This window comes from Lissotriton vulgaris, chromosome 3_1, assembly GCF_964263255.1.
Source record: "Lissotriton vulgaris chromosome 3_1, aLisVul1.2, whole genome shotgun sequence".
Classification (NCBI taxonomy): Eukaryota; Metazoa; Chordata; class Amphibia; order Caudata; family Salamandridae; genus Lissotriton; species Lissotriton vulgaris.
In genome coordinates this window covers 619,925,326-619,997,414 of record NC_141689.1, presented here as the reverse complement: position 1 = coordinate 619,997,414, position 72,089 = coordinate 619,925,326, and positions in this window count along the sequence as shown.

Below are 72,089 nucleotides of genomic sequence, written 5' to 3'. Positions count from 1 at the left end.
TCTTTACCCCAATGATAGAACACAACAGGAAACTACATCAGCTAGATTCATCACATGTTTTAATCAAATTTCTCCCAAACGTCCACCAAATTATGAGAAAACATTGTCAGGTAGTAAGGCATGATATTATAATTGGAAAAGATTTACCGATGGCACCACCAGTAACATACAGGAAAGGTAGGACATTAGGAGACAGCCTCACACATAGGAAGTTTACCAGGAGCCGCAAACCTGACATGTGGTTATCTACCACGAAGGGGGTTTTCAAATGCAATCACTGTAAAGCCTGTAGGATGGTGAAAAATACCCTGACATTCAAGTCCGCAGATAGACATATAAGGAAGATAAACAGGTTTTTACAAGATTATTGTATCTATGTACTTAGCTGTCCCTGTGCCCTGATGTTTGTGGGGAGTACGATTTTCCCCCTTAAAAACATATACTAGAACATTAGCGAACAATTAGGAATCATGATTTTAGATATTCTGTAGCTAAACACTTTAATGATAAACATGAAATCTTTCCTGGACTGCTGATGTTCTTTGCCGTAGACAGAATGCCCCCCAATATAAGAGGAGGCAATAGAATCATGAATCTGAGATGCCTAGAACCAAGGTATATTCTGGATTTAAACACAACATTTCCAAATAGGTTAAACCCGGATGAGGAGTTAGAAGTATATTTGAGAGGATCTAGGATCATCCTTTCTCCTCGCCCCTGGTCTCTGCATTGTCCTTTTATCCTCCCCGAGGAATTTTAAAGGCTTGGGATGAAAGGCTGAGTAATGACATATTAGTTTACCCTCATACTTAGGAACTTTAGGTATTTATGAATCTAATGTTAAATTGAGGTGTTGAATATGGGCGAATTGTTGCGCTCAAACACTTTAGGCATTTCAAGTGTTTCATCAACTTACAGTTATTTATTGTATTTCTATATATAGAAGGATTCTTTTTATATAATGTATTTGTTATGGAGACACAAATATGAATTTTAGAAGAAATATTATACAGGGATTGTGTTGGATTCATTATCAAACTGGTAACTAAGGGCCAGATGTAGGTAAATCACATTTACCGATTCTTAAATACCGAATTTTACCGATTCGGTATTCATAAATCGGTAAATGAGATGTAGGGAAAAAAGCGGTATTATTTACCGAATCGGTAAAATTCGGAATCGGCTTTGCGGAATTTACCGAATCGGTATTTACCGAATCGGTATTTACCGAATCAGTATCTCCCATTCATTCCTATGGGCCAAAAGGCCCATAGGAATGAATGGGAAATACCGATTCGGTAAATACCGATTCGGTAAATTCCGAATCGGAAAGCAAGCAAAAGTGAAACTTAGGAAAACAGCCAATCAGGTGCTACCACCCTCCCCCTCCCTACCAGGAAGTGGCTACACAGGCATCTGCAACTAATTAGAAGCTTCTGGAGAGGCAGTTGGAGGAGAGAGTTTGGGAGCAGCAGCAAAACGAGTTTGTGCAGTTTTAAACCTGTAAATTGGCAATCAGCAAAGACACAGAGCAGCCAGATAGGAAGAGAAAGCTGAAATTCAGCAGCATGGCGCTACAGGTTCTAGTGGAGGAGGTGGTGAAGGTGCACCACAAACTGTTTGGCAGGCAGTCCCTCACTGTGGCTGAATCTGCCAAAAGGAAGATTTGGCAGGAAATACTGGACAAAGTGAATGCTGTGGGAGTGACCACCAGAGTCACAGAGGATTTGAAAAAGAGGTTCTATGACCTGAGAAGCCTCACAAAAAAAATTGTCAGACCACCACAAGCAGGCATCGCAAACTGGTGGAGAAAAGAACACAGCACCCCACTCACTGACCTGGAGGAGATGGTGGCCTCAACCTTAGAGCCTGTAAGCGTCTGCGCACTGGGAGAAGTGGACAGCTCAGCCAAAGCTGCAAGCAGAAAAGGTAAGATGCATGCACAGCAATCCCCCTCACACCCTCATCCTACCCTCACCCCTTGAAGCTAAGTGATCCCAGTCCCGGTGTGCCAGCACCATACAGTAGCAAAGCATCATGGTACATAAAGTTAGTAAATGAAAGACCATGTCATACCGCACAGCAACCACCACGTTAGGCAAATGATTGCAGACATAATGAAGGGCAGGCAACATGTAAATTGTGCAATTTGTAAAGATTTAATTGTAGTGGCTTTGAGACATTTGCGCCTAGCTGATATACGCTCATATGTCCACAGGTCACACATCCAGAAGGCAGTCACAGGAGACTGAAGGCACAGCACCTCAGAGGGATGAAAGTCAGGAGCCAGGTCCCAGTGCATCACAGGACACAGGTGTGCCAAGCGACCAGCCACCTTTCCAAGATCCTGAAATCACTCAAGATGTGCTGGCATCCCCACGACGTTCACATTCCCCTCTGTTAATGTCTTCACCGGATATGCCTGCATCACTGCAGGTAGACACACCTGCAGCACAACAAAGCAGGAGGCATGTTGTTGCCCCACTGATAGAAATGGATACATCTGCTGGTGAAATGGAGGGGGAAGACACACAAACCTTAGCTAGAGATGATATCTCTGCCACAATGCAGTCCAGTTCAGAGTTTGTCCGTGGTAGCACAAGACGCCGCAGAGTCCAAGGAAGGAGTGTAGGTGCACGTGGGGAGAGGTCCAGTGTATTCCAACGCCTAGAGGGGAGCATGGTCAAGATCCAGCGGATGCAGGGAAGGGGCATCATGTCCTCTCAACCCCAAATGCGCAACCTGAATAGCAATATGGAGGAAATAGGAAAGTGCATTGGGGAACTGGTGGAAGTGAACAAGAACATGGCTACAGGGATTAATGAAATGACACAATCGGTGCAGCTACTGTGCACAAAACTTGACACAGAAATAGCATCAAGGTGCAGGGAGAAGCAGTGTGCACAGCAACACAACAAAGCTATTCCCTGCCTGACCACAGCCACATCCCTGCTTTGCAGGCGAAGCATAAACAGTAAGGAGTGTTTGACGCAAAACAGCAATGAGGTGACAAGGGGAATAGCCAGGATGACCGGTACTCTTGAGGCACTAATTAATACTCAAGCAGCACAAACTGCTGCAATTGATGTGCCAGAGGGTGAAGGGAGCACAAGTAGGAGCTGCATGTCAAGCCCCCTGGGTGTAGAGACAAGAAGGAGCAGTAGGCGACAAGGTGAGGCTACAGGCCAAACGCCCAGCAAACACAGTGAGCCACATACATCTGGCAGTGCTAAGCGTGGACGCAAATGAACAGTTAATATAATGGGGTAGTGACCCTGGACATACAATTTTGAAAGTTAAAAGTTTGTGTTGCACATTTGTGCCTTAGATACCTGCGTAGTGACAACATTAAACTACGTTGGGTGCACACTCCACCTGTCTGTGTCCCTTTACTTACTTAAAAATAGTTGCGTGTAATCTCTTCCCGTCTGAGTCTGCCATCTGTTGGTGTTGCATGTTCAGCTGTGTGTGGCTCAGGCAGTGCTTGGTCATTATCGTGGTCCTCGAAATCTGATAAATCCAATTCTGTGCCCTTCTTAACTGCAAGGTTGTGCAACATTGCACAGGCAGAAATAATTTTGCAGCAGGTCAGGGGGGTATACTGCCGGGCACCTCCACTCTTGTGCAGGTACCTGAACCTGCTCTTCCAAATGCCAAAGGTACACTCCACAACATTTCTTGTGCTCTTGTGGGCACTGTTAAATCTCCTTTAGCTGGGTGTTGAGGGGTTGAGGTAGGGGGTGAGGATGAAGGAGCGTAGGGCATATGCACTGTCCCCTAAAAGGAAATGGGAATACATAACTCACATGCATACATGTACTTCTTACTGCAATAGGTGTCAATGGGGTTGCACAATGTGCCTTACCTAGGAGGTATCCTTCGCCAAATTCACCTGCTGTCAGCCGTGCATAGATGCTGCTGTTTTGGAATATGTAGGAGTCATGGGTACTCCCTGGAAATTTGGCAACAAGGTCAGTGATGACGCACTTGGCACTGCAGATCACCTGCACATTGATGGTGTGGCTGGACTTACAATTCCGATATATGTATTCTGTGGCAGCAGGGGGACAAATGGGAATGTGGGTCCCATCAATGCAGCCAATGATATTGGGGAAATGCGCCATCTGGTAAAAGTCAGTTTTAGTTTGGAGCAGATCGGCATGGGTTGCAGGGAAAGATATATAATGGTCCATCCTCTGTAACATGGTGTCAATGAATTTGTGGAAAAAGCGGGACAGGCTGCTCTGGGTCACCCCACCTACCGCAGCAACCACACTCTAGTAGCTCCCTGACGCAAGCAGGTGTAGGCTGCACAACACCTGCACGTGGGGTGGAATGGCGTGTGCCCTTGGGGTAGTGTGCTCCAACAGTGGCTGGAGGTCCCTGATGAGGTCCAAGATGGTGTCTGGCTCCAACCTGTACCTCTGGAGTATCTCTGCCTCTGTTAGCATGAACAAGGTGATCCTCTGCCTGTAGACCTGCTCTTGTCTCTGCCATTCCCTCTCTCCTTCCTCTTGTAGCCGTAGCCGTCTCGCAATGACATAGAATGCCACCATTGTGCAAACAGTACTGCATTTTGGGTCATTTTTTATAGGCTGCACCTGGTTACCACCTGATTTCAATCCATGGTAAATACCGACTCTTAAATACCGAATTTCAAGCAAATTCGGTATAAGACGGTGGCAGTGTCTTCACACCGCTAGCTTGCTGTACGAAGTGAATTTCATTGAATGACTGGCTGAGCTGAGCGTATTTCACATGATAGCGCTTTTTAGACACGTTCTCTTTTAAATACTTGTGCACGATTTTAGCGAGAGAGTGCAACTCCAAATAGTTTAATACTTATTTTAAAACATCCTAAATACCACCGGAGTGCTGGTCTCGATCACTGTTCCTGCCCGCCTCGGTCCGACTCGGTAATTCATTACCGTTGTGCGGAGGGCGGACAGGTGAGGGCCAGGCACTTCCGGGAGCGGTCAGCGGTCAGCGCTCTAGCTCTCAACAGGGGGCTATTTAGGCGGAGCCTCTCGACAGGGCAGCTGCGGTGTAAGACGGTGGCAGTGTCTTCACACCGCTAGCTTGCTGTACGAAGTGAATTTCATTGAATGACTGGCTGAGCTGAGCGTATTTCACATGATAGCGCTTTTTAGACATGTTCTCTTTTAAATACTTGTGCACGATTTTAGCGAGAGAGTGCAACTCTAAATAGTTTAATACTTATTTTAAACCATCCTAAATACCACCGGAGTGCTGGTCTTGATCACTGTTCCTGCCCGCCTCGGTCCGACTCTGTAATTCATTACCGTTGTGCGGAGGGCGGACAGGTGAGGGCCAGGCACTTCCGGGAGCGGTCAGCGGTCAGCGCTCTAGCTCTCAACAGGGGGCTATTTAGCCATCGCCTCACAGGAAGCGCGCAGCGATTGCGCGCAGCCTCATCACAGCCGAAGACCAGCCAAAGTGCTGCCCGTCTGCGCCCGTCCGCGACAGGACGTGTCGACGTGGTGGCGATTTGTGCACCATGCCGCCTATATGCGCCGCTACACGCATCAGGTATGAGGCTTCTTCCATATTACAATTAAGGCAGCCCACTCTCCCTTGCTACACGGAGGATAAGAGGCCCTGTTTTGATGGACCCTTCTCAAGTCGAAAATGCCATTATTCCTCCATGAAATACACTAATTCACACAAACCGAGCATGATACCTGAGGATCTACATTGTATCCTCATTAATGTGCGATCTATGCCTAAACATCAAATAGAGATCTGGGATTTGTTACACTCCCTGACTCCAGACATCTGTTTTATCACTGAAACCTGGCTAAAGCCCCACACGATATCCGCCATTTCCCTTGGAGTGCCAATGGGATATAAACTCCACCACCTAGACCGTCCTGATAAAACAGGCGGTGGTATCGCTATTATTTATAAAGACTACCTCAAATTGGATATAATAGAAAAACCAGTAAGGGAGCACTTATATATAGACCTCCAATTACATGCCCCAGATTTTCTATATCTCTTTTAGAGATTTTAGGCCCTCACATACGAGCTAATGAGGACTTTCTTCTCCTTGGAGATTTTAATATACACACCGACCAACCGGAATCCATGGGGGCCAAAAGTTTGTCTGTTGACCTGACAACCATCGGCCTCACACAAATGAACCAGGGTCCGACACATGAAGGTGGACACTGTATTGATCTGATATACACCAACTTCGACAATATATCCTGTCACAAACCCACCCAATTAGATTGGAAATGGTCGGACCAATCTAATTGGGACGACACTCAGCTGTTATTTCCCTTCCAAACTATCACACCTGCAGTCATGCAATCCTTTCAAAATGGCATGAGAGCTGTGGCAGGTTGGATGGCCCAGAACTTCCTCCAATGCAACGTGACTAAAACCGAAGTCATGTTGTTTGGAGGGGCCACCCTGCTCTGGTCTCCGGATTGGTGGCCACTTGAGCTAGGACCTGTTCCAGCGCCCAAACAGACCATCAAAAATCTGGGAGTACGCCTGGACCAAACACTGATCTTAAAAGACCATGTCAGTCAAGTCACGGGAACATGTTTCCGAATAATTGGTCTCCTACGGCGCATTTTCCCCTTCCTGCCAGACATCCACAGGAAAACGCTGGTACAGGCACTAGTACTCGGGCGGGTAGACTATTGTAATGGTCTACTCATTTCCGCCAATCAAGAACAACTATGCAGACTGCAGGTGGTGCAGAACACCGCTGCTAGACTCATCTTGAATGCCCCCCCCCGTACCCCGTCACGTCCTCTCCTCTCCCACCTTCACTGGCTTCCAGTGCAACAACGGGTCAATTTCAAACTTTGCTGCATAATGCACAAATGCATTTATGGGTCCGGTCCCAAATACCTAAAAGACATTTTTGTCCCCTACTCTCCTGGACGCACTTTGCGCTCCAGCAACACCATGCTGTTGCATGTACCTAAAGTCACCAGAGCGAGACAGGGTGGCCGAGCACCCTCACTTAAAGGCCCCCTGCTATGGAACTCCCTCCCACCACAACTGAGACATATCTCTAATTTATTTTCTTTTAGGAAAAAACTAAAAACATACCTATTCACCCAAGACTAATTCTCCTTGCTCCTACACTGCCATTCCCCTCAATAAGTAATTCGACTCACGCAGAAGCTACGCGCGGAGATACCCCTTCGGGGCTGATTCAGGCGCGATATAAGCGTATAAATAAATAAATAAATAAATTAAGAGCTTACCTACATCTCAATTTTCAATTTTTCCACTTCTTATTTAACGATTCGGTATTTTACCGATTCTGTAAATTTACCAATTCGCAAACCGGTGCGATTCGGTAAATTTACCGATTCGGTAAATATACCGATTCTGAATGTTTACCGAATTGGTAATTTTACCGATTCGGTATATTTACCGAATCGGACGATTTTCTGTCCCCTACATCTCAAATACCAAACACCGGTCGGTAACGGCCGAAAATACAGATTTTCGGCCGTTACCGACCGGTATTTGGTTACCTACATCTGGCCCTAAAACTTTCTTATATATAGCTTTTATTATTCATGACTCATGGAATGTATTTAGGATGTTCTGAATGCTTTGTTTTGGCCATGTTTCTTCAGAATAAGCTATTAGTACGATTCCCTTGATTATATAACATGTTTTGTATTAATTAGGGCATTGGCCCAAGATTTTGCTCCATTAACCTCCACGGTTCCAACGTCCAAGCATGAGGTACTAGATGTATTGAAATGATGAGCTGGCTTCTTTTATTTAAAATAATTTTTATAAATGTTACAAAAAACTGTATAAATATACAAATATATGAATTACTATAGAAACAGGAATGAATATGCAATAGCCATCTAAAAAACATAGTCTTTGGAAGATTATGATGTAGAGGGTAACAGAGGTTTTTTCTTCTATGTCTATGATTGCCTGTGCCTTTAAAAATGTTTGATTTGTAATGCAATGTGACTTTGACAAAGGCTGGGATCAGCTGAAATGCATCAGGACTGACACAGTGATGGAGATGTAAGAAAATAAAAGAATTGCTTGACTTTCCTGGACTTTCCACGTTGCTCTTGTGTGCCAGTGTTTTCGAAGTATGTATATATATATTATTTTTCCCATCAAATCCAAAACATGACGCAGCACTCTCCTGGGGGGTTATTTTCAGAAATGCTTTATTCTCAAGGCATCTCCTCCTTCACATACGCGTTTCAACCAACAGGTCTTTGTCACAGTGGATAGCATTAGTCCATCTTTGCTTTCGCCTTTTTATACCAATTACCCATTTTGCCAGTTATGAGGCATTATGGGAATGGTAGTTTAACCACTTGTGTGCTGCCGTCGGCCAGCGGCTGACGGCAGCACTACCTCCCTAGTGCTGCCGTCGGCCGACGGAGCCCCGCCCACTCTTCAGAATGCCCGCAACGCGGTGGCTAAAAAAGGCTGCGGTGAAGGCGTTAAAAGAAATAATATACAAAACAAATAATGCACAAACAAATAAATCACAATATTTGGTCATTGATATCATTCTATGATTAGAGTCAGTGCAGGTTTCATGACCCAGCTCATATGCACATGTCTATAAACACTTGTCAATTGCCAACACTATTCCGTATATGTCAAGCATAGTAAATGTTGTGTGATTTGGACAACATTTCTTAGTGAAGGGTCCACTCTCTTATGCATGGCTGTTTTCTCACAAGCTGTAATATATGACTTAGTGTCTGTAGTTACTTAATGTTATTGCATGGCTCAGTGCCCTGGAGGCAATCTACTGCTTGTGACTTGTTGAACTAGTAGCTCCTAACAACATCATGTTTTGTTTTCACTAATTATGGCTCAGTGCCCTTGTTGTGTTGGTATTTATTATGAAGTGTTAACTTTGATCTACTCAGGGTCATTAATAATATCTTCTAAGATTCCTCAGATATTTTGTTTCACCATAAACTATATCCAAGGGTTTTTGTTCAGAAAGTTTCTAGTTCTGGAATGATTCTTATTCAGATGTTCAGTGACTCAATTTTTGAGCAACGGTTCAATTAGTCTCTTCAGGTAGTTCAATTTCAGAATGACAACACTCCTGCTTCATCCTAATATAGGTGTATACATATTTCCTCCTCCCCGTTCAACCCTGTTTGAATCTTTGCTTTAAATCTGATTATCAGTTGTGATTCCAGGTGTCTTAACTTTAAAGTCCTGTTTTCCCCTCTTTCATGTGCTGGCACTGTCGCAAGACCCGAGTATGTCATGTCCAGCCATGTTTTGCCTTCATGTGTCATCATGTGCTTAGCCATTGCGTATGTCACATTCTTGCTTTGCCCTGATGTGTTCCAGAATCCAATTTTTTAATGGACATATGGTTCTTCCTATGTAGCATTTGCCACATGTGCACTCTATGAGATATACTACATAGGTAGTATCACAAGTGATGGTTTCATTGATGTCAAACTTCTTGTCCTGTGGGTCAATGATTTTCTTTCTGTTGCTGCCAATTTTGCAAGCTTTGCAATGGCTGCATTTACTGAGTCCCTTCTGCAGTCCTTGCAGCCATGATTCCAATGTTTTAATACGAAATGGCTAATTACCAATTTGTCTGATAACGATGGTGCCTTTCTGTAAGTTATTTGCGGTTGATTGCCCAGTTGTTCTCCAATAACTGGGTCTTTGGTTAGTAGGTTCCAATATTTATTCAGGACTGTGAACTTTAAAGCTTTCTTTGCTGTAGGTTATGACCATTCTTATTGGCTCTTTTTACTGTTCTCCTGTGTCTTTATCTTTTTTATTCACCAAGGTTTCAGCATTCGTGAGACATCTTGCTTTCTTCTCCACACGGTGGATGTCATCATACTTGTATCCTCTTTGTAAAAATCTTTTTTTGATTCTTTGAATTTGAGATTCATCTCTTTGGTCTCAGAACAGTTTCTTTTCATTCTGATGAATCCTCTATAAGGTATGTTATTTTTTAGGCTGTCAGGATGGAAACTCATTCCGTGGAGGACACTGTTGGTCGATGTGCTTTTACGGAACACTGTTGTTTCAATTTTACCAGATTTGACATACACTTTTGTATCCATAAATACTATTTCAGTTGCACTGATGTTGTAAGGGAACTTTAGTCCCTCTTCATTATTGTTTAGTATGTCAAAAAACTCCAGGAACTCGGTTACTGTCCCATTCCAGAGCAGGTAAAGGTCATCTCTGAATCGTAGCCAAAGTGTCACCTTGGCTGCATGATGATCATTCTCCTCTCTCAAAGCTATTGTTTTCTGCCAACAAACCGATCACAAGGTTGGCACTTTGCATAGCTCGGAGAGAAGGAAACTCCCATGACAGTCCCATAGCTTTGGGAGTACATAGTCTTATGGAACAGGAATACATTGTTTCTCAGGCATAGCTTTATAATTTCAGTGATCATCCGAGTATGTTGCAGATCCTCTATGGGCTTCTGTTTGACGAAGTACTTAATCGTCTTTATGCCCACATTGTGATTTATGGACGTATATAGTGATACTACGTCAATAGTTACTAATAGGTATTCCTTTTGCAATTCCATGTTGATCAGGGTCCTGAAGAAGTCCTCAGTATCTTTGTTGTAAAAGGTTAAAGTGGATACTTTTGATGCCAGGAAGTGGTCACATATGTGGAAATGTTTTCAGTTAGCGACCCACAGCTGGAAATACTGGATCTTTTCGGGGGTCTGGTTAGTGTTTTATGCACATTTTGGAGGAAGTAAATAGTCATTTTTATTGGAGTATCATTTCTCAAGAACTGAACCTCGTGGTCACTCAGAAATCCCTTTTCCTGCCAATTTTTCAACTTGGTGTTTAATTCCAACACTAGGTCATTGATAGGATGTTTCTTCAATTTTACATAGTTGGTTGTGTTATTTAGTTGTCGCATGGCTTCTAAGATGTATTCTTCTTTGTCAAGGATCACTATATTTTCCCCTTATCCGCAGGTTTGATCTCTATCAAGTTGTTGTTCATGAGTGACTCCAATGCTTGACATTCTTCTTTCCTCAGGTTTTCCGTGTGGTATCCATATTTTACATTTTCCATCTTCTCCAATTCTGCTGTTACCAAATCATGGAAGGAATCTATCCGATTCCCTGGATGTAATGTGAGACAGAATTTGGATTTGTCTTTGAACTTGGTGTTGATATGTTTGTCAGTTCTGATGCCGATCTCTTCCAGAATTTGTGAGAATGAGATGTCGTCCTCACTTATTTAGTTGGCTAGGCCATATGCCGTTCTCAGGTTTGCATGAATTTCCAGTCTTAGAATTAGCAAATCTGAGAACAGCATATGGCCTAGCCAACAAAATAAATGAGGATGACATCTCAGACACTTATACACCCACACATTCTTTAGTACACCTTGGCATAAATATATGGGGCTCTTTTTTGAATTAAAACCTATTTGGGGGGCTCAAGCCCCCCACACGCACCAGGGACCATCACCTACTCAGGGCACTAAATATGTAAAGGCGGGGATCCATTACAGATGCCCGAGCCCCGGGGACAACCACCTCCCTGGGGTTTTGCAATGGTGGGGAGGGGGGCCATGCGCCCCCCCTCTTCGAGCCCTTCATGGCCCTGGGTACCGCCAACCCACAGGGCCGGCTCCTGAAGTTTCCTGGGGGTGCCCACCCCCAGGATACTGTTGTTTGCTATGACAAGGCGGGAGCTGTGCGGCTCCCGCCTTTTCATAACAAACACTGGTTTGGATTTTGGAAGCGAGAGCAAGGAAACCGGCTTTAGCTTCCAAAATCCAAAGCAGATTGCTTTTCCACAAGGGTTGCTGCATGTTAGCAGCTCCCCTTGTGAAAACGCAATGCTTGCTCCTGCAGGAGGGGCGAGCCCCCCAGACCGTTGGGGCATTGGGGCTCCCCCCCCACGTTCCCCAACGGAGTGGCCAGGCCTCAGTGGATGGGGTCCCTAGGGCCATAAGTGGACCAGGAGGGGGGACATGCAGCCCCTCCATCTATAAATGTAGGGAAAAAAAAGGAGGAAAGGCCGGCCCCAAGGGATGGGGTCCAAATATCATAAATAAAATGTAAAATAGTGGCAATGCCCAAGGGAATTGGGTCCCCGGAGCAGAAAATGGCCTCGGAAGGGGGGCCACGCAGCCCCCTTCCCGTATTGTTTAAAAAAAAAATAAACAAATATGAGTCAGGCCCTGGGGTATGGGATCCCCAGGGCCCAGAAAATAGGAAAGAAGGGGGGCCGCACAGCCCCCTCCTAATAAATAAAATGAAGAAAAAAAATGGCATTGCGCCGGAGTCCTCGCCCCCCTCAGTGCATCACTGTTCAAACGCACCTGTGGCACGTTCTAAGTTGGGGAACGAATTCCCCTTGAACACTGGGGGTCCCTGAGGGCCAACTAGCACACCAGGTACTTTCAATATGCAACACAAAGCTGCGTTGCAGAGAGGTGGTTGAGGCCAAACCCCTTTTTAATATTCCTGGGCGTAGTTTGTGTAGTCGCGCTAATGGAAGCAACGCAAAGATGTTATTGCACCACATGAGCTACGGGTAGCTTCGCAAGTGTGTGTAGTTGCTTGTCGTGCCCGTTTGCAATGCATTTTTCTTGATCTGGAGCGCGTTGTGCGTGTTCGGGGCGCTGTTTGCGTGCTCGGCGGATAGTATCTTGTGAACTTAACCATGTGGTCACCTATGGGCGCGGCCATCTTGTTTTTCAATTGTCCCACCCACTCGCAATGCCTTATTTCCTGTTCTGGGTCAAGTATAGTGTGTTCACGATGAGCATGTCATGTTTGGGGACGTGATTTACTTGTTCGCGACGATTAGTGCATGCTCGCGGGGAAATATCGCTCAAACTTACCCACGCGGTCGCGATGGGCACGGCTATCTTGTTTTTGACTCTATGCTATGGTTCTGGGCATAGTTTTCTATCCTCCCTCAATACTTAGTTTTTACTCTGTTTTTCTGACTTTATTTATTTATCATCTATCTCTCTCTGTCCCTAAGTTTATATTTTGCATTTTATTTCGACTTTTACTGTGTTTTTTACTTTTCTACTGTTTTATATTACTTCTTTCTTTAAGCTCCTACTTCTTCCCTCTAACTTTATTTTTTCCTTCAAACTTTTCCTTTCCGCCTCCTACACACCCCAGAACCATGGTGAAGGGTAGCAGCAGCACTAGAGGTGGCTCCAAGGGCAAGGTGCCTGCGCCCAAGAGCCGCCTGCCTTGCGCCAGAATGCGCCCTGCAGGGGTGCAGGCCCGGCAGCTCTTTGGTGAGGCGGAGGTGGCCATCCTTGTTTTTTTTATCCAGCGCCACTTCCCCTTGACGTTGGCAGCAGGTGGCAGGTCAGGTTCCAGATATCCTACCCAGGAGCTTCTCTGATGGTGGGCGAAAGTGCGTTGGGCAGTGTTTCACTACTCAGGGGTCCAGCGCACCCATAACCAGCTGGCCCATCGGTGGTCAGACATCCTGGACCGGGAGCATGACCGGTTGGACCTGCTAGGTGTCGAGGTTGTGGGGTTTGGTGAGTAGCTAATATATACTAGTATAAGTATTGTGTATAATTTTGTGACGAATAACAAGATTACTGCTTCTTACATTGCAGGTAAATTACATTTCAAAATCTTCTGTGACTGTAGGACTAAGGTGCTCGGCACTACTCTTACTTGTTTGCGACTTTGCACTAGCTTAGGATGATTAATGTAAGAGTTTACTTTAGAGAATTGAAGTTAGATAATGCTATTGCCAGAGAGACTCTAGTTCTTCCATTGTCCTACTGTGAAATAGTGGTGGATGGATACTAGGTTTAGTTAGTATTAGTTCACAATTTTTTTGCGGTCTGAGTGACGCCTCCACTGTCACCGAGTGCTGCTTACCCCAGTCCTCCGTAGAATTTTTTGTAGTTTGTTTAGTGAGTGATAGGCTTAGCAGTGTCAGTCAGTAGCAGAACAACATCAGACGCAACCAACCATCAATTTGGTGCATGCACAAATGTATGCATGTGTCCTCCATCTCATCTATGCATTTTTGAAGGCGAAAATAAAATGGTAATGCAGACTTACTGAACAATCGACCTCTCTGGAATATGTGGTCTAGGTCAGGTGGTTCTTAGGTTTCGTTAGTATTCTGGAATCAGAATGATTATGGAACATTGGATTAGTGTTCATAAATAAGTAAGCGGTCCGTGAATCCTGCAAGCCAGTAGTCGATCTGAGTAAGATCAGCTAGCACTGGTCCTTGATCCGATGTGATACGTGGCCATGCCTGCATCTTAGCGCCAACCGTGAGTGACCGGGGTAGAAACATATAGTCTAACCGAACAAATTTGTTCTATGGGTACGAATAGAACGTGTACCCTGGATCCCCCTGGTTCACTACTGCCCACCCATCTACTAGACCATGGTTATGCAGCAGCTGTTGTAAAGCCCTATACACTTTTGGTTTCTGCATAATGTACCTCCCTGCTCGGGCTGCCACGTCTGGCCTTCCCCTGCGGTAGTAGATGTTAATTGAGCACCCATCTCCCTTCGTATTCCAGTGGGGCAGTCTTCCTTTTCACTTGTTTTACACAAGGACTGTTGCTCACCGTTTTGCAGGTTATATTGTCCTCATTAGGGCTGTTACCAGTAATCCTGGAGACCATACTTTTTACTCCTCCCTTTCCTTGGACCCACTTCCGTAGGAAGCTATTTTCTGAATTGCATTTTCAATACGTATTATTTTGAGACAGGCTCTGCTGAAAGTTATCCTGCCTCTGAGGTGTCTTCTTGTTCTTGACTTTGGCCTTAGTTATTTACCCTGGAGGAGTCTTATTAGATCTATCACCAGCTGTTGAGACTGACGAGGCGGCTTTGGTTGCTAAAGTATCATCGCTGTGAGATGGCAACTCTTCCCACTCCTCTAAAGCATTAGCATGTTTTTCTCTCCCATCGTTATTAATAAGATCTCTAGTTGCCGCTCCCAATGCCAAGATTTTTTCAAAGACCCTTGCTATTCATCTCTCCCCAATGATGGGAGGTTTGGTATTCGATTGTCAACATAGTTTCATACCTGGCAGAGATACTACATCTCATGTTAATATGGAGATTGGGGCATTCGATTATGCAGAAAAAGTGGGGGTGGGTCTCGGTATGATTCTTTTAGATGCCGAAAAGGCTTTTGATAAGGTCGGTGGGAATTTTTATTGGCCACGTTAAGTGCATTTGGCCTCGGGAGACAGTTCAGACAATGGGTCCGTGCCTTATATTGCAAACCTAGAGCTAAGCTCTCATATTCTGGAGTATATTCTATACCATTTGACATCTTATGTGGTACAAGACAGGGTTGCCCTATTTCCCCGTTGTTATTTGCCCTTTACATAGAGCGTTTATACGCGTCTTACAAGCTGATAAGTACATTAAATTATTAAAGACTACTTTTAGGAGCTTAAAAATAACAGCATATTCGGATGGCAATCTTTTCCACAAATCCTGTTTAAGCTGTTCCAGCTAATGAGAGGGCAGCAACCAAATTTGGATTCGTTTCAGGATATAAATTAAATATTAACAAAACACAGGTCCATCTTAATTTTTAATCTAGCCCTCCATTCTCAGGGAGCTGTACTTCAGCTACGTACTTGGGGGTTAAAATTTCTGCTAAAATAGGTCAAATAATATCTTTAAATTATACTCTTTCATTAACCGAAACTGCCAACATCTTTAAAAAATGGCATAAACTCCCTAAAGGGCTTATGGGGAGATGTAACTTAATAAAGATGAAATACTCCCTAAATATCTATATCTGTTCAGATCCATTCCGCTAAGTCTCTCTAATATTTTTTTTTTTTAAATTGGATGGAATCCTGAGCAGTTTCATTTGGGGCTTTGAAGAAGTCTCGGCGGGCTATTGACTTGCTCAAATTACCCTACAAACAAGGTGGTCTTGGGTTATCAGATTTTAGATTTCATTTTTGGTCAGCGTTTTCCGGGTGTTTTCGTATTCTTTTGGGGATTGATCAGCGGGATTCTCTATATCGACTGATCTTGGGGGACGACAGCTCATTTTTTTATATCGTATTAATGATCCAAACTACTTCAAATGTGTTAAATTTAAGACCATTAGAGACTATGGCCTCCAAATGTACTCTGTGGTAATTCACACAAATCTCCCACTTTGGGGGAATCCAATGCTACCAGAAATGTTTCATGATTACAGAGGTAGATCGTGGTCTAAGCATGGAATTCTATATCTGGGTGATATGTATGATGTTGGAGGAATTAAATCATTTGAAGCTTTACAACTCCAATATAAATTGCCCACTAATCTCCTGTTTACTTTTGTACAGATAAGGGATTATCTTCAGAAAAATGTGGACTCAAATGGTATTACAAAATCTTTAATCTGGGATCTTTTATATGAGGAGAAAACTAAATCTCTTATAGGTAATATGTATAAATTGCTGACCAGTTCCAAAGCTGATGGGTGTGAAAAGCTAGCATTACAATGAAGTCAAACGTTTAACTTAGTAATAACATCTGGCATGATCGCACAGGCTTTGGGCAATATTGGTGACTCAGTCCACTCTGTGAGTCTGCAACTACAACAATTTTGTACAATTGGTATGTTGTACTATACACCTGAAAGGATTAGTAGATGTGCAGGAGGTAATAGTGGAGGCGAAAAGACTAAATGTCCTAAATATGGGACTCAAGCTTCAAATCTAATACATATGTTTATAGACTGCCCGAAATTACAACTCTATTGGCAGAAGATTGACCTAGTGTTTCATAGCAAACTTGGAATGGGACCTACATTTACGGCTTTAGAAATCATGTTAGGGTATAAGGTAGATAATCCTGCTCTAGCACGGCCATTTACCATCATGATGGTAGCAGCTAGGTTGGTTATCGCCGGATGTGGTTTTCTCCGCTACCGCCAACAACTTATGACTGGTGGTCCATTATTAAAGTGACTTATGACATGGAATTTGCCCTGGCTAAAGCTAGGGGTACAGCCTCTATGGTCAAGAATGTGAAAATATGGGGCTTATGAATCTTTCGACATAGTCTATTACTGATAAAGAAGGTAATTACTATCATGTAAGAATTGGAATGTCCCAGACTAGGTAGATTAGTTGCTGATGCGGATTATGATTATTCTTTTTTATATTTGGATATGTTAAAATCAATTTTGTTTCCTTTTTTAATTGATGATTTTATGTGTATAATTGAATTCATGTTATGAACTAATGTATACTACCCTTATGTGATGTCAATAAAAGAAAAAAAAAAAATAGAAGGAATATTATGAGGAATTGAATCTAAGATAGAATTACACAAAAATTCATATTAGAGAAAATCAGAGGGAAGTTAAAGAAAATGTGTTTGTAAAGCCTCAAAAGATATAAAAGCATTATTGTATTAAACATCTTTATGGTAAAAAATACCAGCTTTGATCCGTGAATGCCAAAATCGAACATTTCTATTATGTTTTATGCTTGGGGACATATCTAGTGGATATGGGTGATTGAAAAATGTAACATAAATCATTTAAAATTAATTTAGTGGACTTTAAAATAACCGATTTATGACAAAGTGGAGATTTATTGGACATGGTTAGCAAAGTAGGTAATGAAAATGGATCTATTAAAGTTTTTTCTATAAAAAGCCATGTAGGGGGATTACTCAATTAAGAGTGATTTAACCAAAGAGAATTTTGTTTTAATATAAAAGCTTTGTGATAATAAAAGTAATGTCTGTTAAACCAAATCCCCCATTACAATTAGGCAATTTTAATTTTTTATAACTAATACGAGGTGATTTGTTGTTCCTACGAAATTTGGAAAGGAGTTTATCTACCGCTTTATACAACTTTCAAGGAAATTGAGTAGGAATCATGGAAGGGTATAAACATTTTTTTGGGTATAATAGTCATTTTTATAGAGTCCATTCTACCCCACCATGAAAGATGAAGTGAAGACCATTTTGATGTTTTATCCTCAATATAATTTAAGATGGATTCCCAATTCAATGATATTGTTGTTTTTATAGATGAAGAAAACACAATGCAAAGGTATTTACATTTATTTCTTTGCCAAATGATTTCATTCATGGGTAATATATCAGGAGCACAGAATATATTTAAAGGAAATAATTATGTTATATTAGTATTTAACTTGTAACCAGAAACTGTGGAATAAGATGACATAATGTCAAATAAGGGAGGGATTTAGGATAAAGAATTGCTAATAAATAAAAGTACATCATCTGCATATGCTAACGTTTTAATATTAACTTCCTTAATATTGATTCCAGTAATTGTATCACATTTTCTAATGGAAACAAGTAAGGGTTCGATACCAAGAAGAAACGAAAGAGGGAGAGAGGACAACATTGTCTTGGACCTCTGAAAAGAGAAAATTGGTTCAAAGTTTGGTCATTAATAAATCGACGAGCAGTAGGAATAGAATATCGAGCAGAAATCATTTGAATAAATAAGTCACCAAAAATAAATGTTATTAAAGTACAAAATACAAACTGCCAATGAATTTTATCAAAAGCTTTTTCAGCATCTATTGCGTGAACTCCTGATAGTAAAGATAGAGTGGATCCTTGTTCTATAACATGTAGTAAAGTTCTTGTATTATTGGGAGAATATCTGTTCTTCATAAAACCAGACTGATCTGAAAGAATAATGGAATCTAACACAGATGTTAATCTAGTAGCAAGTGTTTTGGCATACAGTTTACAATCTTGGTTTATTAAGGAGATAGGACGGTAATTTGACACAAATGTAGGGTCTTTGTTAGGTTTGAGTAGTACAATAATTAAATCCTCAGTAAAAGAACCTGTAGTAACTCCTGAAGAACCAAAAAAGGTAAACAGTTGAAAGGAATAAGCTGTTATTGAAATGATTTATAAAATTCAGCAGTAATACCATCGGGTCCTGGATATAAGTATTTTTTAGAGACGTTATGGCTAATAGAATTTCAACTTGAGTAATAGGCAAATCTGATTCAGTTTTATGTGATTGGGATTTCTTGGGCAATCCACATTTTGATAAAAAAGGATCAATCAGAGAGGATTCCGCAAAGTTGGTTTGTTATATAAAGTTGTATAAAAATCCATAAATTCCCTAATAATATCATTTTGGGATAAAGCAATTTTACCATTAGAGCCAAGAATTGAATTTAAAGTGTCTTATCTTTTTTAATGCATAAATAATTTGTTAAAAGTCTTCCTGATCTATTAGCATGAAAACAACAATTAAACTCATATATAAGTTTTTGCAATTTCAATCTATATTGAGGATCATTAGATGTAATGAAAAGTATCTCATATTTTGCAGTTTGTTTACCCAACTCTTTGATTTTGGCATTAAACGTTTTATTTTCATGTGCCGTAAGAGAAATAGAGGCTCCTCTAATATAGGCAACAAAAGCATCCAATCTATTCACCATGGAAGTAGAGCCTTCTGGGTTGGGAAGAAAGTACTCATGAAGAGCATTTAAGAGCTTTGGTTTCTTTCGTTCATTAACAACAATATTAGTATTCATTCCGCATCTGGATCGCATTGTCAAATTTGAATTCAATTTCAAAATCAAAGAAATTAAATCATGATCTGAAATATTAATATTACCAATAGTAGGAGTGACCACAGATTTAATTAGTTGCCTGGAAATTAATAGATAATCAAGCCTGGAGTGGAAATTGTGAAGGTTAGAAAAGAATTTAAACATGTTTTCTGTATGAAAGTGTAATAGCCAAATATCTACCAGCTTTGTAGTTTGAAGAAATTATTTAGAAACAAAAAATGCTTTAGGAGGTCCAAATTTAGTGGGAGAGAATCTTATTTGAATAAAGGATCAGGTATAATATTGAAATATCCTCTTATAGAAATCATGGGGCAGATGTATCAAGCCTTTTGCGACTCGCCACGGCCAAAATTCACAGAATTTCGGCCTTTGCGACTCGCAAAAGGCATTTTAGCATTTTTTGATATGCAAAAATTAGCGATTCCTTATTTTGCTTAAGCATTTAAGGAATCGCAAATTTTGTGATTCCTTAAATGAGATGTATGTAACTTTTTGACATTGCGAATTTGGGTTAAGAAATCGCAAATTACCAGCAACTTGCAGTTGGTGGTAATTTGCGATTTCTTTTAAAAATGCCCTATTTGGTATTTGTGAGGGTGGCATGTGACACACATACATGCCCATAGGGCATGTATGTGCGCCACATGCACACACATGTAAATTTCAGGGGTGCAGCAGGGTGTCTTTGAGACACCCCTGCACCCTTGAAATAATTCGCAAATTGCGATTAGCAAATTGCGAATTCGCAATTTTAGAATTATTTCACAATCATTCCTATGGGCTTCCTGGCCCATAGGAATGCATGGGAATTATTCCTTAATTGCGAATTCGCAAAATGCGAATTCGCAAAAATAAGGAAAAATAAGGAATCGCTAAAAAATAGCGATTTTGTACATACATTCCATTTTGCGATTTCTAAATAGCGATTCCTTAAAAATTGCTATTTCGAAATCGCAAAATCGAACCTTGATACATCTGCTTCTAACTTTCTTTTTGGTACCAAATGCAGTAAGCTTCTAGGCCCTGTTAAGTTGACATGAGAATCACTGCACAAGATGCTTGCACTTTTCCTTTGCTTCAGAGAAACAGGAATTATTAGAGGTCAAGAGCAAGGTGCAAGGGTTTGCCCTGTTCCCATCATGCACTGGGACAGGAACAGACTAATTTGCATACAGCCAGGTTCTGAAACTGGGATGGTGCAGTGAGCTAAAAAACGGTGTTGGATCTAGCCCTGATCTCTTGACTGGGTGAGAGTATTCTGTTTAATTCAGAGACTCTGTCCCTCACCACCCCTTGTTTTAAATATTTTTGTCCACCCTAAGCGTGGAAGGGTATACTCAGATGTGAGTCCCTTGCTCATTGCACCATCAGGATTCAAGCAAGCCGGGCCGAAGAGGCTGAAATGCCAGAAACCGGTCCCCGGTAGCTTGTTTCCTTCCCAGTGTAAGAATTGGCTTTTGTAGTTTGGTTTGCCCTGTTCCCATCATGCACTGGGACAGGAACAGACTAATTTGCATACAGCCAGGTTCTGAAACTGGGATGGTGCAGTGAGCTAAAAAACGGTGTTGGATCTAGCCCTGATCTCTTGACTGGGTGAGAGTATTCTGTTTAATTCAGAGACTCTGTCCCTCACCACCCCTTGTTGTAAATATTTTTGTCCACCCTAAGCATGGAAGGGTATACTCAGATGTGAGTCCCTTGCTCATTGCACCATCAGGATTCAAGCAAGCCGGGCCGAAGAGGCTGAAATGCCAGAAACCGGTCCCCGGTAGCTTGTTTCCTTCCCAGTGTAAGAATTGGCTTTTGTAGTTTGGTTTGCCCTGTTCCCATCATGCACTGGGACAGGAACAGACTAATTTGCATACAGCCAGGTTCTGAAACTGGGATGGTGCAGTGAGCTAAAAAACGGTGTTGGATCTAGCCCTGATCTCTTGACTGGGTGAGAGTATTCTGTTTAATTCAGAGACTCTGTCCCTCACCACCCCTTGTTGTAAATATTTTTGTCCACCCTAAGCGTGGAAGGGTATACTCAGATGTGAGTCCCTTGCTCATTGCACCATCAGGATTCAAGCAAGCCGGGCCGAAGAGGCTGAAATGCCAGAAACCGGTCCCCGGTAGCTTGTTTCCTTCCCAGTGTAAGAATTGGCTTTTGTAGTTTGGTTTGCCCTGTTCCCATCATGCACTGGGACAGGAACAGACTAATTTGCATACAGCCAGGTTCTGAAACTGGGATGGTGCAGTGAGCTAAAAAACGGTGTTGGATCTAGCCCTGATCTCTTGACTGGGTGAGAGTATTCTGTTTAATTCAGAGACTCTGTCCCTCACCACCCCTTGTTGTAAATATTTTTGTCCACCCTAAGCGTGGAAGGGTATACTCAGATGTGAGTCCCTTGCTCATTGCACCATCAGGATTCAAGCAAGCCGGGCCGAAGAGGCTGAAATGCCAGAAACCGGTCCCCGGTAGCTTGTTTCCTTCCCAGTGTAAGAATTGGCTTTTGTAGTTTGGTTTGCCCTGTTCCCATCATGCACTGGGACAGGAACAGACTAATTTGCATACAGCCAGGTTCTGAAACTGGGATGGTGCAGTGAGCTAAAAAACGGTGTTGGATCTAGCCCTGATCTCTTGACTGGGTGAGAGTATTCTGTTTAATTCAGAGACTCTGTCCCTCACCACCCCTTGTTGTAAATATTTTTGTCCACCCTAAGCGTGGAAGGGTATACTCAGATGTGAGTCCCTTGCTCATTGCACCATCAGGATTCAAGCAAGCCGGGCCGAAGAGGCTGAAATGCCAGAAACCGGTCCCCGGTAGCTTGTTTCCTTCCCAGTGTAAGAATTGGCTTTTGTAGTTTGGTTTGCCCTGTTCCCATCATGCACTGGGACAGGAACAGACTAATTTGCATACAGCCAGGTTCTGAAACTGGGATGGTGCAGTGAGCTAAAAAACGGTGTTGGATCTAGCCCTGATCTCTTGACTGGGTGAGAGTATTCTGTTTAATTCAGAGACTCTGTCCCTCACCACCCCTTGTTGTAAATATTTTTGTCCACCCTAAGCGTGGAAGGGTATACTCAGATGTGAGTCCCTTGCTCATTGCACCATCAGGATTCAAGCAAGCCGGGCCGAAGAGGCTGAAATGCCAGAAACCGGTCCCCGGTAGCTTGTTTCCTTCCCAGTGTAAGAATTGGCTTTTGTAGTTTGGTTTGCCCTGTTCCCATCATGCACTGGGACAGGAACAGACTAATTTGCATACAGCCAGGTTCTGAAACTGGGATGGTGCAGTGAGCTAAAAAACGGTGTTGGATCTAGCCCTGATCTCTTGACTGGGTGAGAGTATTCTGTTTAATTCAGAGACTCTGTCCCTCACCACCCCTTGTTGTAAATATTTTTGTCCACCCTAAGCGTGGAAGGGTATACTCAGATGTGAGTCCCTTGCTCATTGCACCATCAGGATTCAAGCAAGCCGGGCCGAAGAGGCTGAAATGCCAGAAACCGGTCCCCGGTAGCTTGTTTCCTTCCCAGTGTAAGAATTGGCTTTTGTAGTTTGGTTTGCCCTGTTCCCATCATGCACTGGGACAGGAACAGACTAATTTGCATACAGCCAGGTTCTGAAACTGGGATGGTGCAGTGAGCTAAAAAACGGTGTTGGATCTAGCCCTGATCTCTTGACTGGGTGAGAGTATTCTGTTTAATTCAGAGACTCTGTCCCTCACCACCCCTTGTTGTAAATATTTTTGTCCACCCTAAGCGTGGAAGGGTATACTCAGATGTGAGTCCCTTGCTCATTGCACCATCAGGATTCAAGCAAGCCGGGCCGAAGAGGCTGAAATGCCAGAAACCGGTCCCCGGTAGCTTGTTTCCTTCCCAGTGTAAGAATTGGCTTTTGTAGTTTGGTTTGCCCTGTTCCCATCATGCACTGGGACAGGAACAGACTAATTTGCATACAGCCAGGTTCTGAAACTGGGATGGTGCAGTGAGCTAAAACACGGTGTTGGATCTAGCCCTGATCTCTTGACTGGGTGAGAGTATTCTGTTTAATTCAGAGACTCTGTCCCTCACCACCCCTTGTTGTAAATATTTTTGTCCACCCTAAGCGTGGAAGGGTATACTCAGATGTGAGTCCCTTGCTCATTGCACCATCAGGATTCAAGCAAGCCGGGCCGAAGAGGCTGAAATGCCAGAAACCGGTCCCCGGTAGCTTGTTTCCTTCCCAGTGTAAGAATTGGCTTTTGTAGTTTGGTTTGCCCTGTTCCCATCATGCACTGGGACAGGAACAGACTAATTTGCATACAGCCAGGTTCTGAAACTGGGATGGTGCAGTGAGCTAAAAAACGGTGTTGGATCTAGCCCTGATCTCTTGACTGGGTGAGAGTATTCTGTTTAATTCAGAGACTCTGTCCCTCACCACCCCTTGTTGTAAATATTTTTGTCCACCCTAAGCGTGGAAGGGTATACTCAGATGTGAGTCCCTTGCTCATTGCACCATCAGGATTCAAGCAAGCCGGGCCGAAGAGGCTGAAATGCCAGAAACCGGTCCCCGGTAGCTTGTTTCCTTCCCAGTGTAAGAATTGGCTTTTGTAGTTTGGTTTGCCCTGTTCCCATCATGCACTGGGACAGGAACAGACTAATTTGCATACAGCCAGGTTCTGAAACTGGGATGGTGCAGTGAGCTAAAAAACGGTGTTGGATCTAGCCCTGATCTCTTGACTGGGTGAGAGTATTCTGTTTAATTCAGAGACTCTGTCCCTCACCACCCCTTGTTGTAAATATTTTTGTCCACCCTAAGCGTGGAAGGGTATACTCAGATGTGAGTCCCTTGCTCATTGCACCATCAGGATTCAAGCAAGCCGGGCCGAAGAGGCTGAAATGCCAGAAACCGGTCCCCGGTAGCTTGTTTCCTTCCCAGTGTAAGAATTGGCTTTTGTAGTTTGGTTTGCCCTGTTCCCATCATGCACTGGGACAGGAACAGACTAATTTGCATACAGCCAGGTTCTGAAACTGGGATGGTGCAGTGAGCTAAAAAACGGTGTTGGATCTAGCCCTGATCTCTTGACTGGGTGAGAGTATTCTGTTTAATTCAGAGACTCTGTCCCTCACCACCCCTTGTTGTAAATATTTTTGTCCACCCTAAGCGTGGAAGGGTATACTCAGATGTGAGTCCCTTGCTCATTGCACCATCAGGATTCAAGCAAGCCGGGCCGAAGAGGCTGAAATGCCAGAAACCGGTCCCCGGTAGCTTGTTTCCTTCCCAGTGTAAGAATTGGCTTTTGTAGTTTGGTTTGCCCTGTTCCCATCATGCACTGGGACAGGAACAGACTAATTTGCATACAGCCAGGTTCTGAAACTGGGATGGTGCAGTGAGCTAAAAAACGGTGTTGGATCTAGCCCTGATCTCTTGACTGGGTGAGAGTATTCTGTTTAATTCAGAGACTCTGTCCCTCACCACCCCTTGTTGTAAATATTTTTGTCCACCCTAAGCGTGGAAGGGTATACTCAGATGTGAGTCCCTTGCTCATTGCACCATCAGGATTCAAGCAAGCCGGGCCGAAGAGGCTGAAATGCCAGAAACCGGTCCCCGGTAGCTTGTTTCCTTCCCAGTGTAAGAATTGGCTTTTGTAGTTTGGTTTGCCCTGTTCCCATCATGCACTGGGACAGGAACAAACTAATTTGCATACAGCCAGGTTCTGAAACTGGGATGGTGCAGTGAGCTAAAAAACGGTGTTGGATCTAGCCCTGATCTCTTGACTGGGTGAGAGTATTCTGTTTAATTCAGAGACTCTGTCCCTCACCACCCCTTGTTGTAAATATTTTTGTCCACCCTAAGCGTGGAAGGGTATACTCAGATGTGAGTCCCTTGCTCATTGCACCATCAGGATTCAAGCAAGCCGGGCCGAAGAGGCTGAAATGCCAGAAACCGGTCCCCGGTAGCTTGTTTCCTTCCCAGTGTAAGAATTGGCTTTTGTAGTTTGGTTTGCCCTGTTCCCATCATGCACTGGGACAGGAACAGACTAATTTGCATACAGCCAGGTTCTGAAACTGGGATGGTGCAGTGAGCTAAAAAACGGTGTTGGATCTAGCCCTGATCTCTTGACTGGGTGAGAGTATTCTGTTTAATTCAGAGACTCTGTCCCTCACCACCCCTTGTTGTAAATATTTTTGTCCACCCTAAGCGTGGAAGGGTATACTCAGATGTGAGTCCCTTGCTCATTGCACCATCAGGATTCAAGCAAGCCGGGCCGAAGAGGCTGAAATGCCAGAAACCGGTCCCCGGTAGCTTGTTTCCTTCCCAGTGTAAGAATTGGCTTTTGTAGTTTGGTTTGCCCTGTTCCCATCATGCACTGGGACAGGAACAGACTAATTTGCATACAGCCAGGTTCTGAAACTGGGATGGTGCAGTGAGCTAAAAAACGGTGTTGGATCTAGCCCTGATCTCTTGACTGGGTGAGAGTATTCTGTTTAATTCAGAGACTCTGTCCCTCACCACCCCTTGTTGTAAATATTTTTGTCCATCCTAAGCGTGGAAGGGTATACTCAGATGTGAGTCCCTTGCTCATTGCACCATCAGGATTCAAGCAAGCCGGGCCGAAGAGGCTGAAATGCCAGAAACCGGTCCCCGGTAGCTTGTTTCCTTCCCAGTGTAAGAATTGGCTTTTGTAGTTTGGTTTGCCCTGTTCCCATCATGCACTGGGACAGGAACAGACTAATTTGCATACAGCCAGGTTCTGAAACTGGGATGGTGCAGTGAGCTAAAAAACGGTGTTGGATCTAGCCCTGATCTCTTGACTGGGTGAGAGTATTCTGTTTAATTCAGAGACTCTGTCCCTCACCACCCCTTGTTGTAAATAAATAAAATAAGTAAGCAGAACATAAACGAGGATTGGAGGAAAGTGCAAATCGAAGTGGTAGGATTATACCCATGCATGTCAGTAGACACAGAAAAGCAGGGAGGTAAGGAAGATAAGGGAGATGATGACTCAGTACTAGAGGACCTTCTAATGCGGCGAATAAGATCCACAACAGTCTCACCATCTGCTCCCGCAGAAAAACACCCTGAGCTAACTCAACAGCACAAGACAGACGCTGTAGCCTTAACACTTAAGCTTATAAATGAAGAGGCTACCAAGATAGACTTGGACACCGTCCAAGATATTGCTGTTCAGCAGCTAATGAGGGCAGAGGCAGTCCACGCCACCAGCAAATTTAGTAATAAGAAAAAACAGCTGCAGGCTCAATGTGCACAAAGAGACCTAACCCAACCAAAAGGAATAGACAGCAAATGGCTACAACAATTCAACGACACATCAGCAGACAACACTATGTCTTTAACCCAGTGGCAGTGCCTGGTTTGGGATGTTTGTACATACGTACTGCAAACAGTCCATGACATTGGACTACAATAAAAACAGGCAATAGTAGGGACTCAACAGCCTGTACCACAGGCTAGGCGTGACAGTTTCAGTAAAACAAATAGTGCTACTTCATCCCCACACGGCTTGCCCTCAGCACAAAATTTACTACTGAAATCAGACACAGTCAAATGCGAGGATCTACTACAGCAGATGGTGGGAGGAACACTAGCAGTAGATGCCGTCACACAACTCCGCAACATACCGTACTTAGAAAGGGTCCTGTCACTAGCACGAGCACAGTTAATGGAAAAAGGCGCCCAAGCTCACAATGCTTATGTCCAAAGAGCAAAGACCACATGCCCAGATACTACCGGTGTAGTTCCACCACTACCTGCACAGTATAAATGAGATATAGCGAGGTTCAGCTTCACAGACTCGGTCCTGCAAACATACAAAGAGGAAGACATGAAAGACAGACTACAATATGTGGAAGAAAAACTGCAACAGTGAAAGCAGCTGGTGAACACATTTCTGTGTTGAAGTGGTCCAAACCCTCACCCCTCACACGGGAACACCAGCACCATCAATGGCAGCCCCACCAGCAATAAAAATGCCCCTTCGAGAAATACCGCCTCCACCACGTAGTAAAGATAAGGAATTAGCATATGTCCATGTCCCTTTTTCTAGGAAAGATATTATGCGCTTTACTAAAGACTTCCCAAGCTCAGAGAAGAGCCAAGGACATGGTACCCTGAGCTAGACTGTATGGTGGTTTTGGGAGGACTGTTATGGAGAGATTTTGACACTTTATTTCATATAATAGTTCCAAAGGACCTGTGGGAAGATACTAAAAGGAAAGTGGAGTGGTCAAAAGGGGGGCCAGAAAGGGGGAAGGGATGAGCACCAGGAGATGAAGTTGATAAGAACTACAGAGAAGTAGTGAAATATCTAAAAGAGTAAAATACCAGAAGACAAGGTAGATTGGAACAAGATCACCCATACCAAAACAGAAAAAGATGAGAGTGTGAACTCCTATTTTGACCGCCTTTTGCAAGTCTATCAGTAGAACAGCGGGCTAAAAAATCCAATGAGAGAAGCCATGCCAGCCTTTGTCACCACTTTTCTCCAAGGCCTGAGACCGTCTATTAAAACACACCTACAAACATTGTTTGTTTGCAGCCAACAAGAATCCATAGAAAAGGTGCTGGCAGCAGCAAGATACTGATCTGATTATCAGTCCAATGTACAGACAATGAAAGCAAAGAAAATAAAGAAATAAAAAATCAGACTAATGGTAGCACAAGAAAGGTTCTACACAAGTCAGCAAGGAAGAACGAGGGGCTGAGGTAGGGGGAAGGGTACAAGTACAGTCTAACCACTAACGGGTACAGCTTGCTTCTACTGTAAGGACCCCAGCCACTGGAAAGCAGACTGCCCAATAGTAAAAAAGAAAAATGCTGAAGGCAGGCCTACACAGTATAGGGGACAGGACCAACAACAATACCAGCATATATCACCCAGTTCACAGAGTATTGAACAGCATAGATACATATCCAATGACATGCCTCCAACACAACAGGATTGGACAGGGAGGGACGGGTGTGGACAGCAGGACAATGGCTTTCCACTGCCGCCCCATTATTTATTCTAGGGATGCCTGAAAGTGGAAGACTGCCTAATAGCTCCAGCCATAGCAGTGGATCAATCAGGTCCATTTGTAAAGGGAACCGATTTGGGCAAAATTGTACCCTTCTTGATAGACACAGGAGCTCAAAGATCAATGCTAAAGGTGTCAGTGATGCCTGAGGCACTACTTTCGGGAATACAGGTTACGGCAGTCGGAATGACAGAACAACCAATAGATGAATATCTCACGCAGCCACTGCAATTAAGGGTAGGCACCATAACTGTCAACCATCAGTTTATACTCCGCAGATTCTGCCCAGTGAACTTGCAAGGTAGGGACTTGCTTTGTAAATTGCAGTGCACCATACACTGCTCACCAACAGGGGTCTTCCTAGAAAGCAGACCCAATGGTCTCATGTTACAAGCTTATATGACCTGCACTGACCCTCAGAGATGCTCAACTGTGTGCCACCCCAAGTCTGGGCTACCAGTGCAAATGACATAGGACAAGTGTTAACTTACCCGCCAGTACAGATTACATTGAAGCCAGGAGCCCCCCTCCCAAGAGTATCACAGTACAAAATTTCAAAGGAAGGGGAGGAGGGCATAGCACAAGTAATACAGGACCTCCTGAAGCATGGAATAATAAGGGAGATACGGTCTAGCCAATTCAATACACCAATACTCCCTGTCAAGAAAGCATCTAAGGGCCCAGATAGACCCCTGCATACCATTTTACACAAGATCTGAAGGAATGGAACAAAATAGTGATACCTTCCTTCCCAGTAGTCCCAAACCAAGCAACAATATTGTTTAATATCCCAGTCACAGCCACACACTTCACAGTGCTGGATTTGAGCTCCGCCTTCTTTACCATCCCCTTGCACCCAGACAGCCAGTATCTTTTCAGTTTTAGTTACAAAGGGAGGAGACTAACATGGTAAAGGCTCCCTCAAGGATTTACAGAATCACCCTTCATCCTTACGAATGCACTAAAGACAGATCGAGACTCCCTGATACTGAAGGTACATAGATGATTTACTATTGCTGTCCTGTGCCACCTAGCAATGAAAGGTTACAAGGTTTTTACCAAGAAATTACTGTTCTGCCTCACTGCTGTGAAATATTTAGGCCACAAACTGTCCGAAGGGGCCAGGAGATTACTACCTGACAGGATATCAACCTTCAACCAGTTTCCCCGACCACACACACAAAAAGAGGTTTGGGCAATTTTGGGGTGGCGGAATACTGTTGTGACTGGATCCCAAATTTCTCCCTCATTGTAAAGCTGTTACAAGCACTAACACACAAAAAGATCCCAGATGTGGTACCTTGGCCACCGTATTGTGACAAGGCATTTAAGAAAACTCAAAAGTGAACTGAGTGGAGCACCAGCGCTATGCCTCCCAGATTACAACAAAGATTTCCACCTGTTCTGCCATGAGAAGGGAGGGTGTTAAGTCAAAAGCACGGATCCTACTACCGCCCAGTGGCATACTACTCAGCCACACTAGACCCAGTGGCCTCTGCGAACCCGCCTTGCCTCCGAGCAGTGGCGGCAGCAGCACTAGCAGTAGAACAGTCTGAGAGCATAGTGCTGGCACACACAATGATTTTACACGTTCCCCATGCAGTGGACTCACTGCTCATGTCTACTAAGACTCAGCACCTAACAAATGCACAACTTACTAGGTATGAACTGATACTGTTAGCACCACACATTGCCATCAAGAGATGCACCACTTTGAACCCAGCATGCCTTTTACCAACAGAGCATGAGCTGGATGATCTAGAATCAGATGATGCCTTTAACGATTGTGAATTAGCCATTGAAAGACACACGAAAGTGCACCCAGACTTGAAAGACACACCACTTCCCGATGCCCAAGGGGACTTGTTTGTAGATTGGTCATGCCTTTGGGATGACCAAGGAACTATGCAGTGGGCACAGCTAATAAACTACTGGAAGGGGCAAGGTTGGCAAATGCCAAAAGTGCGCAAGCAGCCAAACTCGTGGCACTAACAAGGGCATGCGCATTGGCTAAAGGGAAAAGAGCAAACATATACACAAACAGCCAGTATGCCTTCAGAGTGGTCCATGATGACTTTGGCCAGCTGGGGTCAATGAGGGGATTACTCACATCAGCTGGCCAACAAATACAACACACCCAATTGATAAGTGACCTTCTCCAAGCCCTGTTATTACCATCAAAAGTGGATATCATCAAATGTGCAGTACATACTTCAGCAAAGGACTATGTTTCGAAAGGAAATGCATTCTTGATGGGGAGGCAAATAGAATAGCACTGATAGACTGTCAGTTAGCTAGGGTACAGATAATAACCAACAGCAATGACACAGATACTACCAATGATTCATTACATTTTGATACATACACATTCAGAGCAAAGTAGACAAAAATGAGAAGGAGGAGTGGGCAAATGGTGGGTGTGTGAAAACAAAGGAAGGATTATGGACAGGGCCTGATGGAAAAATATGCCTACCTTCATCCATGATTCCCTCCATGGCACGCCTTTTTCATTGTCCCTCACACGTTGGCCATGATCAGGTTATTTTCCCAATATTGGTACAGCTGCAAATTTTGTCAAATAGTTGAAAAACTTTGCAGACAATGCACTGTCTGTGCACAGTATAATACTGGGAAGGGTACACCGACTGTAACTGGCCACGACCCACCGCCCCACAGAGCCTTCGAAAGTCTACAGTTAGACTTAATTAAAATGTCCCCCACTCAGAAATACAAACATGTTTTGGTAATAGTCTGCATGTTCATCAAGTGGACCGAGGCCTATCCAACAAAGAACTGTGATGCACACACTGTTGGTAAGTGCCTCCTGAAAGACTTATTGCCACGCTTTGGAATTCCATCCCTTCAGAGATCCCACAATGGACCTGCGTTCATTTCCCATGTATTGGGAGAATATGTAAGGGGCTTGGAGTCACACAAAAGTTACACTGTGCCTATGACCCACCAGCTATTTCAAGAGACAAAGGTCCTAAGCACATTAGAAAATATAAACAAATATAATATAGAACACAATAGTTACTATATAGTTCTCCTGTCCAGCCGGACCAGGGATTTATTTAGAAGAATAAAATTGAATACAAGGCAATAATTACTGGAAGTAGGGCACAGTCCTGTACCGTACTTGTGAGGAAGACAGAGTAATAGAGAGAATTTAAAGGAAGAGTTACAGGCAAAGAAACTGAGCAACCTGGACACTTTTAAATCAGTGTAGGTAGTGTTCTCCAGCATAGACTATACACAATAATACACAATGGTTACATGTATGTCCACTTAAAAAAGTCGACGACGTTTCGATCCATTGCTCTAATAAAAACAGATCATCATCAGGACTAGAATTAAATTATTTTGCCGTTTGTTCCTACGATTTGTCCTAACTTCATGGACTTACAAACGGAACTCTTAATATTCTTCAGGTTAGTCCGTTTAAAAGCCTTTTTCCAACTACATCCTTCACCCACCATCCACTCGAGTACACCCTTCCGTCCACCATCCACATTTCTGCCTTCTGCAACCATGATTCCCTCTGAAATTGTGACTTTTGAAAAGCTAGTTTAAAAGGACCTCCAAGCCCTAGAGAGGAAAAAAGTGTTTATTCCCTACAATATCTCCCTCGAAGAGAAGGATGCCATAAGCACACTTAAGAACAATCCTTCACTAATAATTAAAAGTGGAGATAAGGGAGGTGGGATTGTCCTTCAGAACATTGATTCCTATAAAGAGGAGGTTCTACGCCAACTAGCAAATACAGATCACTATCTAAGATTAGCAGGAAACCCCACTAAGGACATCCAGGGAACTATACTCAGACTCACTTCCAACGCTTGTGCTGAAGGTTATCTGAGCAAGAAGGAGTTCAATTTTCTTAATGTAAAGAGTCCACGGCTACCAGTCATATAAACTCTCCCTAAAGTGCACAAAAGCATTGACATTCCCCCAGGCAGACCAATTGTTTCCGCCTGCGGCTCAGTCCTCGAACCATTGGGTGCCTTTGTTGATTTTTTCATAAAAGATTTTGCGACAGGAACCATTTGTTATGTTAGGGACACTATGTCCATGGTCAATCTAGTAGAACACTGCCCTTTTGATCCTCTAGTCAATACCTTATGCCCACTGGATGTAGAGTTGTTTTATACGATCATTCCCCAGTCAGCGGCTCTACTCGTTGTCCAGAAAAAACTCGACTCTCGTCCATGTCCACATAAAATACCAACTCTCTTTATTCTCCAACTTCTGGAGTTGTGTCTGACTAGGAATTTCTTCATCTTTGATAATGTGTATTATCAACAGATAAAGGGGACTTCCATGGGAGCTATTTTTGCCCCCAACCTGGCAATTCTATTTATGGATTCACTGGAAACTGGCTCAATTCTGACAGATACTAACCCTTTTCACTCGGGCATTGGGTTGTGGCGCCGATATATTGATGATATTTTTCTTTTATGGAATCTAGACATCAATACGCTACATCAGTCCCTGCACTGGTTAAACTCTTGCATGATTAAGAACAAATTGAGTTCCTGGACCTAACAATCTATCACAAAGAAGGTGAATTACTCACACGTTTCTTCAGAAAGCCTACGGAGCGGAATACGCTCCTTAGCTATGACAGTAACCACCCTAGGGCATTAAAAGTCTCTCTGCCATATTCCCAGTTTTTACGGATAAGACGTAATTGTTCTTGCAAATCAGACTACTTTAGGGAGGCCAACATTCTATCCAATAAGCTCAAACACCGTGGCTACCCGAGAAGATTAGTTAAGACTGCATCCAAAAGGGCATGGTATTGCCCAAGAGAGGTGTTATTGACACCAAAAGTATGTCACAAATCAGAAAGGATAGCTTGTGTCACTACCTTCTCGCCTGTATCACATAAATCAGGAAGTCTATCCTTAAGCATTGGCCCACGATTAATGCAAGCCCTATTAACTTAGAGAGACCCCTTTTTGCCTTCCGTAAAAGCAAGAACCTTAAGGACCACCTGGTTAGAGCAGCACTACCTGCCCCTACACCCAGATCCACTATTGAATCAAACTGGAATCTTCCCTCATTGCTAGGACATGTCAAATGTGGCGGATGTAACGTCTGCGGATATACAATTGAGACACACAATTTCAGCCATAATGGGGTTAATGTTGAACTGAAACCTTTTTCCAATTGTAATTATAATAATGCTGTTTACACGATATTGTGCCCTTGCCCAAAAATGTATGTGGGACAGATTACTCAGAAAGCAAAAACCTGCATTTGTCAACATAGGAGTCGGATTAGGTGCAGGACCCCCAACGCACCACTGGTGGAGCATTTCTTAGAAAAGAACCACACTGAGGATGACATTCGATGGACAATACTCAAGGTTATCAAATTAGCACCAAGAGGTGGCAACCTCGCTCAGCTCATGAATCGTGAAGAACTCAAGAGCATCATCCAGTTTGACACTATACGGACTGGCCTTAACAGAAGTGAAGCCTGGACCACCCTACTCTAGCCTGAAATCCGCAAATGAACCTGACCTCATGAACTCTAATGTGTACTTTGTTGAAGGACTTTGAACTTCTGTCGAGATGGGCATAATATTTAACTAGTTACCAAATACAGCATTGCCCTCTCAAATATGAATGTGTCATTCCTTCTCAATCTGTTTTTAAGTCACTCTTTTTATTCCTTGTCACTGAAGCTTGCCCCTCACTTGTGCCGTGTTTAAATGCACCTTATCAGTCACTTACGCCCTTTTATTAAGTTGGCATTCACCGTTACAAGATGTCTGCCATAGTTGCATGCCTTGGTGGTTACGGCTTGCAGGCTTACGGGCACGTGACATAGATACAGGATCACCTGACACTGGCGTTTTAATATGGCCACGCACTGAACCCCAGACGACTCGAGCGGCAAGAGCACTCCGGCGGATTCTTGCTGTCCTTGCCTTCACAATCGTGACATTGGTCAGACCGTGGTAAGTCCACCATTCCCTTGGCTGCCCGCCCCTCACCCCCACCACTCCCCGTAACCCAGTTCCTTCTTTCCCTACAGCGGATCTTCTCAATTTAAGATCGCCCAGAAGGACGTGTAATTTTACACAATAACCGTTCTCTCAACTTCTTGCAGATCGGTTAAACTCTCGGTAGGTTTTCGGCACCTCGGCCGCCGCGAGCATTGCATGTGATATCCCCCACATATCATTTAACTTTAAATTCCTTGACTTCGCAGCGCCAGTTATTAATCCAACTTCAACAACAGATCGAAGCAAAGTATGCAACGCTTGCGCTACGGTCCCTTGAAACCGAGGTAAGCAGTTTTCCATCCCTCCTCGTAGGCCTTCACCACGCCGCTATTGAACTGCACTACCCTTGTCTGCGGTCTTCCTTGAATCATGTAATAACATGCCAGGAACGACGTTGCTCAAGACTCACTTCCCGATTAGTACCCTCTGACCGGCACTTCCATTTTAACGGGGCTCTCCATTTTGTGATAGCCTGCACGTGGCAATTTTCCCTGTCACATGTCCCTAATAGCGGCACGGCCTCCACCTGAGTTAAGCCTTGAAACCAGCTCCGCCGTAGCCCCTCACTATAGATCGATATGCACAATGTATGACTGGGCCATCCACCCAAGCATGGTTATACATGCTAGGCATATAAAGGATTGCAAAAACAACAAGTGATGGACCGAATGTGGATCAATGTCACACATTCCCCCAGTCAAAAGATCTGGGCCCAAATCCATCGTTTTTTTGCACTCCACACCACCCTGGGTTAGACAATGGCGATATGCAAATCAGCTCTGACCCTGTTGCCCCATGGGAACAGTCCAGTCCGAACTACAAAAGCCATGTCCTTCCCAGAACGGAATCAAGCATCCGAGGACCGGACCGGTTTCGAGGTAACACCTCTCATCAGCCCGGCTAGCTTGACTCCAAGTGGTGTGGAGTGCCTGGGACCCACGTCTGGGCATCCCCAGCGCACTTAGGGCGGCAATTGCAAAAACAACAAGTGATGGACCGAATGTGGATCAATGTCACACATTCCCCCAGTCAAAATTGTTGTTTTTGCAATTGCCGCCCTAAGTGCGCTGGGGATGCCCAGACGTGGGTCCCAGGCACTCCACACCACTTGGAGTCAAGCTAGCCGGGCTGATGAGAGGTGTTACCTCGAAACCGGTCCGGTCCTCGGATGCTTGATTCCATTCTGGGAAGGACATGGCTTTTGTAGTTCGGACTGGACTGTTCCCATGGGGCAACAGGGTCAGAGCTGATTTGCATATCGCCATTGTCTAACCCAGGGTGGTGTGGAGTGCAAAAAAACGATGGATTTGGGCCCAGATCTTTTGACTGGGGGAATGTGTGACATTGATCCACATTCGGTCCATCACTTGTTGTTTTTGCAAAGGCATATAAAGGATGTCAGCTGTTGAACTTCACACGGCGTCCGGCACCCACTTCATAGCGTGGTTATTTCTCTTCACAACGCGTTTACCATCTCGTGAATTGGCGTAATTAGCCCTTGCACATGTTCTCACCAGCGGCATGACAACAGTGGACTCACTGCGTTTCCGAAAAAATGCAAATGTGGTAAATACCGTCTTAAAATGATGACTTATCTTTACCTTCTAAGAAAAACCTTTTGTTTTGTTTTTTCCTCCCTGTTTCACTTTCTCAACAGGCGTACCATGTTAATCTAGCAAAATAATGTAATTCTAGTCCTGATGATGATCCGTTTTTATTATAGCAATGGATCAAAACATCGTCGACTTTTTTAAGTGGACATACATGTAACCATTGTTTATTATTGAGTATAGTCTATGCTGGAGAACACTACCTACACTGATTTAAAAGTGTCCAGGTTGCTCAGTTTCTTTGCCTGTAACTCTTCCTTTACATTCTCTATAGAATTTTCTCTATTACTCTGTCTTCCTCACAAGTACGGTACAGGACTGTGCCCTACTTCCAGTAATTATTGCATTGTATTCAATTCTATTCTTCTAAATAAATCCCTGGTCCGGCTGGACAGGAGAACTATATAGTAACTATTGTGCTCTATATTATATTTTTTTATATTTTCTAATGTGCTTAGGACCTTTGTCTCTTGAAATAGCATAAACCCTTGGTCCTCAGCTACCTTTTGGGTCCCCCTTGTTTTTCTTAAAAATTTGACCCACCAGCAGCATGTGCTGAGGAGAGGAAGAATGGGATGTTAAAGAATAAGATTGGAAAAATGTGTGCATCAACTGAACTTTCATGGATGGATGCACTACCACTAGCCCTGCTGGCAATGAGAAGCACATCAGATAGAGTAATAAAGCTCAGCCCCCACAAAATAGTCTTCGGCCGCCCCATGAACATTGCAGGACATATGTCCACAGCTCCACTATCGATAACAGACAATTTGCTTTTATGTTACTGTAAGAAATTAACAGCGACCTTACGTTATCTTAATTGTCAGGTCTGCAGGCTCTTCCAGAAGCAACAACTCCACTGCCACTTGATCTGAAGCCTGATGATTGGATCCGGGTAAAGGCCCACACCTGACGGCACTGCCTCCAGCCAATGTGGACGGGACCTTTACCAGATCATCTTAACAACAGCAACAGCCGTCAAGTGTTAAGGGCTGACATCCTGGATACACAGCTCCCACACCAAGAAAGCAGCAGGACAAGACAGCAGAGATCAAGCTCTGCTACCACCTCCAGTGGCATCTGAGTCGCCCTGCAGGTACAACCTTCGCTCCACCAGACAAGAAAGAACAGAGAATTAGTGAAGAAGAGGCAATTCCCTGCTCGCTGCAGGCCAGGCCTCCAACAGAAGAAACAACATACCAGAGGCAGTCCCCTGCTGCACATGGCAGGTCAGGGCCGGGGTATCATCCTTTAAAAAAAAGTGCCAACTGACACGTGCTAGTAACCTCTGACAGTACACAACACAGGCACCAACAATCCTTTTCAAGTGTTGCTTGGTCTGCGCCAATTCAATTCCAATAGCAGCTCAGAACCTGCTAATTAGTGTTGCTGGAGTCTGTACAAATAGCACCTGTAGCGATACAGACCCTGCTAGGTAGATACTGAAGACAAAGCTATCAAGGACAGCCTTATTACATGAATAGCATCATCTGATTGCAAATGCCAATAATACGGTCTGGAAGACTCAGATCTCTGCGGATACAAGCGGAAGAGTTAGAACTAATAATTAGCATGAAACTGCTGTCTCCTGGGATACAGATAAAGGCAGTACAGCAATTGACTGTGCCAAAACCTCCCCTATTGAGTGGACAAAGAAGACTCATTTTGCACAACATTTAATTCCCTACATTCGGATATCAGGTACCAGCGCAAGATATTGCAGCAACACCCCTTGACATTTTAGATTGCGTGGTTTATGCAATAGAGGACACTGGTTCTGGACTTATAAGAGACATTGATTAAAGGCACTGGTCAAAGTGAAGAGAAGAAATATAAGAGACTATTACAGAACACCTCTACAAACGCCTACGAACATGCCAAGACCAAGGGCAGAGGAAAAGAAATGCCATCAGTGCTACTGCCAATAATATTGCTAGTCCCAGGGATAATAGTGACTGCACTGATAATAATATATGCAAAAGATTTGGAAATACCGTTCCTTAATTTTGAGGTGGGGGATGGAAGTGGTTCAAATGTAACATATGAAAAAAGGAAAATTAATATGACAGAGCAAGACATTCTGGGTGAGGTTGATATTAAATGAGAAAAGGAACAGGAATTATGGGATGTGTACCAAGGAAATAAATATGTTGAGATGCTGAAAATGTATGTATGTATTATGAACATATTGGGATGTAATATTTGCACACATCTACCAACAAACACAGAAAACAGCATGAGCCACAATGTAATACCTGTCTCTAAATATGTGGGGTGTGTCCTTAAGCGCGATATGCTCTTCAGACAGCATAACATGTCCATTACTGTTGCAGTGTCCATGAAGGGAATATCTGTAGGACTGGCAACTGCAAGGCCTAAGACACAGAAGTACCATGCTTGAACATGCAACCAACAAAAAGAGATCAGGCAATGCTCAATACATTTGACAAGACTGCTAGGAATGAGGAGTGGAAAGACAGGGATGGCTGGGAAAAAGGGAATGAGGTAAAAACTCCAAGATTTAGGGTAAGACAACAGGTCATCACACCTTCATGCATTCAGAATGATAAATGGACGGCACCCAAAAAAACTGTGTGCCAGTGTGCCCCCTCAAGCAACCATTCACAATATCACAACTAGTGAAGGGAGAAATGGAAAAATGCAGTTTTGGGTGTAGAATTGCAGAGTTAGCAAGGGGTGAGCAAGGATTAAGGGAATGTGAGGAAAGGAATAATTTAGCCCTAGGAATTTCAGAAGGTGAATATTCAGTAACACCATCAATTTTCATTGGTGAGAGTAACTGGACCCACACAACAAAGCTATAAAAAATTAGGAAGAATGATCAGTGATCTTCACCTGGACTAGTGGGATTCAAGGGACTGTTCTTTGTCTGTGGCCAATGGGCATACTTCTATTTGCCCCCGGGATGGTATGGTAGTTGTTACCTTGCCTCCATACTACCTCAAATTTCCCACTTCACTGACCTAGTACAGGTTGAACACCAACAGCACCGGACAGAAAGGGTTAGGTGAACACCAGCATGGCAGGATGATCTACTGACAGGGGCAATAGTGCCTGGTATAGGGGTAGTATATACCTCCATACTGATACACCTGTTAGCAAGGATGATTGAAGATCTTGCATATTCAACAGTAGCAGCTTTGGGAAATACCACTGAAGAACTTACTACCATGAGAGCAGTAGTAATACAAAACAGGGTTTATTTGGATATCATCCGGGCAATGGAAGGGGGAGTATGCCACGCCATCCACCAGGTGTGCTTTTCCTGGATACCTGACAACAGCCGCAATATAGAAAAGGCAATACATAATAAAAGACATAAAGGACTAAGCACACAGCATACATACTGGAGGAATGTGGGAACAGCTAATGCTATGATTAGGAGACTGGGGATCATGGATATTGGTGGTGATTAATGTAATAATAACAGTGTTAATCACCTTCTGCATAATGATCCAAGTTTGTCCAGCATGCTATACAGCCTTTATATCCTGCTGTGCACAATGTATGCCCCACAACAAATGGCACGGACGTCATGAACATCACACCAATGCTGATGTTGAAGGAGAGGAAATGGTGGTGAGACATTAGGAATTAGTGATTTGGTATCAGATAGAGCAATGTAGAAGCCATCTTTCTTTTTGATACCAAATGCAGTAAGCTTCTAGGCCCTGTTAAGTTGACATGAGAATCACTGCACAAGATGCTTGCACTTCTCCTTTGCTTCAGAGAAACAGCTTTAGTAACTCAAGGCTTGCTTGAAACAAGATACGTGACAAAGGAAGATGCTCGCTTAGACACAAACGTTTCAGCATATCCCATTTCGCAATATTTCTGGTCATTACTATTATGTTGCAATTATTAACTGGAATTGTACCAGACTGATATCTTACATTACAGTGGAAAGTCCAAGAAACTGCCTACTTGGGACACGTGGTCAGCAACAGTATGTTTTGGACCTTAAATGGTATATAACTGCTTAGGCCTTTGCTAATTGGTCAAATGAACTATGCGTGATTTGTACTACGTATGTAATGATGCTACATCCTTTGTGGTTTGGGCCTATAAAAACTGTCAGACAAGTCACCTCTTTGGACATTCAATGACTTTACTGATGTGTCCGAGCTGAACGTCAATCCACTGTTTGTTGGTCTCCAATAAACCTTGCAATCTTTTGTGCTGATAGAGAGTCGTATGTGTGGTATTATTTCTTATTTCTGTTTCCACACTCCAACTATGAGAGGAATGTTACCTAGCTTGAGAACTTCAGTTGTTAGAGTAGACCAAAATATGGATCAGCAGCAGTTGGAACATATACATTTAGTTTAAAACATTATTGAATCCTGAACTTTAATTTTAGCTATAACATATTTCCAACTGTATCAGAAAAGTTACTCAAACTTTGGTAATGTAGTCCTTTTGCAAAAAGAATAGTAACACAATTTATTTTGCCATTTGCAGGAGAAGAAATAATGTTATCAACCCATTTTATTTTCATATAATCTAGGATGTTGTCATCAGTATGTGTTTCCTGTATAGAAACAAATATCTGCTTTACAACTTCCTAAATAATCTAAAAAGGTTGTACATTTATCAGGATGATATAACCTCTTGACATTTAAAGAGACTATCTTGATATTATAAACATTAGCCATAGTAAAAATGATAGAAGGAAAAAATCAAGAAGAGGCGAAAAAAAGGTAAAGAAAGAATATGAAGAATAGTTGCTCCAGAACAAGGGTAAAAGGAGAGAGTAGGAATAAGTAAATACAGACAAAACATGAAAAAGACAACAACAATTAAACATTAATAACAGGAATGAAAAGTCCACATGCTTTACAAGCATGACCGAAACCGTTGGAGCCCCATGTGAAATTAAACAGTAAACTAGTCAGAAAAATACGTAACAATAATATTCAAGTAGCAGAATCATGTGTGTCCTTTGAATGCTGTGAATGTTGATCCAGGTACAATCTTAAATCTTCAGGTAGATGAAAGGACTTAGAAAAATTATCTTTCCCAATACGCATTGTTGATGGGTCAAAAAGACCATATTTAAATCCAAGACTTCATAGATGAGGGCGATAGGCAGTGAATTCCTTCCGAATCTTAACAGTATCTTTAGCAAAGTCTTGGTGAATAAAGATTTTATTACTGTTGACTATTAATGAAGGAATTTCTCGTGCAGCTTTCCTTATCAAGACCAAATGATGATGACGTAAAACTTTAAAAATCATTTGTCGAGGTTTTATGTGATGAGGATCACGATGAGGTGGATTCCTATGTGCTTTATCAATTTCAAATGTCTCCAGAAATGTGATTTTAGAAGGCCAGGAATCAGATTCTCTAAATATAATCTGCAATTGGAACCATCAACATCCTCTGGTAGGTTAAAAATGCGTAAGTTATATGGCCTGCCATAATTTACCATATTCACAAGGAGGGCAGACATAGGAGAAATGTTCACCACAAGTGGAGTAAATGCATCAATTTTAACGTTATTGTTTTGTATTTTAATTGAATTTTCCAATATTTTAATTGACATACTAGCCATGTCTTTGCACAAATGTTTAATCTCTGACGCAATTGTGTCTGTGTTAGCACAAAGTGCTTGAATTTCGTCAATAATTATTATCAACAAAGGTTCACTTGACTGCATTACTTTAGAGGTGGGGAAACCTGTTGCTTCCTTTTATTATGAGGTGTTTGCACATTATTATTTTTCCATTTTCCATTTATGAAAAGTAAGGAAAGGGTGATTATTGCAGACAAAATGCTTGTAAAAACAATTGGTGCAGCATCTAAAACAGACTGTGGGAGTGTTTAGGCCAAAGCCGGGCCCTCTCTTGACCACTTACTACGACCCCTGACATTCAAGCTGGGCATTAACTTGAGGCAAAGCTGGGAGCCGTAGCAGGAGGGAAGAAAACACCACTTCTGACAACAGAAAGTCCTAGGAAAACCTCACTGCAGCAGGTAAGGACTTCAGAGCACAGCTACCTCATAAAGGAGGAATTTTTAACATAAATATTGTAGTAATTAGTCAAAAAATTGTCAATTTCGGACAGAGCTCACCTGGAGCAGCCATTTTGTTTTGTACGCTTGCGTGTCCCCATTCACTTTTGACAATAAACCATGAAAGTATGAAGTACTGGAATTTTATCCTACGGAGCTATACTTACCAATAGCCCATATACCTCATTACCAATAATAAGTCATTCGGCAATGGAGAAGGTTCAATCGTTTATTTTGCAAAAGCGCCCTATATAGGGGAGCCTCCCTCTCGCCCTTCTCTCGTAGGTGCGCAGAGGAGACTGAAGACTTACATTCAAAACAGCGCATTTTTACTTTCAGCATAACTCATGAAAACCCCGTACATGGAAAAGTACTACTTCTCATGAAACCAACAGGAAAACCCATATAAGGCACAATTGATTGCTTCGAAATTTGGCTCAAACTATTCCGGGGGTATGTCAGTGAGATCAGTGAAGGTGCCTCCCCTTCGTTCTAGGGCACGGGAGTACAGGCATGGAGCCTGCAATAATGTGCTCATCCTACAAGAAAGACAGATGTGTCCTTGAGTTTCCTAAGTTAGATACCAGGGGTCCATTCATAGCCCAGACCGACCTCTAAGTCTTTTACATGGAGGCAGGTCACGTGTTTTCCTAAGGCGAGGAAGAGAGACAGGGAGATAAACCAAAATGGCGTCTGTTTAGTCAAGGCCCCGTTTTAACGTATGCATGGTTCAAATGTATTCACAAGGGGTTTCTAGAGGTAATACGAATATATATTGGATACATTAGGCCAACATTATATTATATCAAATTTATTTTCCTTCAGACCGCCCTTTTGGCCTGATGTGGCCAATACTTAAAAACTGTCAGTGTTTAATCTGAAAACACACCCTCATCTATTTGCATTAGGTCAGTAACTTCCTTATGCACCATCTGTTTGTCAATTTTTGCCTGGTGCGAAACTGTCAGTGAGGAAGTAAGCTTGACAGCGCAATAAGAACAACATGCTGGCCCACAATGCAGACATAAGCAACAAGTAAATACTACCCCAAGAACTCCGGCAAGGATCATGAGGAGTTACCAACCCCAGGTGGACAAAAGGTTCCAGAACCACCCTGTTAGGGACCAAGTTCCAGTGTCAGCATGAACTTCTGCTGCCAAGCGGTGCAATTTTTGAATAGCCATATGTATAGTTGGAGCGGAATCAGGTACAGACACGCAGCAGGAACTGCCGATCACGCGGCATGCTCCTCCACGATCAGCTAGGAGGACGTCAAGCACCATCCGATTTTGAAGCGAGACAAGCCTCGTGGCTTGAAGTTCTACTGTCAAGTTAGTCAAAATTCCAGCAGTGGTTTGAACTACATTTTCCACTACTCTAGACAGGCGTCTAACATCCCTGCTAGTAAAAATAGGACCCCATATAGGAAAAAGACATTTCGCGATATCCACAAACTGCTGCAAGGCGGTGTCTGTCTGATCGGTACTATCAGTATTGATACTTCTCTTAGTCAGCCGGTGATTCATATGATAATTAGAAGGGGCTATGTATACCGGGGGATAAAGAAAAGACAGGTAACACTGCCCTGCCCATCCTCGGGGAAACCAAGTGTAGGCATTTTCACTGCATACAAAGTTATACGTTTGGCGGAGTTATCAGGGGTGGAGTACTAGTGGTATGCAAAGTGTAGGTGTAGTTACATTTGCTATTGCCTACCTTAACATGGCCTTTACCTCTAATACAAAATGAAGCAGTACTGTTTAAAATAGGAACTGGCATTGCCTTATCATCAGTAACATTTCGATCCTGGAAATACTGGAAATATTGCATAGAGATAAAATGCTCGAAATCTAATATTTCTTCCTTCAACCAGGTAGCATTCTCATAAGTTGTGTACATATTCATACACGCATCTGGATCTAAAAACCCTTCTCCTTGGTTTCCCAAAGCATCGAATCCCTGATGCTGCTCTATATATTTCAAAACAGCTTCATAATCTTTCTCAGTATATCTTTTAGGTTCTGCTACATAATGTAAATACATCGGAGATAACAATTGAAACCAGGCTTCACAACTTGCTAGATGTGATAATGGTAAAGAAATAAATAGATCATGACAATGCATTACAGATGGCAAAAGGCCACATACCCAACAATTTGTCTTATTGGTGGTACTATGAGCTTGATGTAACATTTCGATAAACACATTTTTAGCATACGTTTCTCGATGTCTTTCCTTATGGGGAGGCAAAGTATAAAAGAAATGCTCAGGCGGAACTGTTGTAGTGCCAAACTTCTTATGCCTAGGATATTGAAATTCTAAATACACAAACACACTCATCAATATTATCATAATTACTGCAATAGTTATTACAAAGGCTATCTTCACTCTGATAGCCCAGCTGGAAAAAATGGCGATATCCTCACGGAGAGGCTGAGGAGCAAATGGTCGTTCATCTAAAAGAGCAAATCGGGCAAAGGGATACATCCTAGCTAAAAGTCCAAACTAAACTCGGGAAAGGTGCAAGCCAACTGCCAGTGGGTTTCTTCTCCCTGTGTCTGCCTAGAGCCTCACAGGCAGGCTCCTATCGTTCATCAAGAGAACAACTCCAACCTTTGACTTCACCGTTGCAACTTAGGCCCTTAACACAGTCTTTCTTTGTGAACAGAGCAATGTACCAGGCTCTCAACGGGTTCAGTTCAGTGTCTTGCTCAGTACCCCAGTAAAGAGCTAATTTCACCGCTACATCTCAAGTCTTTCCCTATCTCCTGGAATCCGAAACTGGGGAATCCCGTTGTTTTCTGGGCTGTAAGTTGTTTCGAAGATGGCCAGGTTGTTCCTGGTCTTTAAACAACACAGCAGCAGGGACATTTGGTGCAACAAAACCTTCAGTGGACTCTGAGGAATCAGCCTTATCAAGGGTTTCCGGGGCTGGGGCTGATTCGTCTCCTTGTGGTATCAATGATCCTTCCTCTTGCCCGATTTCAAGGGAATCCGAGAAAGACACAAAACTCAACCTCCGCTCTCCTTGCTGCGTCAGAACTCCGTCTCGGTTCTGCTGATCAAAAAGGAGCAGCAAAGGTAATTTTTTTACATGGGAAACGTGGATCCAGTGTTTCTTCCCGTCCACTTTCACTGCTGTCCGTGTGGCCAAAAGAATCTGATAGGTATGGCTCCACCTTGGTTCCAAACTTGATTTCCGCTGATAATTTCGGACTAGGCCCACTGTCCTGGCTCCAAACGGTGTCCGGGACCCTCCGGCAGCGGATGCAATACAGCTGATACCTGTTGATGAATGGAACGCAAATCTTTATTTAAAGCGTACAGGTAATCTGTATTCATAGGATAATCAATATCACGGAAGGACCTAGGCCTCCGGACACCCCACAGTTTGGCTGGTCGACCAAAAACAACCTCATAAGTGGCAGCCCTGCTCGTGAATGAGCGGTTACTCTCAATGACATTAACGCTAGGGGTAAAGCATCAGCCCAGCTCAAGCCCGTGCTTTCCTGAATCTTCGCCATCTTTAACTTCAGTGTACCATTATACTTCTCAACCAGACCTGCATGAAATTTCTGCTTTATCTGTAAACCATTACAAATATATTTGACAAGGTCGCCATTAAAGTGTACCCCATTGTCCATCCAAATGACTCTGGGCAAACCAAACCGAGGTAAGAACTCTTTGATTAGGGTTTTTGCAGTGGCCATAGCGGGGTTATCTTTGGTGGGATATGCTTCCACCCATTTGCTAAAAGCACACACCACCACCAGCACATATTTAAGGTTGTTTACCCTTTCCAGCTGAATGTAATCCATTTGCATTACTTCAAACGGTAAAGTAGGAGGTGCAAAATTCCCACTAAGGACTGTCTCCCTCCCACCAGGATTATACTGTAAACAGGCCATGCAGTATTTGACCAAGCAGTTTTTGAAATATTTGGGTTATTCCACACAGGATCTAACAATGCATGATGCCTTTTGCACCGATGTGAGCAGGACCATGGGCCATCACAACTACTGCATATACCAGTGCATTGGGCAAAAGCCATCGTTGTTTTTCAGTCTAATCAATCCAACAATTGTTTTTATCCAACTTCCCTACCTCTTGTTCCCATCTCATTATTTCATCAGGGGTCGCTTCTTCTGCAATTCTTTCACACTTTCAATCGTATTATCAAACACTGCTTTCTCCGCCACCCACCTTGCTGATGCATTAGGGAACATAGTAGACATTTTAGTTTATGCTGTGTCTTTTGCTACTTGGTCGGCAAAGGCATTTCCCTCCCCTGTGGTGTCAATAATTTTCTTGTGGGCGCTACACTTGATAATGGCCACTTTCTCTGGTAGTGTTAGGGCATTTAACAATCTTTCAATCGAAGGGCCATGTTGTATCTTCTGACAATGGGAGGTAAGGAATCCTCATTCCCTCCACAGCCGCCCAAAACTATGGGTCTCGCCAAAGGCCTACTGGCTGCCTGTAAAAATATTTACTCTTAAACCTTCGCTCAGTTCACATGCTCTTAATAATGTTATTAGTTCAGCTGCTTGCGCTGAGTGATGAGAAACCCGAGGAGTCTCCACTACAGTTCTAAGGGTAGTTATAGCATATGTACCTGTTGTTGTGCCATCTGGTATTTTAAAACAGGAGCCATCCACATACAACTCCCCTTGGGGTTCAGATAAAGGGGTGTCGGTGAGGTCTACTTGTCCCTTCGGTTCTTCTTCAGTTTGTAATATACAATCATGGACATCGTCCTTTTGGTCACTCGAAGGGAGGGGTAGCAATGTGGCCGGATTCAGAGTTGCACATCGCTTAATAGTAATGTGAGGTGCAAATAAGGTTAATTCATACCCAGTTAATCGCGCACTCGTAAGGTGCTGGGTTTTCGTTCGATTCAATAATATATCCACAGCATGCGGTACCATCACTGTGAGGTCAGTATTCAACACAATCCCCTCCGACTTTCGAATGGCCACCGCCACAGCAGCAGTTGCCCTTAGACAGCTAGGAAGGGCTCTGGCAACATTATCCAATACTGCTGAGAAATATGCACAAGGTTGTTGCTCTCCGCCAAAACTTTGTGTTAACACTGAAAGTGAACAACCGTCCACCTCATGCACATAGAGTACAAAAGGTTTTTGGTAATCTGGAGTACCCAAGACGGGTGCAGAGCAAAGAGCAGATTTCAAAGAATCAAAAGCGTATTGACATTAATCCGTCCAGGGCAAGGGTTCATGCACATCTTTGGTAGTCGAATGCAACAAGGGTATAGCAAGAAGAGAAAAATTAGGAATCCCTTGGCGACAGTAAGAGGTTATGCCAAGAAAAGCACGAACATCACGTTGAATACGGGCACTGACATGTTAGAAATAACAGCTATTCGTTCAGGAGTTAGTCTTCTCCCCTCTTTCGACAGTAAATGACCAAGGTAGGTCATTTCCTGTCGACAATACTGAAATTTGGATAAGGAAACTTTGTTTCCGTTAGCTGCCAAGTGAGTTCATAATTTATCAGTGGCTTCTTTACACCCTTCCGCTGTGTCTGACGCCACCAGTATATCATCCACGTACTGGATGAGAACATTACTAGGGGTAGAACTAATTCATCTAGTACTGCTTTTAATGCTTGGCTATAAATACTAGGACTCTCAGTATAGCCTTGAGGAGCACGAAAAAATCTAAAGCTGCGGCCAGATAACGAGAAGCCGAAAATATGATGGCTGTCAGGGTGGATTGGAATGCTGAAGAAAGCATTCTTCAGATCAATAACTGAAAAATACTGGGCAGTAGGGGGAATCATAGTAAGAATTGCAGTGATATCCGGAACTACAGGATATCGGGGAACCACTATTTTATTAACCTCTCTGAAGTCAATCACAAAGCAATATGTACTTTTATAGTCAGGGTCACCATCCAGCGTGGCCTTTTTCAATATCGGTAAAATGGGGCTATAACAAACATTGGCAGCTGTTTCTTCTACCACTCATTTCTTAAGTCACAAATAATCTGTAATAGGGCCTGTTCGCCTTCCGGCGAAATTCGATATTGTGGGATACGTGGCAAGTGTGCATTTGGTTTCAAAGTAATCGAAACAGATGGTATTTTTAACAATCCCACATCCGTATCCCCTGTTGCCCACAGAGTCTGGGGAATGTTGGAAAATTCTGGCAGAAGATGTTCATTTTTAACAAAACATTGAGACATACATTTTAAGCATGGGCGAATTTTGCAAATCTGGCGTTCGCGAATTTTGCGAATTTGCGAACTTGCAATCCGCAAAATCCGCGAATTCTCGGAAATTAGCAGATTTTTTTTTGTGTTCGCAAGGATTTCTGCCAGTTCGCAAGGATTTCTGCCAGTTCGCGAGGGTTTTGTACCAGTTCGCAATTGCGAACTTACATGTCAGCTCGCAACGGTCACGATTATGTTGTTTCTACGTCTGGTTCATCATCACAGGTTCCCAGCACCCTCTGTTTCACCCCTGCCACCCTCTGTTTCACCCATGCCACCCTCTGGTACATCAATGCCACCCTCTTGTTCATCATCACTGTAGATTATGGGGGGAAAAGCAAGCACACCTGCCTGCTTCAACTGACATGAATTAATTTGGGGTTGATTTATGAATGTGTCACTGTTTTAAAATTCCAGTCTGGCACCTGCTTCCTTATCTGTAATTTGCTTTCTGTTGCAGTGCAATTTTTTTTCCAGGACCTTTGTGGCCTACTTGTGGCTATTCTATGAGCCTGCTGTGAGGGTCAGAGCAGGGTCATACAATTGTTGCAACTAGCAACTGAACTCTGGAGGGGCCCTTGTCAGGAAGCACTACAGGGAATGGTTACTAATGATGAGTTTGAACTTTTGAACCTGCTGAATGCTTTTTTTGTGTTCGCAAGGATTTCTGCCAGTCCGCAAGGATTTCTGCCAGTTCGCGAGGGTTTTGTACCAGTTCGCAATTGCGAACTTACATGTCGGCTTGCAACGGTCACGATTATGTTGTTTCTACGTCTGGTTCATCATCACAGGTTCCCAGCACCCTCTGTTTCACCCCTGCCACCCTCTGTTTCACCCATGCCACCCTCTGGTACATCAATGCCACCCTCTTGTTCATCATCACTGTAGATTATGGGGGGAAAAAGCAAGCACACCTGCCTGCTTCAACTGACATGAATTAATTTGGGGTTGATTTATTAATGTGTCACTGTTTTAAAATTCCAGTCTGGCACCTGCTTTCTTATCTGTAATTTGCTTTCTGTTGCAGTGCAATTTTTTTTTCCAGGACCTTTGTGGCCTACTTGTAGCTATTCTATGGGCCTGCTGTGAGGGTCAGAGCAGGGTCATACAATTGTTGCAACTAGCAACTGAACTCTGGAGGGGCCCTTGTCAGGAAGCACCACAGGGAATGGTTACTAATGATGAGTTTGAACTTTTGAACCTGCTGAATGCTTTTTTTGTGTTCGCAAGGATTTCTGCCAGTTCGCAAGGATTTCTGCCAGTTCGCGAGGGTTTTGTAACAGTTCGCAATTGCGAACTTACATGTCGGCTCGCAACGGTCACGATTATGTTGTTTCTACGTCTGGTTCATCATCACAGGTTCCCAGCACCCTCTGTTTCACCCCTGCCACCCTCTGTTTCACCCATGCCACCCTCTGGTACATCAATGCCACCCTCTTGTTCATCATCACTGTAGATTATGGGGGGAAAAAGCAAGCACACCTGCCTGCTTCAACTGACATGAATTAATTTGGGGTTGATTTATTAATGTGTCACTGTTTTAAAATTCCAGTCTGGCACCTGCTTCCTTATCTGTAATTTGCTTTCTGTTGCAGTGCAATTTTTTTTCCAGGACCTTTGTGGCCTACTTGTAGCTATTCTATGAGCTTTTGAACCTGCTGAATGCTTTTTTTGTGTTCGCAAGGATTTCTGCCAGTTCGCAAGGTTTTCTGCCAGTTCGCGAGGGTTTTGTACCAGTTCGCAATTGCGAACTTACACCGCACGCCGCAAAATTGTATCACCAAGAAAAAAAAATCCGCTGTGTGCGAATTTGCAGATTTTCGGTAAATTCGCGAGCGTTCGCGGATTGCGAATTTACCGAAAATCCGCAAAATCCGCGAGCGTAACGGATTTTCCGCCCATGCTTAATACATTTAATAGGAGGTTGCATGGTTAGATAAACACCATCGGGAGAACAGTAAATGCGAGCATGCTATTTCTTCAATATATCTAATCCTAACAGATTCTCTCCACAACTAGAGGTAAGCAAAAATGGAGAGTCCACAGTAATTGGGCCGATAATATATGGAAGTGGCTTAGAAATGGGGCTCACGACTGGGATTCTTGAGAAACCCACTGATACGTTATTTTGCCCAGACAGCAGCCCCTTGGACCACTGAATGAGCCGGTCTGGCTTTGTGGACTGCTGAATCCTTTCCGGGTTTTTGCGCTGATCGACGATTGCCGCTGCAAGGCTTTGAGGAGACGCGAGGGAGGACGCCGAATTGCCAAAAAATAGCTGTCTTGCGTCCCCGGTAACTTCTAGCTACTAGCACCCAGCTTCAGGCTTGCTTGAGGAGCTGTGGTGTGCCCTGGGTTCACGGCAAGTTGAGCGGAGCAGAGGCGGAAAGTGTGGAGCCGTGAGGGCTGCGAGGTGTGTTGCAGCGGCTGAGTTGGGGCTGCATCGGTGTGAGTTGGCGCCTCGCTCCTTGCGCCCCCTTGTACCCCGAGACTATCGCTGCCTACCACATCCACGGCAGACAGCATGGCACGAGCACCCGGGAGCAGCAATGAGGCAGGGGAACAAAGCCATGAGAGGAAGCTGCGTAAGCTGAGTCAATGCTCGCTGCTAGCCCACTGCTAATCAGCCAAAAGCAATGTGAAGCCAAGGGTGAAACTGAGCAGGTCACCCGTATGAGAACCAGAGCACAGGGAGGGGTTATCACTGTACGTCTTTGCACACCACATCCAGCCTAATCAACCTCAAATCAAAAGACAAAGCTTTGAGGCTATCACACCCGGAGCCAAGTGGTACAGAAGACGGAGGCACCTTGGAAGGTCGTACTGACATAACAGCCTCAGAGTCCTCCACGAATCTCCTACTGTGCCCAAAGGACTGCAGGGAAAAGTGAGCACGGCTGCCATTAGAGGCAGCTGCTGAGTGCGTGCCCAGTGAGTCCGTGGAAGCAGCCCAACTAGGTTGGGTGCAGCCTATGGGTCACCAGTGTGCCCTGCTCATAATCTACTTACGCCCATTTAGGCGTACTTGGTAATATCTGATCTCCCTAGCTCACCATCCTATTTTCATTCCAGGATCAATTATCCAACCTGCTGCACATTCATATTGCACCAAGATGTCAAAGGATTCCCGTCACCAGGTCGAGGTCAGCAGCTGACGCCAATCGAGGCGTAGTTCCAGCAGGGCGATTAACTAACGGTCCCAGCATAACACGTACAAATGAAGCGGGTGCCGCTCGTAGCTGAGTAAAGAGACTGCGACTTTGCCATTCTTGTTCCCTTGCCTGCCGAGCATGGAGGAAAGGTGACATCATTTTCCAGGAGGGAGTGAGGCTGTTCTAACAGGGGCCAGGACTGCGAGACCCAGGGTTCCGCGCAGGATCACCGCAGCGCACCTGGAGTCTCTTCCCGCCCCTGCTCCTCCTACAAAAACGTACCACTGACGCATAGCGGGACGCGTGTGCGGGACGCCGGACGAAGCCTGGACTAAGGGCGGACAGTCTTAGACAGTCCGAGACAGGCCGTGACTGGACTGGGCATGTCATACTGCCCCTGCTGAATACGACTTGCCCGGCTGCAGTAAGACTGTTTACCCTTGAACATATTCTCATCCTGGTTTCATTTGTATCATATTTCCTGTGCCCCTTCATATTTTTTGCACGCTAAATTCTGGGTCGTCTATTAAAATAATCGACGATGCCAAAAAAAATCCCAGTTGCGGGGGGAAATACTATGGACAATTATATGGTACATGTAGTATCAAAGATCAATAATGAAAGGAGACAATCATTAGGCCTAAGTCAATCCCCCAATCTATCTCCCTTAAGCCCACCTCCAAATTCACCGTGGATAGATATACCATCTCAGGATGTGGGAAATGAAATCCCAGATACTGACACACATGATAGTGGGACTTTAAATCAGAGCGTCCTTATAGAACTTGGTCATGACCAAGCCCAGGATAATGATTCTGATTCCCAGATAGATGATATAGAACAAGATCCCCCCGTGCAGGAGGGTGAGCAGGTAAATATTGATGATGTAGACCCCCCTGTTCAAGCCCCAGTTACCCGGGCATTTAGAAAGTGTAGAAAACCACAAATACATCGTGGTGGATCTCACTCTGGGAGGAAGAGGGCTGTGTCGCCACCGAAAATTAAGGAAAAAAATAGGGGGAAAGGAGAAGATGTTGTGAAGCAAACTGTGGATGAAGAGCTCATATCCAGGATAGCTGAATTGATTGATCTTAAATTTAAAGCTCTAATTAAACCAGTAGTGGCTAAATTAGATAAGCTATCTGCTGACGTAAAGAAACTAGGCGCGGATCAGAAAAAGATAGCGGAAGAGGTGTTTAATATATCAGTCATAGTCACAAATTTAGCTGCCCCTACAAAAGAGCCCCTCGAGTTAGGAACGGAGGGAGGCACAAATAATAATAATATACATGCAAACCCCACGGAGCAGACCCCAATAACAGCAATTAATCACTCACTGACAAGAGAGGTTCAGCCCCTAAACCCTCCAGTATCGACTGTACTAGGTGTAGAAGAAGATACATTACACTTTATAGATGATGCTTCACCACTAGTGCTGGTATTGGCAAATGCCCCCCCATTAGCAACAGGTCAACCAGAATCCCCCACAGCACTGACAAGTAAGGCCCTGCATTGGTTGTCTGGCAATATGCAGTTGGCCCCTTGGGGGAAACAACAGCTAGCAGGAGACATTAAATCAGCCAGAAGGGTATCCTGGATAGGGCATAATCCCAAAAAATGTAAAGGTGACTGTATAGTTATAAATTTCGTAAACTCCGCCGTATTACCAAATATTCTACCAAACATCCTCCCGCCGCAGCGCAGGAGAGGTACCATCGTCCCCCTCACCTTAGAATTTTTTGGTAAAAAACAGCGAAGTATGACATACCCCAAGCCAAATTATACCCACACTAGGCCAATATGGCCAGGAACAACAAATGGCTGGGGCCATGACGCCCTAACTAACAACTGGGGGTATAGTTTGGACAGATGGGATTGTCCTAAACAGATACACCAACAAGAACATCAATACCCTAGCCACTTTAATAACCGGTTTAACATCCCTATTTCCAACAGGTCTGATGTCTTTTATGATGAGGGTGGGTTGGAAGGGGTGGAATGACTACCTGATACACTATTAAACCCTGCCCACAATGATCGTCTGCAAGGAGATGCAGGATTAGGAATAGACATCCAAGTCCATGAATTGCAAGGTAGTAACGCTGTGATGTTGGGTTTTTTGAACCAGACAACTGATTCAACTAGTTCATACAATGTTATAAATCCTGTCCCTATTCTAGCTCCTATTAGGTATAATCCTGCGGAAGCGCGGGTATGCTGCAGTATAGGTCCAATGCCCCCTATTTCAGATGAACATGAGAATGTTGATATAACACAATGTGAAACACAAAAGTGTAATGAAAGTTTAATATCTTGGAACATAGCCGGGCTCCTTGACAAATTGAGTGATAATGGCTGGCTATCTTTTATTAAGGAATATGCGATAATATGTCTCCAAGAAACCTGGGTGGTGGAAAAAAACGTACATATTGAGGGCTACCAAAGTTTTTTAATCCCTGCAGTTCCATCAGCTAGTGGTAGAGAAAAAGGGGGTTTGGCAATTTTTGTTAACTTAACTCTTATATGCCATAAAGTAGAACACTACTCTGGTAACAGAAATATTCAGGCTTTAGAGCTCAAGAGGGGTAAAACAAAGCTCATATTGATCAACTTTTATAACGCAGTGAATCAGTCTGGTGATTGTAATATTGAGTTTTACGTGAATTCCTAAGGGAAAACGTTGGATCTCTGCCTCGCCAAAAAATAATAGTAGGTGATTTTAACACACATCTATGTGGGAACCCTAGCATGACAACTGTTGGACAACTGGGATGTAATAGTATGGAAGGAATTCATTTTGATCATTTGCGGCGTGGAACAGAACTAAACGCGCTAATGAATGAAAATAATTTCTTCACAGCAATGTCCACAGTAACGGATCGAACTCTCTTCCCTATTCCCACATTTAAAGGCCATGCAACAGGAACATACATAGATCATATTTTACTATCGGCAGATTTTGTTAATATTGTTCCGGACTTCTCCATTCAATTGAGCATTTATAGCGACCACAACCCCATATGCATTAAAATGGGGGAGAATACATTTGAAAAACGCAATCCACGTGTGGATCGTGGTTCTATAAAATGTATTAACGGAAAGCGACGCTTAAAATGGTCAATGGTGGATTGTGAAAACTTTTATTCCTCTATTAATAATATGTGTAGCCTTGAATTATCAGTATGTACATCTCCTGTATCAGCGCCACAACAAATCTTAGCATCTTTTAAGGAGGTTGCCAAAAAGGTAGAGTCACTGTTAATGGTACCAATCAAAGGGAAAGTAAATCCAAGTAATAACCCAAAATGGTTTGATAGTGATTGTTCCAAGGCCAGTCGCGAGCTTAAGAAAGCACTAAAAATAAAACCTAGAGATTCAATGCTTATTAAGGATATGCGGTCTAGGTATAAGAAGTCCCTCGCTAACCGCAAGAGAGTGGTAAAAAAAAGCGTATGGGAGACATTGTTAGATCCTGAAACACTGAAAAACAGCTCAAAGTTTTGGGACATTATTAACAAACCTTTATTTGATCTTTCTAGTAATCCCAATGTGGGTACTAACATCCCAGAGGAAGAATGGACTAACCATTTTATCTCTATTTTTAAAAATAATGAGTTGCAGGTTGAACACATTCTAATTGACCTCAGAGAAAATGTGTTGCTCTTCTCAATTGATGAGGTAGTAAAGGGAATCGAAGGGCTGTCAAATAATAAGGCCCCAGGGCCGGATGGTCTTCCACCAGATCTTTTCAAATCTCGTATAGCACTTTGGGCACCAGTTCTCACCGCGGTACTTAACGCAGCTGTGTCCTGTGGATGTCCAAAGTCATGGGGGGTATCTACCATCGTGCACGTGTTCAAGAAAGGAGACCGTAATAGCCCCCTCTGCTATAGGCCAATATCGTTAATAAACTCTGTTGCCAAAGTTGTGGGAGGAGTAATTTGAACAGATTGGTCACATGGTCAGAGGAAAATAAAATAATATCCCCAATCCAATATGGATTTAGGCCTGGTCACTCTACAATTTCCCAATGTTTAAATTTATACTTAATCATAGGGAAGTACACTAAGGCCCGACAAGGAACAATCCACATGACGTTCATGGATCTTTCCTCGGCTTTCGATTGTGTGAGTCGTGGGAAGCTCTGGAACGCCATGGCGAAAGTGGGTGTGGACCAGAATCTAATTAATTTGTTGGAAGATATGCATTCCGACACCAAAGCGAATGTTAGATACACACAAGATCTAAATGTGACAAAAGACTTTGGAGTGTATCGGGGTGTTCGTCAAGGATGCATTCTGGTCCCGTTCCTTTTTAATCTCTACATAAATGAATTGGAGGAGCACCTTTTAAGCACTAATACACACTACCCGTACATTGGCCGTAAGGGACTGACGGTTCTGCTTTATGCGGATGACGCAGTCCTTTTATCTAGAACCGCCAATGGTCTTCAAATTCTACTAGATTCCTTCTTTACTTTTATGAAATCCAGAGACCTAAGCATTAATAATTCTAAATCCTACATAATGAAGGTTGGCCAGGGAAATAAAAAGCTGAATCGCTTAAAAGTAAACGGAGTACAAATCCCTGTGACAAATACATTCTCCTACCTTGGAGTCCTATTCGACAGTCAACTGAATTGGGGACCCGCGATTCAAAAAAAGAAGGGAGAGGTAATCAGGGCTAATGCGGCTATATTTGATTTTTCTGGGAAGATGGGATATAGTCCAGTTGCTGCATTACTCCAACTTTACCAGGCCAAGAGTGTTACTACGACATGCTATGGTAGTGAGATATGGGGATATGTCCCTCTGGGAGCCCTAGAGATAGTTGAAAACAATTTTTTAAAACTGTTACTAAGGGTTCCCAGGGGTACGGCAAATTTCTCTGTGCATGGGGAATTGGGGGTTCCTTTCTTATGTGACAAAATGGAGGAAAATCCCCTATTATGTTGGCTGAACTGCTGGCTAAATGACAAAATACCACTTACCCAGCTTATACTGAGAGAAGCACTTACATGGGATAATAGGCTGAAGGTTCCCTGGATAAAGTACCTGAATACATGTTTTACTGATTTAGGTCGACCTGAACTCTTCTTATTCCCTGATTCTATTACTAAACTAGATGTTATTGCGGTTAAGAAGGCTTTTATTTCTTCTAGATACCAAGACAGGGAGACATGTGAATTAAGAAAAGACAGTGTACGAAATCATGTACTAATAAAAAGTACCCTGCTCCTGGAACCGTACCTAACATGGCAAATGTCTAGTTATGATCGTTTTTTATTGACAAGGTTCAGGTTTAACCTATTTCATTTACTGTTGGCTGTACCCAAGGGATCTCACCGTGGACAAGTGTTGCCGACTTGCGGCTGCGACGATAAGTCTCCGCAGGATCTGGCACACTTTTTGTTTTTTTGTCCCTTTTATGTTATACCGAGGAAGTTATATTTAAAACCCTGCCTAAAAAAACTGAACTTTTCTCAATATAGACCAGCACTTCATTTCCTTCAGCTGCTAAGAAGTGAATATACCTTGTACATATGTAGCTTTTTAAAACTGGCAATGAAATTTAGAAATAGTATGGAAGGATAATAGTATTGATAAATGAAATGATATTTTTTTCATGCTCTTTATTTATTAACCAGAATGTCTAATGTGCCTACAACTCTTGTGTATATTTTTGTCTTGTTCAAGTTACTATTTTTAATTGGTTCCTTTTTTATAATGATAGCATGTGCTAATATATGTAAAATGTAAATGCTTTTATGGTTGTCAATAAGAACAACCGAATAAAGTTTCTTGACTTGACTTGACACTGAATGAGCAACAGAACTATTCATTGCTCCAGTAGCCACCCAAAACTTCTCGGATTTCCCCATCAATTGCCCCTGTACATAAGGCCCCTGTTGGTCAACTGGTACTGTTACGTGGCCCCTGCTCTATCCATGGCTGTCTCATGCATAATCATTCCCATCAAATCCATCCTTCCAATAATCCTCATTATAGTATTGTTTTCCTTGAGGATTATCAAAATAATTCTTTCCTGATTCATCACCGTGCATGTCCCCGTATCTCATACTATTCTGGTCAGTACCACCTTGTCCTCTTCCTCTTCCTCTGCTAAAAGTACCTCGTCCATATAGCAATGGGCAGTGAGCTCGCCAGTGCCCTTCCTGTCTACAAATGGAACACTGATTTACCCCTATTTCAGGAGCTGAACACGTTCCCCGTCCTCGTCCCCCAAATGCCCTTCTTTGGAATGAACCTCTTCCTCCCCTTCCAGTATTTTGTCCTCTACTAACCTGTTGCAACAGCACTCGAGTTTTTAACTCCTTAACTTTCTTATCAGATTTGTCCTTACTCTCATTCTCACGATGTTCATAATACTGGAACATACTGAGAATAACTGAAGGGGTCGAAGTGGTCCATGTACTTTCAGCAGCCTGTAACCGTGTCATTATCTCGGGTAACAAATTAGTGACAAATCTATTTACAAATAATCGTATGCCACCTTCCGTGGACAGATCCTGTCCACTAAAATCAATAAATAATTTTTCAAACCAGGTGAAGAAATCAGACACACTTTCATCCTTTTTCTGTTTACAAGCCGTTAATTTATCCCAATCCCCTTTCCTTGGGGGAATAAGAGTTTGCATATATGTTATAATACAGGTGGGTATAGCTAAAATCTCATCTCTTGGTTTATCACCCGGCTTCCGGTCTTTATCCCAAACTTTAATCTGATTCCAGGTCCCTCCAAGTTCCGCGGCATGATCTGAGTCATGTACCTGTCTCCATATATCTACTGGGATCAGGAGGCCGAAAAATAGCTCTATATCAGCTAAAGTCATGACAGCCGAGGTTGCAGCTTCAGTTAATTCCTTATAATAGGCTTTAGGATTTTTACTTGGGTCAGGGAGTTGAGCCTTTAATGTAAAAACCTCTCTTCGGTTCCAAGGGGTGTAAACCCATTGTTCTTGTAATTGCGACTCCACACGATTTCTAATCACTGCTCCACCAACATCTTTCAGCTCCAGAATCTCAGGATGGAAAAGGGGGTACACTTCTCTCATAGGATGCTGTGCCCCCAAATCTGCACATTTCCTATGCATCCGCTCCCGATAATGTATCAGTATCTCGACATTCTGGAATACTTCTTCAGTTTGTAATTCGAACTTGAAAGCTCGATCTCGAATATCATATAGTATTTGAGGTGCCAGCCCTTCCTCGAAACATTGCTCCCATAAGGAAATTAATCGAATTGCCTTGTGTTCTAGTGCCAATTGTTGCGCAACTGGTTCAAAATCTTTCACAGTACTCCAAATATCCTCTATAGTATAAATAGGATTCTGCATCCATTGGGATGCTTGAATCACAATGGCCTGTCTTTCTTCAGTCCCTAAGGATGATCGAGTAAAAACTCGTTGGCCTTTTAAACCCCCCACGGGGCGTTGTGGTGTAACATCTAAAGAGGAAACGGTTCCCATAGGGGGACCGCTGGGCCCACGGCTGGGGGTGTCAAAACTACTTGGGGCAAGGGGGACGCAGCAATCGGCCCAGGCATCAAAGAAATCAGATTTGAGGTAGTTGGGCGAAGGGTAGGAGGAGGAAGCGACAAGGCTGGAGGGTGCACAGCTACTGGTGCGTTAGCGACTGCTGGCGCCTCGGCGGGAGACGGAGCCCCGGTTATCTCTGTTCTAGCTATTGGCACTGCAGGATACAAACCCTGGGGGGCATATGGAGGTGGTGGAGGGGCTTCTAATAAATCCTCTATTTCATCCTCTGTCTCTGTTCGAGTCACGTAGCTCTTATCTGTTTGCAGTCGAAATTGTCTATCCGTTTGTTCAATATTTTTCTCTAATTTTTCCTTTTCATAAGCTACAGCTTTTTGGGTAATGGTTTGCCCTACTTTAATTTTCCCCAATTTTTCTTCTCTTATTCGCCGTCGTTTTGCCATAGGTTCAAGGAATCGAACATTGACTGACAGCTCTTCTTCATAAACAATTTATTTTGTAAATAATTAATTTTTCTTTCATCAAAGGACCCTGTTAAAGGCCACTGTAGATCCGAATTACCTTTAGTATATTTATTCCAAAGTGCATTAAACAAAATAGGAGAAATACAGTGTTTTGTATACATATCAAAACTGGGGCTGCCCTCCGGAGGAGCAGGCTGTCTCTCTTCCAGCCGGCCACTCCGATGACAGCAACATCCAAAACATAACTTACTAAAACTCGCCATTTTTACAAATTCAATAGCTCATACCATTCAACTAGACCCATTCACATGGACGTGTCCACTCGTTTCATGCTCATTCACTTCTAAATCAAACTGTCTTACTTGCCACTTATACATAGAATTTATAATATTTGATCGAAAAGTGCAGTTCCATCACAGTTCTTGATACAAAGCAACGATTTCCAAAATATAAAATGACATGTCTTCCGAATCGAACGGAGCCCGTCGACTCCTGTTCGGGGAATTGATCATGCCGGATTCCAGACCATACAATTCACAAAAGAGACAGTCCAAAGACTGCCCTGAGATCATCAGACAGGTGAACCACAAACACTCTTACAGACCATCCCATAGTCCTGTACTGGTTGGGCCAGACGGCTGGGCGCGTAGCTCCAGAACGCAAGCTTACCCAGTTGCTCCTAGGGCTTTTCCGAAGAGGACCCGGCCGAGTGAGCACCCCCGTGCAACACTAGGGCGTCCGATGTTGTCTCAATTAATCACCAAACTGTCTGTGGGGCATCTGCCCATGCAGTCACTCCACTGCCACGTCAGACCCCCAGATTCCCTGTGGTTCACTAACCACCAATTCCAAATACAGTTAACTGTTTCCAAAAGCCACTTCTCCAAAGTGCTTATTTTCCAAAGACGTCCAAAATACAAAACAATACAATTCACTCACCTGGTGCACTCAGGTTTGAATGCGTGTTCTCCACTGCTGACTCCTTACAGACCAACACGGTCAGCTGTTCTGGGTTAAGCCTGAAGGACTCTGGTGAAAGTTATTTAGCAGCTGGGGAGGTCACTGGGCTCAAGAGTGGAATTTCTTTTTCTACCACAAACTGGTTTCTAAAAAGGATCCTTTTTCAATGCACCCACTTGGCCAGAACCTCTCTCTGTCCCTTCTACTCCTGCTTACAGGAGGGGACGACCCTATTGCGGAGTCCCGGCGGAGTCGCCAACTGAAGTACTGGAATTTTATCCTACGGAGCAATACTTACCAATAGCCCATATATCTCATTACCAATAATAAGTCAGTCGGCAATGGAGAAGGTTCAATCGTTTATTTTGCAAAAGTGCCTTATATAGGGGAGACTCCCTCTCGCCCTTCTCTCGTAGGTGCGCAGAGGAGACTGGAGACTTACATTCAAAACAGTGCATATATACTTTCAGCATACCTCATGAAAACCCTGTACATAGAAAAGTACCACTTCTCATGAAACCAACAGGAAAACCCATAGAAGGCACAATTGATTGCTTCGAAATTTGGCTCAAACTATTCCGGGGGTAGGTCAGTGAGATCAGTGAAGGTGCCTCCCTTTCGTTCTAGGGCACGGGAGTACAGGCATGGCGCCTGCAAGAGTGTGCTCATCCTACAAGAAAGGCAGATGTGTCCTTGAGTTTCCTAAGTTAGATACCAGGGGTCCATTCATAGCCCAGACCGACCTCTCAGTCTTTTACATGGAGGCAGGTCACGTGTTTTCCTAACGCGAGGAAGAGAGACAGGGAGATAAACCAAAATGGCGTTTGTTCAGTCAAGGCCCAGTTTTTAACGTATGCATGGTTCAAATGTATTCACAAGGGGTTTCTAGAGGTAATACAAATATATATTGGATACATTAGGCCAACATTATATTATATCGAATTTATTTTTCTTCAAGTACATCAAAAGTCTTTAAAAACAATGGCATCCATAAGAATAATAAAAACAATAGAAAGCAGAGGAACACACATCATACATCTTGTGGCAAAAGAACAATTATTAATCATCACAGCGCTTAAGAAATGTTCAAGCTTGTCAAAAGGAAAAACAGACAAAAAGTCTAAAGGATGTGTAGACTGTATTGGAATTGATTCATAAATATTTAAATATTATAGTTCCTGAGGGATTGGAACATATTTTAACTTGTGGACTGTTCTAGCTTCTATTTTATTGTCCTCCACATTATTGGCTACAGTACTTACATACACTTTGTCATGTGAAACAATGAAAGCCTTCCTCTACAAATAAATAGGTTGCAAATTCTCACCAATTATCTGTGTTGTCTTGTTCAGTTTTTGTAGACACAGTAAAACAACGTGTTTGACTTTTGTAGTAAGTACGTCGACAACATATACAAGCACGGCCCGGTTTTTCTGAACCCATTGTGTTACATTTTGTAACAGTAATAACTGTTTTCTGTTCTGCAACACTTTCCAAACCATCATTTTCTCTACACTCCTCTTCAGGACCAAAAATACTAAACTGGATATCATCACAAACCTTTTCTATCTCTACCACTGTACTATATAAAATAACTTTATACATTTCTCCTAAGCATAAGGCAGGAGTTTTGACATAGTAAAGCCTCCTAACTAATGTTTCAGAATGGTGTACATCTAGCATTCTGAAATGATGAAAGATGCTTTGGCAAACTTTCTTTGATAGACAGGCTACTGAGTGTCCCTGTAAATCTGCAAATTAGTACACTTTCTTTCCTTGCATTGATCTAATCCTTGCAAAGCCACAATTTTCTGTTTTAGACTTCTGTTTGGAAACTTCAGGAGGAAAGTTCTTAATATATCAATAGATTCCTGCAAAACACTACAGGAACTGCTACAGTCCCTTTTATAGAGGGGCCTGTCTATGTCTTCCCTGTACCTTGTCAGCTATCCCTTCCTCTATATTTCTAGGTACCATCACCTCTTTAGGAATACAACTAACCATACTTCATCTCATAACATCGTCCAGATTCTTCAACTGCATGCACTAATGTGTTCTCCTGAAAGTAGGTTTCTTTGTTAAACAAATGCTTAGTACTTGAAGTATGTCTTCATTCATAGCTGAAAACCTTGCAAAAGTTACTTCTATTGACAAGTCTTTGCTTTTGGCTTCTTTTCGTCATAATCAACACTATTTTATCCAGTGTCCTCATCTATTTAGATTTTTTTTAAAAATCCTCTTGAGAGCAAAGACTTAATCAACTACAGCCTCAACACATTCCTTTTGTCTGAGTGCTTCTCTTCTTCTTTTATAGTTCTTCAATTTTTTTTTATAAGACTCTGAATTACTCTGCTATGGAACATTTGAACACTGATTTCTTTAAACTGTGTCTGCCTTCTGGTTATAGTGTCTCCTTTTTCCTGTTTGATTTTTTTAGACCTTATATCATGTTCATTTACTCCTTTTTTAGTTGATCTCAAACTGTTTTTTATTTACTTTATTTCACTTCATTTTCAGATGATTACAAACTTTTTAAAGCAATTTCTTTGTTCTCTTACCAGCAGCTCCTTATTATTTCATCACTTTTTCAGCATTTTGCCCCTTTTGTTTCTCTGCTGTGAGTAGATGGTATCCTTGTTTTTGCTTCTTTCTTTTCTGACTTTTCAATGGCATTTTTACTGTCTGTATATAACTGGAAATAGATGCTTGAATAGAAAAAAAAGACTTTTACCTTTTAGTCACATACTAACACATTACAGATTTTAAGTTTTTAATTACAAACAAAAGCAGTTGATTTATTCTAATAAAATTGACATTACTCTAATAATTTTCATGTTTAGCTCGATGTCCCTTTTGGGTTAGTGTATACTACCATATATATTACTGTGTTTCTCTGTATCAACCTATGTTTAAAGGAGAACTAGTCTGAATTACAGACTAGTTAATGTCAGTACTAGGCTGCATATCTGACTAAGTGTAGAAGTACACCTGCAGGAGTGCCATGGCATGTTCATGAAATGTGTTGGTATATGACTGTTTATTTAGTACTTCAATGGGTCTCTAAGGGGCATATTTTCAAGGGGGTTTATCTCCGCTTTTTTGGCTTTAAAAGCCAAGAAAGCGGAGATAAAATGATCTCCCTATTACCTAGCTATCGCTAACACCAGTTAGCGACAGCTAGTAGGAGATAGCGACCATCTTGGGCCCCACTTTGCATGTCAGTGATATTTATCACTAATGACATGCAAAGTGGGCATGCCAAGATGTTAGCGACTGTTCGCTATCTCCTATTACCAACTTTTGGAGATATTCGCGCTAAGCGCGAATATCTCCAAAAGCTAACACCTGCCCTGAGCAGTTCTTAGCCATGTTATCCAATGGGAGGTGGATAACATGGCTAAGAGCATTAGCTCGGTAATGCATGAATATCGCTGACTTTTCAGCGATATTCATGCATTGCGGCCGATTTTTATCGCATTTGCGATAAACCTTGGTAATACCAAGGTTTATCTGCGATACAAATCGCCGCAGCTCAGCCGGAAATTTTTGTCTCTAACCAAGCAATAGCGATAATTATCGCTATTGCTTGGTAATATGCCCCTCAATGTGTATATAAATGAATAAATAAAACCTCCATGCCTGTGTTAGGGAATAGAAAATGTATGTAGGTATGTCTGCAAATGCTTGTTATGCTCCTGCATAAGTAGATTCCTCACCTACGCGTAGAACCGTGAGGGCCTGTAGAAGGACACAGAACAAACGGGTAGTGTATCATAGAGTCAAGAAGATGGCCCCTACTGTTGATAAACCAAGGTCCATTCCTGACACTCATACAGAGGATGACATAACTAACCTGAAGTCGAACCAACTTGATTAAACATTTTCGCGCTTAAACTTGAGGACATGATTAGACCATTGGCTGAGAAAGTAGAGCAGGTCATTAAAGAAGTATCTAGATTGGGCACACTATTGACATCTCATGTGGCTGCACCACAAAACCCTAGTGTGCTTAGTAAGTGCCCTGTTGCCGCAAGTAAAGGGGAGGTGGCTAAACTAGATCAGGTTGCTAAGGAGGTGTCTAAATTAGGGGTTCTTTTATCTACTCATCTGACTTCAGCAAAATCAGTTAGGAACATTAGTACAGGTGATGTTGTAAACGAGGTGTCAGCAAGCACAAGCAGTGGGGGGGGGGTCAATACTCAATTACCAGCTGCTCAGCCTCCCAATTCAGCCATTAATTCCGCCACTCACATCGCGGGTTAATACACAACCGAATACTGCAGGAGTCCTTTCAGAGCGGAGGGTAGGATAGCAAAAACCAATTGTTAATCTCCCCCCAGATTGTGCCCCATACACAGTAGTGTTAACTAATGTCCCTGGTGTAGATTTACATATGAATGATGCTAAAGGGGAAACCCGTGACTCTTTGAATCACAAAGTATTAGCCTGGTTAAGCAAATATTGCGGTTTCCCTGTCGCTTTTTCTAACGACATCATATCAACACGAAGAGTGGAGTGGTTGGGCAATTCAAGATAGTCTACCAAGGGGGATTGTGTGATCATAAATTTTAAGCATCCACAGCATGTAGCGACTGTTTTGCTAAGGGCTGCTTGAAATGAAATGAAATGAAATGAAAAAGATATTTAATAAAGCGCACTGCGGCCAAGCGGCTTCCTGGCGCTGGGGACCTGGTCAGGGCTCACAGAGGGAATCTGGGGAACCTAAGAAGGAAAGGCCTGGGTGAAAAGAAAGGTTTTAAGGGCTTCTTTGCCATCAACAGAAAATTCTGTATGTGCACGCCCCCTTGGTTTCTTCTATAATCATTTAAATGACATCATTAAACCGCAAGTTGCCCAACATTATCCACCAATTTCTCCTTTCATGCACGGTATAGTGCCACATGTTTTTTATGGTCATCATAACCCAATGCCCCAAGATTCCTATTGTTATAACCTGTGTAGAACAAACTTTTCAGCTGACCAAATCCTGCCTTTATTCAATCGATTTGCAGCCTTAACCTCTCTGGAGGAAAATGATTGACTGGTAAATCAATCACGGACTATCACACAAGTCTGTAGAATTATGACTTGGAACATTGCTGGAATAAGGGGCAAAGTGGGTAACGAAACCTGGATTGACTTTTTGAAAACTTTTGACATTGTGGCTCTACAGGAAACCTGGGACCGATCGAACAACTTTTCCCTTGATGGATATAGACATTTCTGCATCCCCGCTACAGGCAGTTTGGCTGGAAGATCGAAAGGAGGATTATTAACTTTGTTTAAATTAGAGCTAAAAGGAAAACTGTCACAGCTTGATTCAGGTTGTGAAAATTGTTTAATTGTTGAAATGAATTTCCCTGATTCATCCAATATTTTATTTATACATTTTTATAATGCCAAAGCTACTGAGAGTACCAGACTTAGGGGTCGATTAGGATTGCGGACGGACTTGCGTCCGTCCGCGACCCCAGAGCAGGAGGGAACCTCCGCATAGCATGCGGAGTTCCCTCCTGTGCAATTAGGATGTGACCGCCACCCTGGCGGTCACATCCTCTATTTTTAACATTGCAGCGGGTGCAGCTTCAAGCTGCACCTGCGGCAATGTTAAAAATGCACTCATTGCATTTGCATGCAGAAAGAGGCAGGCACCGCACGGTGCCTGCCGCTTTCTGCATGCAAATGCAGGAGGGTACCATAGGTACCCCCCATGTGCACCCCCCACCCCCCTTCACCTAGGGGGCCCGCAACGGGCCCCGCAGTGAAGATCCGTATGCTTTTCCACGGCGGAAAACCCGTCGCGGAAAAGCACTTTTTAAAGCCCATCCTGATATGGCGGACGGTGTCTGAGAGACACCGTCACCATATCAGAGCTTTTCCGCCGCGGTTGTAAACCGACCGCAGCGGAAAAGCTGCGGATGGAAACCAGGACCCACCAGCCATCCTAATGTGGCGGTGGCTCCTTGGTCAGTCCGCTGCGGTTTTTCCACATCCTCTGGGCCGGCGGTGGCTTCCGCCGGCCCCGAGGATGCGGAAAAACCGCAATCATAATTGGCCCCATAATCTGGACCAGATAGATACATTTTGTCAGTCTACAGAACTAAAGTAAATTGCTTTGAGATAATTCTACTTGGTGATTTTAATATCCATCTGTGTGATTACCCCTGTGTCAATTTAGTAGATGAGGGCCCCCCCGGTTCCACAGTCTCACATTTTGAACACTCAAAAACGGGGGATGCTCTTGAAGAATTTTTGGGTGTGTGGAACCTATACGAATCAGGATGCGGGGAAGGTGACTTAATTGTCCCAACTTTCAAAGGCATAGGTGATGGCACAATTATTGATTTTATTTTCATGTCTTGTAAAATCTTAGGTAAAGTATTAAGGTATAGAACTGAGGTTTCCATCTTTAGCGACCATAACCCAGTTCTAATGGAGGTTTTGTCTATGGATCTGTTACCTTTTAAAACAGCGTCTCACAAGGGAGGCCAGCGAGTGATTCCGATAGTCCAAGGACGCAGACTAAAATGGGAGAATATAGAACCACAGGCCATTTTACAGGATGTTTTGAATAGGGTGGAGGATGATGTAGCTATGTGTTTAGACCCACAGGCTGCTAGCGAGCAAGTAGTTAGTGCATTTGACAGTATTTGCAAACAGATCAACCAAACTCTAACGGTGGTAAAGGGACCCCTTAAAAATTCAGGGAAAAGATGGTTTGATCGCTCTTGTTCAAAGGCACACGCTGATTTGTTAAAAGCCCTAAAGTCTAACAGAAAAGACTGCGCACTAATAGCCAAGCTGAGAGCAAACTACAAAAAGGTTATACAGACCAGGAAGAACGCTGTGAAAGATAATGCTTGGTCACAGCTACTTGATCCAGAGGTTTTAAAAAACAGTAGCCAATTCTGGAAAGTGGTAAGTCACCCCTTATTCTCTCCGGTAGAGAACTGCCCTCTTCAGTCCAACATTGCTGATGAGGCTTGGATTATGCATTTTAGTAACATATACTCTAGTACCGCTCCTCAAGAGTCATTAAACATGACAACCGAGAGAGATGAGGGTATTTGTATTTCTTTCGAAGTCTCAGATGTGGAAAGGGCAATAAACCAGACCTTGAAAAATAAGGCACCTGGCCCTGACGGGGTCCCCGCTGATATTTTTAAGTGTGCTCCAAAATTATAGTCAGAGATTCTGTGTAAGGTCTTTAATAAACTAAACCATAATAACATCCCAGCATCCTGGAAAGAGTCCATTATTGTCCCAGTTTTTAAGAAGGGTAATAGGTCAGATCCAGCCTGTTATCGACTGATTTCCCTAATAGATTTGTCAGTTAAAATCCTGGGACGGGTTATCCTTTTTAAATTACAGGATTGGCTTGAAGAGAAAGGGATTCTGTCAAATGTTCAATACGGTTTTAGATCTAAAAGAAGTACTGTGGATCAGTGTCTTAACTTACAATTGTTAGTGGACAAATATACCGTTGCCAAGGATGGGTTACTATATCTGGGGTTTATGGACCTTTCATCGGCTTTCGACCTTGTAAACCGATCGAAACTGTGGAAGATTTTAATCGGATTGGGTCTCGATCCAATCTTGGTAATTTTCTTGGCAGACTTACATACTGGCCTGCGAGCCTCTGTCAGAGTGAACTCAGCGGGACGTTGTTATAGCCATTTCCACCCAGAAAGGGGGGTCAGACAGGGGTGCATTATGGCCCCTCTCTTGTTTACAGTCTATATAAACGCTCTTGAACCTGTACTCAGGGAGGCCATGGCAGACATACCGCATATAGGAGATCTGGGTATACCGGTTCTCCTGTATGCGGATGACGCTGTGCTTCTATCACGAACTGGGGTGGGGCTCCAACGATTGTTGGACGCATTCGGTCATTTTATGAATTCCCTAGATCTTAAAATAAATGTAAAAAAATCACAAATAATGATAGCTGGGAGAGGATCTCGAAAGAAAAATATAAAAACTTTTTTCTGTTGCAATGAGGAACTTAGCAGACTCCCCACCTTTCCGTATTTGGGTATTATTTTTGAGGAGAAGGGGAAATGGGCCCACAGATTAAAGCAAGAAATATTGCTTTTGCTAGAACCTCTATGGCAATCATGGCCTTTAGCAAAAAACATGGGGCTAGGCCCATATCAGCTCTGTTAAACATCTACAAAGCTAAGTGCTTGGCAGTAGCCACGTACGGCTGCTCACTTTGGGGATACAGTACTACGGACTGCTTGCAAATCACCGAAAATAAATTCATGAGATCAATCTTATCGGTGCCGCAGTCAACCCCTTCTTTTGCAGTGCATTCAGAGTTGGGTGTTGGTTTTATCACAGACATGTTGAAAGTAGCCCCACTAATAACTTGGCTGAAGACCTGGTTGAACGATGAACTCTCCCTGAATCATGCGATTCTTAAGGATTGTCTTAGTTTAGACAACCTAAATAAAATTAAGTGGTTATCCTACGTCAAACAGGGTTTTCAGAAAATTGGAAGACCTGAGCTTTTTCACTCCCCAGAAAGTGTAACTCGTAGGGACATAGCATTTACGAAGGGGACTATGTTACAGATGCTATCTCTCGACAGGGAGGAAAGGGAGCTCAGATAAACCACTGTTAGATCCTTCATTATGGTTGCTAACCCCCCTGGTCCTGAACTTTACTTGGTTTTAGTGAATCGACCCTATCATAGGTTTCTTTTAACGCGTTTTCGTTTAAATTTGATCTATTTAACATTGGGTCAACTCACGGAATGGAACACTTCTGATCAGGCACCGCCGTGTTCCTGCGATAATTTTTCAAAGCAGGACACAATGCATTTTGTAATGTTCTGTGGCCATTATATGGCCGCAAGGAGGAAGTTTCTTGTGCCTATCCTTAAGGAGGCAGGCTTCATTCAAGTGAGGCCCGCACTCCTATACCTGCAACTACTAGACAGTCCGAGGCTTATTTCCGATGTCGCTAGTTTTTTGGTGGGGGCAGCTCGGGAGAGAAATAAGATAATGAAACTTCGTGCTTAAATGTAGTCCTATAAAAATGCACTTTCTGTATATATTGTCTTTTTAAACAAATGACCTATCATGGCAGCTACCATTCTGTGAACTGATCGTTTTTAATGTTTTTGAATTTTTAATGTTTTTTTATAATTTGGCAGTTTTTTAAAGATATTTAAAATGTGTGATTGTATTTTGTTCATCATTGTCTTTTTATGATATTGAATTATCGAATAAAGTATTTTGACTGACTGACTGACAGAGTATGTGAGTTAATGTAAATGTCCCACTTTCACTCTGTGACTGCTTGAGATAGACAGTGCACGTTTTGGAAACATGTATGTCAGTTGCATTATGAATGGTATCACACCCATCACAGCAGGTTTGGGCCACTTCTAATGCCTGGGGGGAGTTACTTGTTTTGGTCCCTGAAAGGTGCAGTGTGTCTTTAACATGCGTATCGCTCGGTCAACTTGTTAGCCATGGGGTTCTCAGCTGCAGGTTGCCTCACAGGTTGGCGGGGTCACTATTGGCTGTGGAGCGCCTCTCTGCTCCTGGTCTGGGACCTTGAGGGCACAGGAGGCACAGGGGCTTGCTTCTGTGATGCTGGGAACTTTGTACACCGCACGCCTTCACTGTACCTTGTCCTCTCAGCGGTGCCATGACTCTGTGACGTCTTCACTGCCTCGTCGTTCTGTCTGCTGGGTAGGGCAGTCAAGCACCTTCAGTTCTGGGGGCTTTCAGTACCAGTGCAAACTTAGTCTTGCTCCCTTGCTGTGGGGGTCACCTGGTAATCGAGCGCTGAACTGTTCTCACCCCAGTGAACGACTGGGGCTGCTCACTTCGTTTTCATTGCTGCAGGCACTGGGGCACAGTTTCCTCATCCCATGCAGGTGAAGTAGGTGCTGAGGAGGTCACTTAGTGTTGGGACTGCACTTCACCCCCTTTTCTCCTTCTGGCCAATCGTGTGCAAGCCCACGGTGTGCAGGGCCATGCTCTACAGGCAACCTGTGTGGGGTGCCTCGACCTGGATTTCCCCCTCAGGGCACGACAGAGCTGCAGCTGGCTTACACGCAGGGTCAGTCCCGCTCCTCTCCATTGTAAAGTGGTGGTGCTAGGCTCACATACTCAGGAAAGAAGGCACACCCACACAGTGATTATGGTACTGCAACTTGCCCAGGGCACGTCCGCTTTACCTCTTTTATTAGCAGGGTCACCTGACCTGTGACGCCTATGATGGGTGGGTGTAAAGTGTATTACATCACACTCCTCAACACTAGAACTTGTCCAGCAGGAAACTACACCTTAAGGTCATCAAGTCGTTGTGTAGCTTGGAGGAACCACCTGTGACCAGAGTAGGCGATGCAACCTCGAGCTGGCAACTAGCGGCAAAGCAAGGAGAAACCATCAGCAGAAAGAAAAAGGTGTGATGGCAAGTGATTCAACATGGAATTACAGTGTGCCACCGGGGGTCGAACACTGATGACTAGGTACAGTGGGGGAGCTGGAAGTCACATGGAACCTCCATATCTCCCATTCACGTGCTACAGATACGGCCAGATGAACAGGAGAAGAATAAAGCGACCAGCCCAGTGGGGCATAGCCAGTCCACACATGCACTGTATGGGGCCCGGAGACCCTTGAATGGAACCCCTCTGCCCACCTATGACAAGACCTGAGAGGGGCAGGAGCAACAGGGGAATAATTGCAGGCTATGGCGGTGAGAAGCATGCAGGGTGATGAGCCTGAGAAAAGCATATAAGTATCATAGCAAAGTGGCCCCCAGAACAATTAACACTAGTGCACAAGTGTTGTAAGCAAGGAGTAGCAAGCCCAACTGGAGCCGCTGCATCAAAGCTGCTGGAAAACAACGAGGTACAAAGAAAGCAAAAGCAATAAGGGAACAGCTATGCAAGGAGCTACAGCAGGACTGGATAAGGGAAGCAAGTAGACACAAGAGTGGCAGTACAGATATTGAAAACAGAGGGACTAACTGCTGAAGCAGATGATGCAGACTCCATGGTAGGGACCAACAAAAGATGCAAGTATATGTTGTGAAGAAACCTGCCCACAGAAGCTTTGAACAATCTTTATTTTTTTAAATGGCCCTGTGTGGTGCTCACCGGGCAAGGAAAAAAAGGCCAGACAGCAAGAAGCATGTCAGGAAGGATCCGAGCCAGACAACCAGCAATTGAGGCTTAAGGAGAAACCCGAAGGCCAAAGAGACAGCGTCAATAGCAGTAAGTTAAGATGGGGGAAGAAAAGAGCAGCAGCCAAACCACTGGCAAAGAAGAAACACCAGGGTGAGGGCCTTAAGGATATCATGGAGTTATCCATGTCGGGACATCTCTTGCAAAACCTTATTTGAAGAGGGAACGCTCAATATCAAACATTTGTATCATTCTATACAATTTCAAGAAAATTCAATGCATTTTTCCAGCTACTGTTCCAAATATGAGGAGGGAGCCAAGGTTTGATTTTTCACAAAATAACATCTCTATTGATTTCCATCAATAATGTAGAC